Genomic DNA, 72089 nt, shown 5'->3' on the forward strand with positions numbered 1-72089 from the left:
GGCCATCAATCACTACTGTCAAGATGAAACCTGGACTCAAACGTTATGGTCGGATGTGATGCTTTAATCGGATGTAAGCTGGGTATGCTGCTTTTGTCAAAATGACAGTTCGGAGCCGATTTCGCAGTAAACAGTCAAATATTATCATTTTGCCTACACGATCTGACCCGTGGAAGACCAAAAGCCCTGTTTACTCCAACGCGTTGCCAATGAGTTGGTACCGACCCAGTAGACTATATGCTGCTAAGATGAACTCTAAAAAGCTTGTGAAATATTTTCCTAGTTTGCCTGAGGCATTCACATAAATTTCAAATTGAAGCAAGTGTTATATTCTGTTGATGACAACAGATGTAACTTGAAGATGATCAATAAAACACAACAGTACCAGCTGAGCAATAGGACAATGCTATGTCTGATGACCAGGCCACAGTGGAGTGAATGAGTGAGTTGGGTTTAACGCCGCTTTTAACAGTATTCCAGTCATATCACCGCGTGTCAGCTTAATGTGGGAGGAAAGCCCGAAGTGATGTAGGTCTCAGACGTTGACCACTTCGGTGAAACCCACGAGCACGGGTATGGTGCTGACAAACCTAGAAACATCGGGGCGAACAGGGATTCTAACCCACAATCATAGGTTTCTGGCGTGCCCAAGGGACGAGGCCACAGTGGAAGTATGTGATGTAAATAGTAAAAAATAAAAGTAAAATGTTTTCCTCAAGTAAACAATATTACATGCCCTTGGCAAATTGAATGCCATTGTGTTCGTGTTGTCGAAATATAAACGAATGAATGTAACAGAATTAGTCCCTGTCTACAATCTACCGATCAAATGCCTAAATGGACTCAAGAGTGACATTTTTACATGTGTAAATGTCGAAGATATGTGCAGCTTTATATTTCAACCCTGGCGTAATAGTAAAGATTCCCTGATTTACCTTGAGCTGAAGTTCCTGTTATCAATGGTAATATTGCTCCTTTGCAATCCTCCAGACCAGGCAATGTAAGCAAACAACAGACACAGACAAACGGCGTACGTAAATGCTAAAACATGCCAGGACACAGCTCGCATCTTGTTTGCTGATCCACTTATCCACTCAGGATCTTTTCCAAACTAAACAGATCATATGGTTATCACTTACGGTTAAAAGAGTATTTGAGGTAGGAAACGACCGCACTGAGTGGGCGGATCTTGTACGAATGATCTGACACGCGACTCTACAGCCTCAATTGATTTTCTGTTCATAAGTGACTGTTACGGCACAGCTAATCAAAGACCAACGTTGTCCACTGTGACGACATTCAAGCCCAATGTGAAACTTTCCTGGTGATTCGTCACAACAGACAGACAGAAATAGTTTATCAAAGTGTCACAAGTTAAACACATTTTGCTGAAACATTTCACACCACAATGAAATATGTTTAACATGCAGCCATATCTTGGCTTACGAAACACTACTTATTTATAACATTATGTACGATGAAATTATTATACTATTCACAATGATATACTCGTTATAAAATGATGTAAAACAATACACAATGCAAGTATCATATGAATAAGTATCATCTACAAACATGTTTCTTATGGTAGAAGCAATACATTTGATATGCTTAGGATTTTTTTCAGATAACAATTTAATGTAAAATATTTACGTTCTGTAGAATTGTAAGAAGATAAAATAATGGCGTGTCTTAGGTCCTTATAGAAATTACACTCTGAAAAGAAATGAACTTCTGTTTCCACTGTGTTACAAAAATAACAAGTTCTGTGCTCTAAAGGGGTGTCTATTGCGCCAACCAGCCTCTGCATGAAGGGAGATGCTTCCCTAGCGTTGTCTAGAGAGATATTTCCAGGATACAATGCTTTGCAAGAAGATGCCCGGGAGAGGATATTTTTTTTATAAAAGACGGTAGTTACGTAGCTTATTTCTATGCTGAGGACTCGATATCATAAAGGATTTATCTAGCACGAAAACGACAGCCTCGGCCCCTAGGGGTTGGGATATAGTCCTGGGTTTTTTAAAGGAACGGGGCTTAAATAGGGAGATGATAGGTAAAAGGTGACGTTGGCGAGAGTTAGAGAGGCAGTACATGCACGAAGACACTGAACATGTACAAATTTACACCCCAAGTCCCAAGAAGAAAGGACAGAAATATAAGACATCATTACTCTGGGTTTGGGGATGGGGTTTGGGGATGGGGGGGGGGGGGGGGGGGGGGGGCACCCTTGCCCCATAGCAATGAGAAATTGACACACATGGCTATACACTGACAATATCTCTCATGTCAGCAGTCAATAACAGCGACAAATAATATCAGACTTCCATGTGAAAAGCAGTCGACTGCGCAATTCCGACTACTTCATGACCACGTAGCTAGCTAGTAAACTAGCTATATAGTGTTGCTAAATATTTAAACTGTCCAAGTCGGACTAGAAACAATTGCTTGAAAATATACAGTTGGTTTGAATTACATTGCCAATGCTTAACGTGCACAGCTGATCAAGTAATATAAGACTGTCAAATTTGGCGACATGGGTACAATGTGTGAAGCCCATTTCTGGTGTCCCCCGCCGTGATATTGCTGGAATATTGCTAAAAGCGGCGTAAAACCATACTCACTCAAATTTGGAGGTATCCGCCACTTGTCCATCATACAATTGTTTGAACGTTTTACTGTGGTCTTGAATTTAACTTAATTTAATCGATAGAGCGTGATACACTTGTTTTCAGCTCGTCAGGGTTTTGGTGTGTCAATGCATTATATTTACAACTTAGGTAATGGAAACTGTTCCATGGAGGAAGTGAATTTGGTTTCCCTAATTAGTGGTGTCAGTGGAGATATTTCAGTTGGTATTATTGCTAAGAAAAGCTACTGTAGCAGTGAATCGACTGAATGTCACAGCAGTTTTCGAATTCATCTTTGGGAGGCAGATATCGATCCAAGAGGATGAAAATAGAAGGGTATCTCACATTGTTCTTCTTCTTCAAATACATATAATTTGCTTATCAGATGTATGTGATCGCTTTGTACGATTTAGGTTCGACGCCGCTTTTAACAGTTTTCCAGTTATGTCACGGCGTGTCAGCTGAATATGGGAGGAATGCCCGAAGTGATGCAGGTCTCAGACTTTTACCACTTCGTTGAAACCCACGAGAGTCTGTCGTCTATGGCGCCGCGATTCGTTGTGCAGAGTTGCGTCCCAAGTGTGTGATATGTTTCTTAAAGAATCAAAATGATGTTTCAAGATATGTGAGTGAGGCTATGTGAGAGGTAGCTGCATCGTAAAGATTTTGGAACTGGGGTCAATACAGCTCCTTGTGATGAGGTGATGAAAGTGTATCATGCGTCGATGACGGCAGGTCATATTGGAGTGAAGATAAGGTCTTAAGTTTATTGGCCAGGCATACAGGGTAACGTCAGACGGCATTGCATGTCTTGTGGTGTTTGTCAGAAGAATATTCCCAAAGGCAAGATCAGTAGGGTTCTGATAGGACAGATTATTTTAATTTCAACTCTATTTGAGAGGATTACTGTTGATCTTGTTGGTCCATTATTTCCGGTTACTGACATAGGCAATTGGTATGTCCTCAGGGGGTAGATTATCCAGAGGCAATTGTTCTTCCCAGAATTGAGAATATGTAGCTGAGGCATAACTGGAGATTTTTTGTTGAGTGGGCGTTTCTAAAGAGAAGTTATCAGATACAATTCAAAAGGCCAAGCCTAGGGAGAACAATTCAAAAGGCAAAGCCTAGGCAGATGAAAGCAGGAGATCAGATGTTTTACCGCCTACCAGCCACAACATGTTGCTGTTGAAATGGAAAGGACCCTTTGTTGTTGAGAAGTTTGGTGTGGGATATTATCGGGTGATAGTTGGCGATAAACTGAAGAGTTGCCATGCTAATGTATTGAAGGATTACGTGGAAAGAGAGGCGGTTGGAAGTACTGTTGGATTTGATGTAAGTGTCAGTCTTCCAGAGCATGTAGGTACAGGTATGGCTGATGTCCCTGGGGCAACAGCAGAAATTAGTCAGGAAACTGAAATGCCTAAGATAGTTTCTCCCAATTTACAATCAAAAGAAACTTATCTCGATGTTGATATTTCTCCCAATTTGACTTGTGCTCAGTGAGTGAGTTTGGTTTTACGCCGCTTTTAGCAATATTCCAGCCAAGTCACGGCGGGGGACACCAGAAATGGGCTCCACACTTTGTACCCATGTCGGAAATCGAACCTAGGTCTTCGGTGTGATGAGCGAACGCTTTAACCACTAGGCTACCCCACTGCCCCTGACTTGTGCTCGGCAGGCGCAGGTTAAGGAGTTGTAGTTTGCAGATGTAATTTCAGACTTACCAGGACTATACTAAGACTATGGAGTACCAGATTTAGTTTTCTTCTGATCCCGTTAGGTCTAAGCCATATCAATTACCTCATCACATGAAGGAGGTAGTTGCTTTTGAGGCGCAATCTATGATGGATCTAGGAGTGATTGAAGCTACACATTCCCCGTATCGACAGATCATCAACCGTTAGTTTGGATGACAAAGTTGGTATTCTTTGGAAACACAAGGACACTTGCCTACAAATAACCATAATATAGCTTACCGGAGTCCCAGGTCTCTGGCTAAACGTCTGGTCAACGGTGAAGACTTTGTCAACGTCCATAGTGATAACTTAACCTGAAATAATTATATTCCAGGGCCAAACATGCAAACTAACGGAAGAAGAACATATTTCTATCTCAAAACGGGTATAAGCCCAAAGAAGCCTGGGAAAGTGCGTGTTGTATTGATTCCCACTTGCTGAAGAAATGGTTCATGAGGTGAGTGTGCCTGAAATTGACTCGGATTCACGTCGCTTCCTTTGGAACCCGGCTAGGAATGAAGCGGAAGTGTACTCCGGAAGTGGACATAATCACGCCTGGTGCTGCTGACACCCTTTCTTGTGCAAACTATGCGATAACACGAAGAGCTCAGTACAAGGTAGGCAAGTTCAGTTCCATTGCTGTACAGAGTGTCCTGGGCAACTTCGATGTCGATGACCAACTTAATAAATCTGTCGAATCCGTAGATGGAGCTAACGGTCTTTCACAAGAATTTACCAAGCTCTTGCATCTTGGTAAGGTGGGTTGGTTGAATGTGTCCATTTGCATAAATGGATGACAAATTCAGTGAAATAGCTATCAAGGCTGACACTGATTTTGATGAGCTATCGGTGTAGTATACACTTGGTCTGAAGGGGAATTTGCCTGATGACTGTTTTGCTTTCAATCAAAAACTCGAGGCATTCTCACCCACAAAGGGGAGAGTAGTCACCTCACTTAGTTTATGGAGTATATTATTACTTGTAATTGTTTGGGTTTTTTAAATTAGCACGATTTCTTGTTTGCCTGCAGGAAAGGTTAATGTATATGATAGGGCGAATATAGATTTTGCGTTTTAATTGTTTTTGGGAAATTTGTTTAAAACACCGTCAACATGAAATTAAGTATATAAAATATAGGCCCTTTCATGTGGAAAAGTGGATATTTTCAGACTGTCTGCCCAATCAACTGTCGATTTCCTGTATTATTAACTGTATACATCTGTAATATTAACTGTTTCTACCCTGTTTATATTCTGTATCATTGACTGTATATACCCTGTTTATATTCTGTATCATTAACTGTTTATACCCTGTACCGTTAACTGTTTATACGCTGTATCATTGCTTGTGTATAATCTGTATCATGAACTGTTTATACGTTTATAATTACCTGTGTATAATATGTATCATGAACTGTTTATACGTTGTACCATTAACTGTTTATACCTTGTTTCTTTAACTGTTTTAATCCTGCATCATTGCCTGTGTAGAATCAGTATCATGAACTGTTAATACACTGTATCATTGCCTGCGTATAATCTGTATCATGAACTGTTTATACGTTGTATCATTGCCTGTGTATAATATGTATCATGAACTGTTTATATCCTGTATCATTGCCTGTATATAGTCTGTATCATGAACTGTTTATACGTTGTATCATTGTCTGTGTATACCTTGTTTCTTTAACTTTTTTTACCCTGCATCATGCCTGTGTAGAATCTGTATCATGAACTGTTTATACCCTGTATCATTGCCTGCGTATAATCTGTATCATGAACTGTTTATACGCTGTATCATCGTCTGCGTATAATCTGTATCATGAACTGTTTATACCCTATATCATCGTCTGCGTATAACCTGTATCATGTACTGTTTATACGCTGTATCATTGTTTGCGTATAATCTGTATCATGAACTGTTTATACCCTATATCATCATCTGCGTATAATCTGCACCTTTAACTGTTTATACCCTGTATCTTTAACTGTTAATACCCTGTATCATTAACTGTTTATACCTGTATCATTAGCCAATTATACTTTGTACCATTAACTATTTATACTCTGCATCATTAACTGTTTTTACCCTGTGTCATTAACTCTTTGTATTCTGTATCATTAACTGTTTTACCCGGTATCATTTACTGTTTATACCTTGTATCATTAACTGTGTATAATCTCTATCATTGCCTGCGTATAATCTGTCATTAACAGTTATTAATCTGTATCATTAACTGTTTATACCCTATATCGTTAGCTGTTAATACCCTGTATCAAAACCTGTTTATACCCTGCATCTCTAGCTGTAAATACGATATGGCTGAAATATTGCTGATGTGACATAAAATCTTAACTCACTCACTCACTGTAAATACCATGTATCATTAACTGTTTATACCCTATATCGTTAGCTGTTAATACCCTGTATCATTGACTGTTTTTACCCAGCATCCTTTAACTGTTCATACCCTGCATCAATTACTGTTTATTGCCAGCATCATGTACTGTTTTTACAAAGCACCATTTCCTATTTATACCAAGCATCATGTACTGTTTATACCCTGTATCATAAACTGTTTATGACCTGTATCAATTACTGTTTATACCCTATGTAATTAACTGTTTATACCCCGTATGATTAACTGTTTTTACCCCGCATCATTTACTATTTATATATTTATGTATGTTTACTGACAAACCTAGAAACATCATCGGGGCGAACAGGGATTCGAACCCACAATCATAGGTTTCTGGCGTGCCCAAGGGACGAGGCCACAGTGGAAGTATGTGATGTAAATAGTAAAAAATAAAAGTAAAATGTTTTCCTCAAGTAAACAATATTACATGCCCTTGGCAAATTGAATGCCATTGTGTTCGTGTTGTCGAAATATAAACGAATGAATGTAACAGAATTAGTCCCTGTCTACAATCTACCGATCAAATGCCTAAATGGACTCAAGAGTGACATTTTTACATGTGTAAATGTCGAAGATATGTGCAGCTTTATATTTCAACCCTGGCGTAATAGTAAAGATTCCCTGATTTACCTTGAGCTGAAGTTCCTGTTATCAATGGTCATCTTGCTCCTTTGCAATCCTCCAGACCAGGCAATGTAAGCAAACAACAGACACAGACAAACGGCGTACGTAAATGCTAAAACATGCCAGGACACAGCTCGCATCTTGTTTGCTGATCCACTTATCCACTCAGGATCTTTTCCACACTAAACAGATCATATGGTTATCACTTACGGTTAAAAGAGTATTTGAGGTAGGAAACGACCGCACTGAGTGGGCGGATCTTGTACGAATGATCTGACACGCGACTCTACAGCCTCAATTGATTTTCTGTTCATAAGTGACTGTTACGGCACAGCTAATCAAAGACCAACGTTGTCCACTGTGACGACATTCAAGCCCAATGTGAAACTTTCCTGGTGATTCGTCACAACATACAGACAGAAATAGTTTATCAAAGTGTCACAAGTTAAACACACTTTGCTGAAACATTTCACAACACAATGAAATATGTTTAACATCCAGCCATATCTTGGCTTACGAAACACTACTTATTTATAACATTATGTACGATGAAATTATTATACTATTCACAATGATATACTCGTTATAAAATGATGTAAATCAATACACAATGCAAGTATCATATGAATAAGTATTATCTACAAACATGTTTCTTATGGTAGAAGCAATACATTTGATATGCTTAGGATTTTTTTCAGATAACAATTTAATGTAAAATATTTACGTTCTGTAGAATTGTAAGAAGATAAAATAATGGCGTGTCTTAGGTCCTTATAGAAATTACACTCTGAAAGGAAATGAACTTCTGTTTCCACTGTGTTACAAAAATAACAAGTTCTGTGCTCTAAAGGGGTGTCTATTGCGCCAACCAGCCTCTGCATGAAGGGAGATGTTTCCCTAGCGTTGTCTAGAGAGATATTTCAAGGAATACAATGCTTTGCAAGAAAATGCCCGGGACAAGATATTTTTTTTTATAAAAGACGGTAGTTACGTAGCTTATTTCTATGCTGAGGACTCGATGTATCGTTCCTGAAATGTTCAAACCAATCATATTCATCTATTACTTTATTAGATCATAGGGTTGCCGATATCATAAAGGATTTATCTAGCACGAAAACGACAGCCTCGCCCCCTAGGGGTTGGGATATCGTCCTGGGTTTTTTAAAGGAACGGGGCTTAAATAGGGAGATGATAGGTAATAGGTGACGTTGGCGAGAGTTAGAGAGGCAGTACATGCACGAAGACACTGAACATGTACAAATTTACACCCCAAGTCCCTAGAAGAAAGGACAGAAATATAAGACATCATTACTCTGGGTTTGGGGATGGGGGGGTGGGAACCCTTCGGGTAGAAATCAGCCAATGAGAGGACAACAATTAAAAAACGGGCAAAAGTGCTTGTTATACTACTCACTCACTCACTCACTCACTCATGTTGAGAGGATGAGTAGCCTTGTTGTGATTCTAAACATTTTATATCAATTTAGCCAAGTTTGATATATAAACAACAAATAGATTTCAGTTTGATGTCATCTTGATATATTAGTTGAACCGTACTTATTTTCTGGCTGCTATAAAACAATCAAAGATTTATTTAAGCTGGCATGAATATCCTTATATACTTTGCATGTCTGTTCTCAGTATTCCTTCTATTCCACCAAGCGGTTGGTCCTACAAGAAATGTTCCTCAAGAGTAATTGAGTGAGTTTGGTTTAACGCCGCTTTTAACAGTATTCCAGTTATATCGCGGCGTCTCAGCTTAATGTGGGAGGAAAGCCCGACGTGATGCAGGTCCCAGACGTTTACCGCTTCGGTGAAACCCACGAGCACAGTTATGGTGCTGACAAACCTAGAATCATAATCGGGGCGAACCGGGATTCGAACCCACAATAATAGGTTTCTGGCGTGCCCAAGGGACGCAACTCTGCACAGCGAATCGCGGCGCCTTAGACGAGTGGGCCACCCTTGCCCCCTAGCAATGAGAAATTGACACACATGGCTATACACTGACAATATCTCTCATGTCAGCAGTCAATAACAGCGACAAATAATATCAGACATCCATGTGAAAAGCAGAGTCGACTGCGCAATTCCGACTACTTCATGACCACGTAGCTAGCTAGTAAACTAGCTATATAGTGTTGCTAAATATTTAAACTGTCCAAGTCGGACTAGAAACAATTGCTTGAAAATATACAGTTGGTTTGAATTACATTGCCAATGCTTAACGTGCACAACTGATCAAGTAATATAAGACCGTCAAATTTGGCGACATGGGTACAATGTGTGAAGCCCATTTCTGGTGTCCCCCGCCGTGATATTGCTGAAATATTGCTAAAAGCGGCGTAAACCATACTCACTCCAATTTGGAGGTATCCGCCACTTGTCTATCATACAATTGTTTGAACGTTTTACTGTGGCCTTGAATTTAACTTAATTTAATCGATAGAGCGTGATACACTTGTTTTCAGCTCGTCAGGGTTTTGGTGTGTCAATGCATTATATTTACAACTTAGGTAATGGAAACTGTTCCATGGAGGAAGTGATCTTGGTTTCCCTAATTAGTGGTATCAGTGGAGATATTTCAGTTGGTATTATTGCTAAGAAAAGCTACTGTAGCAGTGAATCGACTGAATGTCACAGCAGTTTTCGAATTCATCTTTGGGAGGCAGATGTCGATCAAAGAGGATGAAAATAGAAGGGTATCTCACATTGTTCTTCTTCTTCAAATACATATAATTTGCTTATCAGATGTATGTGATCGTTTTGTACGATTTAGGTTTGACGCCGCTTTTAACAGTTATCCAGTTATGTCACGGCGTGTCAGCTGAATATGGGAGGAATGCCCGAAGTGATGCAGGTCTCAGACTTTTACCACTTCGTTGAAACCCACGAGAGTCTGTCGTCTTAGGCGCCGCGATTCGTTGTGAAGAGTTGCGTCCCAAGTGTGTGATATGTTTCTTAAAGAATCAAAATGATGTTTCAAGATATGTGAGTGAGGCTATGTGAGAGGTATGCTGCATCGTAAAGATTTGGGAACTGGGGTCAATACAGCTCCTTGTGATGAGGTGATGAAAGTGTATCATGCGTCGATGACGGCAGGTCATATGGGAGCCAAGATAAGGTCTTAAGTTTATTGGCCAGGCATACAGGGTAACGTCAGACGGCATTGCATGTCTTGTGGTGTTTGTCAGAAGAATATTCCCAAAGGCAAGATCAGTAGGGTTCTGATAGGACAGATTATTTTAATTTCAACTCCATTTGAGAGGATTACTGTTGATCTTGTTGGTCCATTATTTCCGGTTACTGACATAGGCAATTGGTATGTCCTCAGGGGGTAGATTATCCAGAGGCAATTGTTCTTCCCAGAATTGAGAATATGTAGCTGAGGCATAACTGGAGATTTTTGTTGAGTGGGCGTTTCTAAAGAGAAGTTATCGGATACAATTCAAAAGGCAAAGCCTAGGCAGAACAATTCAAAAGGAAAGCCTAGGCAGATGAAAGCAGGAGATCAGATGTTTTACCGCCTACCAGCCACAACATGTTGCTGTTGAAATGGAAAGGACCCTTTGTTGTTGAGAAGTTTGGTGTGGGATATTATCGGGTGATAGTTGGCGATAAACTGAAGAGTTACCATGCTAATGTATTGAAGGATTACGTGGAAAGAGAGGCGGTTGGAAGTACCGTTGGATTTGATGTAAGTGTCAGTCTTCCAGAGCATGTAGGTACAGGTATGGCTGATGTCCCTGGGGCAACAGCAGAAATTAGTCAGGAAACTGAAATGCCTAAGATAGTTTCTCCCAATTTACAATCAAAAGAAACTTATCTCGATGTTGATATTTCTCCCAATTTGACTTGTGCTCAGTGAGTGAGTTTGGTTTTACGCCGCTTTTAGCAATATTCCAGCAAAATCACGGCGGGGGACACCAGAAATGGGCTCCACACTTTGTACCCATGTCGGAAATCGAACCTAGGTCTTCGGCGTGATGAGCGAACGCTTTAACCACTAGGCTACCCCACTGCCCCTGACTTGTGCTCGGCAGGCGCAGGTTAAGGAGTTGTAGTTTGCAGATGTAATTTCAGACTTACAAGGACTATACTAAGACTATGGAGTACCAGATTTAGTTTACTTCTAATCCCGTTAGGTCTAAGCCATATCAATTACCTCATCACATGAAGGAGGTAGTTGCTTTTGAGGCGCAATCTATGCTGGATCTAGGAGTGATTGAAGCTACACATTCCCCGTATCGACAGATCATCAACCGTTAGTTTGGATGACAAAGTTGGTATTCTTTGGAAACACAAGGACACTTGCCTACAAATAACCATAATATAGCTTACCGGAGTCCCAGGTCTCTGGCTAAACGTCTTGTCAACGGTGAAGACTTTGTCAACGTCCATAGTGATAACTTAACCTGAAATAATTATATTCCAGGGCCAAACATGCAAACTAACGGAAGAAGAACATATTTCTATCTCAAAACGGGTATAAGCCCAAAGAAGCCTGGAAAAGTGCGTGTTGTATTGATTCCCACTTGCTGAAGAAATGGTTCATGAGGTGAGTGTGCCTGAAATTGACTCGGATTCACGTTGCTTCCTTTGGAACCCGGCTAGGAATGAAGCGGAGGTGTACTCCGGAAGTGGACATAATCACGCCTGGTGCTGCTGACACCCTTTCTTGTGCAAACTATGCGATAACACGAAGAGCTCAGTACAAGGTAGGCAAGTTCAGTTCCATTGCTGTACAGAGTGTCCTGGGCAACTTCGATGTCGATGACCAACTTAATAAATCTGTCGAATCCGTAGATGGAGCTAACGGTCTTTCACAAGAATTTACCAAGCTCTTGCATCTTGGTAAGGTGGGTTGGTTGAATGTGTCCATTTGCATAAATGGATGACAAATTCAGTGAAATAGCTATCAAGGCTGACACTGATTTTGATGAGCTATCGGTGTAGTATACACTTGGTCTGAAGGGGAATTTGCCTGATGACTGTTTTGCTTTCAATCAAAAACTCGAGGCATTCTCACCCACAAAGGGGAGAGTAGTCACCTCACTTAGTTTATGGAGTATATTATTACTTGTAATTGTTTGTGTTTTTTTAAATTAGCACGATTTCTTGTTTGCCTGCAGGAAAGGTTAATGTATATGATAGGGCGAATATAGATTTTGCGTTTTAATTGTTTTTGGGAAATTTGTTTAAAACACCGTCAACATGAAATTAAGTGTATAAAATATAGGCCCTTTCATGTGGAAAAGCGGATATTTTCGCGACTGTCTGCCCAATCAACTGTCGATTTCCTGTATTATTAACTGTATACATCTGTAATATTAACTGTTTATTCCCTGTTTATATTCTGTATCATTGACTGTATATACCCTGTTTATATTCTGTATCATTAACTGTTTATACCCTCTACCGTTAACTGTTTATACGCTGTATCATTGCTTGTGTATAATCTGTATCATGAACTGTTTATACGTTTATAATTACCTGTGTATAATCTGTATCATGAACTGTTTATACGTTGTACCATTAACTGTTTATACCTTGTTTCTTTAACTGTTTTTACCCTGCATCATTGCCTGTGTATAATCTGTACCATGAACTGTTTATACGTTGTATCATTGCCTGTGTATAATATGTATCATGAACTGTTTATATCCTGTATCATTGCCTGTATATAGTCTGTACCATGAACTGTTTATACGTTGTATCATTGCCTGTGTATAATATGTATCATGAACTGTTTATATCCTGTATCATTGCCTGTATATAGTCTGTACCATGAACTGTTTATACGTTGTATCATTGCCTGTGTATAATATGTATCATGAACTGTTTATATCCTGTATCATTGCCTGTATATAGTCTGTACCATGAACTGGTTATACGTTGTATCATTGCCTGTGTATAATATGTATCATGAAATGTTTATATCCTGTATCATTGCCTGTATATAGTCTGTACCATGAACTGTTTATACGTTGTATCATTGCCTGTGTAAAATATGTATCATGAACTGTTTATATCCTGTACCATTGCCTGTATATAGTCTGTACCATGAACTGTTTATACGTTGTATCATTGCCTGTGTATAATATGTATCATAAACTGTTTATATCCTGTATCATTGCCTGTATATAGTCTGTACCATGAAATGTTTATACGTTGTATCATTGCCTGTGTATAATATGTATCATGAACTGTTTATATCCTGTATCATTGCCTGTATATAGTCTGTACCATGAAATGTTTATACGTTGTATCATTGTCTGTGTATAATATGTATCATGAACGGTTTATACACTGTATCATTGCCTGTGTATAATATGTATAATGAACTGTTTATATCCTGTATCATTGCCTGTATATAGTCTGTACCATGAAATGTTTATACGTTGTATCATTGCCTGTGTATAATATGTATCATGAACTGTTTATATCCTGTACCATTGCCTGTATATAGTCTGTACCATGAACTGTTAATACCCTGTACCATTGCCTGTGTATAATATGTACCATGAACTGTTTATACGTTGTATCATTGCCTGTGTATAATATGTATCATGAAGTGTTTATATCCTGTATCATTGCCTGTATATAGTCTGTACCATGAACTGTTTATACGTTGTATCATTGCCTGTGTATAATATGTATCATGAACTGTTTATATCCTGTATCATTGCCTGTATATAGTCTGTACCATGAACTGTTTATACGTTGTATCATTGCCTGTGTATAATATGTATCATGAACTGTTTATATCCTGTATCATTGCCTGTATATAGTCTGTACCATGAACTGTTTATACGTTGTATCATTGCCTGTGTATAATATGTATCATGAACTGTTTATATCCTGTATCATTGCCTGTATATAGTCTGTACCATGAACTGTTTATACGTTGTATCATTGCCTGTGTATAATATGTATCATGAACTGTTTATATCCTGTATCATTGCCTGTATATAGTCTGTACCTTGAACTGTTTATACGTTGTATCATTGCGTGTGTATAATATGTATCATGAACTGTTTATATCCTGTATCATTGCCTGTATATAGTCTGTACCATGAACTGTTTATACATTGTATCATTGCCTGTGTATAATATGTACCATGAACTGTTAATACCCTGTACCATTGCCTTTGTATAATCTGTACCATGAACTGTTTATACGTTGTATCATTGCCTGTGTATAATATGTATCATGAACTGTTTATATCCTGTATCATTGCCTGTATATAGTCTGTACCATGAACTGTTTATACGTTGTATCATTGCCTGTGTATAATATGTATCATGAACTGTTTATATCCTGTATCATTGCCTGTATATAGTCTGTACCATGAACTGTTTATACGTTGTATCATTGCCTGTGTATAATATGTATCATGAACTGTTTATATCATGTATCATTGCCTGTATATAGTCTGTACCATGAACTGTTTATACGTTGTATCATTGCCTGTGTATAATATGTATCATGAACTGTTTATATCCTGTATCATTGCCTGTATATAGTCTGTACCATGAACTGTTTATATCCTGTACCATTGCCTGCGTATAACCTGTACCATGAACTGTTTATACGTTGTATCATTGCCTGTGTATAATATGTATCATGAACTGTTTATATCCTGTATCATTGCCTGTATATAGTCTGTACCATGAACTGTTTATACGTTGTATCATTGCCTGTGTATAATATGTATCATGAACTGTTTATATCCTGTATCATTGCCTGTATATAGTCTCTACCATGAACTGTTTATACGTTGTATCATTGCCTGTGTATAATATGTATCATGAACTGTTTATACACTGTATCATTGCCTTTGTATAATCTGTATCATGAACTGTTTATACCCTGTATCATTGTCTGTGTATACTTTGTTTCTTTAACTGTTTTACCCTGTATCATTGCCTGTGTAGAATCTGTATCATGAACTGTTTATACCCTGTATCATTGCCTGCGTATAATCTGTATCATGAACTGTTTATACGCTGTATCATCGTCTGCGTATAATCTGTATCATGAACTGTTTATACGTTGTATCATTGCCTGTATATAGTCTGTACCATGAACTGTTTATACGTTGTATCATTGCCTGTGTATAATATGTATCATGAACTGTTTATACACTGTATCATTGCCTTTGTATAATCTGTATCATGAACTGTTTATACCCTGTATCATTGTCTGTGTATACTTTGTTTCTTTAACTGTTTTACCCTGTATCATTGCCTGTGTAGAATCTGTATCATGAACTGTTTATACACTATATCATTGCCTGCGTATAATCTGTATCATGAACTGTTTATACGCTGTATCATCGTCTGCGTATAATCTGTATCATGAACTGTTTTTACGCTGTATCATCGTCTGCGTATTATCTGTATCATGAACTGTTTATACGCTGTATCATTGCCTGTGTAGAATCTGTATCATGAACTGTTTATACCCTATATCATCGTCTGCGTATAATCTGTATCATGAACTGGTTATACCCTATATCATCGTCTGCGTATAATCTGTATCATGAACTGTTTATACCCTGTATCATTGTCTGCGTATAATCTGTATCATGAACTGTTTTTACCCTATATCATCGTCTGCGTATAATCTGTTTCATGAACTGTTTATACCCTATATCATTGTCTGCGTATAATCTGTATCATGAACTGTTTTTACCCTGTATCATTGTCTTCGTATAATCTGTATCATGAACTTTTTATACCCTATATCAACGTCTGCGTATAATCTGCACCTTTATCTGTTTATACCCTGTATCTTTAACTGTTAATACCCTGTATCATTAACTGTTTATACCTGTATCATTAGCCAATTATACTTTGTACCATTAACTGTTTATACTCTGCATCATGAGTACTCTGTTTATCATCGTCTGCGTATAATCTGTTTCATGAACTTTTTATACCCTATATCATTGTCTGCGTATAATCTGTATCATGAACTGTTTTTACCCTGTGCCATTAACTCTTTGTATTCTGTATCATTAACTGTTTATACCTTGTATCATTAACTGTGTATAATCTCTATCATTGCCTGCGTATAATCTGTCATTAACAGTTAATAATCTGTATCATTAACTGTTTATACCCTATTTCGTTAGCTGTTAATACCCTGTATCATTACCTGTTTATACCCTGCATCTCTAGCTGTAAATACGATATGGCTGAAATATTGCCGATGTGACTTAAAATCTTAACTCACTCACTCACTGTAAATACCATGTATCATTAACTGTTTATACCCTATATCGTTAGCTGTTAATACCCTGTATCATTAACTGTCGATGACCTGTATCATTAACTGTTTATACCTTGTCTTATTAACTGTTTATTACCTGTATCATTAACTGTTTATACCCTATATCATTAACTGTTTATACCCTGTATTATTAATTGTTTATATCCTGTCTTATTAACTGTTTATGACCTGTAGCATTAACTATTGATACCCTGTATCATTAACTGTTGATGACCTGTATCATGAACTGTTTATACCTTGTTTCTTTAACTGTTTATACCCTGTATCATTAACTATTTATACCCTGCTTCATAAACTGTTTATGGCCTGTATCATTAACTGTTTATATCCTGTAACGTTAACTGTTTTTACCCAGCATCCTTTAACTGTTCATACCCTGCATCATTTACTGTTTATTGCCAGCATCATGTACTGTTTATACCAAGCACCATTTCCTATTTATACCATGCTCAATGTACTGTTTATACCTTGTATCATAAACTGTTTATGACCTGTATCAATTACTGTTTATACCCTATGTAATTAACTGTTTATACCCAGCATCATTTACTGTTTATACCCTGTATCATTAACTGTTTATGACCTGTATCATTAACTGTTTATACCCTGTATCATTAACTGTTTATACCCTGTTTCATTAACTGTTTATACCCTGTTTCATTAACTGTTTATACCCTGTATCATAAACTGTTTATGACCCGCATCATTTACTATTAATACCCCGCATCATTAACTGTATATACCCTGTATCATTAACTGTTTATACCCCGCATCATTTACTGTTGATATCCTGTATCATTAACTCTTTATACCCTGTATCATAAACTGTTTATACCCCGCATCATTAACTGTTTTTACCCCGCATCATTAACTGTTTATACCCTGTATCATTAACTGATTTTACCCCGCACCATTAACTGTTTATACCCTGTATCATTAACTGTTTGTACCCTGTATCATTAACTGTTTATACCCCGCATCATTAACTGTTTGTACCCTGTATCATTAACTGTTTATACCCCGTATCATTTTTTGTTTATACCCTGCATCATTTACTGTTTATATCCTGCATCATTTACTGTTGATACCCCGCATCATTTACTGTTTATACTTTGTATGATAGACAACTGATTATCATTTCGTGCTCAGTTCATTTTAGCTACCGTCAAACATGGATGAATACTTTCTTTTGCCCGGCAGTGTACCTTGCTGATCATCCGACCACAGATTATCCAGACCGCCTCCGTGGTCTAGTGGTAGAGCGTCCGCCCGGAGAGCGTAAGGTCCGGGGTTCGATCCAAAAGACGTTAAAAGATGGTACTTGTTGTTACCCTGTCTGGCGCTCGGCATTGAGGGGCTTAAACAAGGACTGGTCGGCTCGGAGTCAGTATACTGTGTCTGAGTGGGGTATTCATGTTAAACTGCGGCATGGTATCTCAGTGAGCTAGCACTATAAATCGGCATCAGTCCGGACTAGTACAAGCAGCCACACAAACGCATACACATACACATACACGTACACGTACATGCACGTCGCTATATAAGTGCAAAAATCTTGGACGCGACGTTAAACCCAATTTCACCTCACCTCACCTCACAGATTATCCAGAAATAAGACTCCAATATGATGTCGATGAATGCTTTATTCAAGTAGAGGGGCACATGTTGGCCAGAACCACTCACTTACTCGAGCCATGCAGCCACGGTCGGCCTCGAGGTAGGTGCGTTCGGGAGGTTCCGAACAGTAGATCGGGACACTAGTGACCATTCTTCAATGACACTGCAAAGATCATGATTTGAATGGTGAACAGAGTTTCATAACTATCACAATTTTATCTGTCCTGACTGTTAGATGATAGAAGCAGCGGAGTCAACTCATAGTCATGTCTTAATGAATGAAACAAACATGGAATTGAACGTTGTATTATGTCAGTAACTTGGGGTGTTAAATTGAATTAAAACAAATTAATCTTTTCATTTCAAGTTAGAAATGCTGAGCCACATATACAGTCGCACCCTCTACAAAAACAGCTATACATCTAGATCCAGAAGAAACCCCCTGCCTCTAATTCTGCCTCTACATCTACAGCTATCCCGTCTACATCTACAGCGAACTCCGTCAGCATCTCTCTAACTACTCTAAAAGCTCTACATTTACAAATAGTACCTCTACATCGACAACTACTCCATCTACAAAAACTCCATATATATCTACAAATACTTCTACAACATCTACCACTACTCCCTCTACATCTACAAGTCCTCCCACTACATCTACAACGACTCCATCTACAACTTCTCCCTCTTCATCAACAACTACTACATCTACAACTAATCACTCTCCATCGACCTCTACAACGACACCGCCTACATCTACATCTACTCAATCTACGTCTACAACTACTCCCTCTATATCTACAACTACTTCCTCTACATCAACAACTTCTCACCGCTTCATCCACAACTCCACAACATCCACAACTTCTACATCTGAAACAAACCCCTCTACAACTTCACCTCTTCATCTGCATGTACTCCTACTAAATATACCTCCTCTACACCTACAAACTACTTCCACTACATCTACAACTACTCCCTCTACACTCACAAGTACTCCCTCTACAACTGCATCTACTCCCTCTACATCTACAACTACTCCCTCTACGTCTACAACTACTACCACTACATCTACAACTACTCCCTCTACATCTACAACTACTCCCTCTACATCTACAACTACTCCCTCTACGTCTACAACTACTACCACTACATCTACAACTACTCCCTCTACATCTATAACTACTACCACTACATCTACAACTACTCCCTCTACATCTACAACTACTCCCTCTACATCTACAACTACTCCCTCTACGTCTACAACTACTACCACTACATCTACAACTACTCCCTCTACATCTACAACTACTACCACTACATCTACAACAACTCCTTCTACATCTACAACTACTCCCTCTACGTCTACAACTACTACCACTACATCTACAACTACTCCCTCTACATCTACAACTACTCCCTCTACATCTACAACTACTACCACTACATCTACAACTACTCCCTCTACGTCTACAACTACTACCACTACATCTACAACAACTCCTTCTACATATACATCTACTCCATCTACATCTACAACTACTCCATCTATATCGACAACTACTACCACTACATCTACAACAACTCCTTCTACATATACATCTACTCCATCTACATCTACAACTACTCCCTCTACATCTACAACTACTACCACTACATCTACAACAACTCCCTCTACGTCTACAACTACTACCACTACATCTACAACAACTCCTTCTACATATACATCTACTCCATCTACATCTACAACTACTCCCTCTACATCTACAACTACTACCACTACATCTACAACAACTCCTTCTACATATACATCTACTCCATCTACATCTACAACTACTCCCTCTACATCTACAACTACTCCCTCTACGTCTACAACTACTACCACTACATCTACAACAACTCCTTCTACATATACATCTACTCCATCTACATCTACAACTACTCCCTCTACATCTACAACTACTCCCTCTACATCTACAACTACTCCCTCTTCAATTACTCCCTCTACGTCTACAACTACTTCCTCTACATCTACAACTACCACTACACCTACTCCCTCTACATCTACATCTAAACCCTCTACATCTACAATTACTCCCTCTACATTTACATCTACTACCTCTACATCTACATGTACATCTATTCCCTCTACATCTACTCCCTCTACACCTACAACTTTTCCCTCTACATCTACAACTACTCCCTCTACATCTACAACTACTCCCTCTACGTCTACAACTACTACCACTACATCTACAACTACTCCCTCTACATCTACAACTACTACCACTACATCTACAACAACTCCTTCTACATCTACAACTACTCCCTCTACGTCTACAACTACTACCACTACATCTACAACTACTCCCTCTACATCTACAACTACTCCCTCTACATCTACAACTACTACCACTACATCTACAACTACTCCCTCTACGTCTACAACTACTACCACTACATCTACAACAACTCCTTCTACATATACATCTACTCCATCTACATCTACAACTACTCCATCTATATCGACAACTACTACCACTACATCTACAACAACTCCTTCTACATATACATCTACTCCATCTACATCTACAACTACTCCCTCTACATCTACAACTACTACCACTACATCTACAACAACTCCCTCTACGTCTACAACTACTACCACTACATCTACAACAACTCCTTCTACATATACATCTACTCCATCTACATCTACAACTACTCCCTCTACATCTACAACTACTACCACTACATCTACAACAACTCCTTCTACATATACATCTACTCCATCTACATCTACAACTACTCCCTCTACATCTACAACTACTCCCTCTACGTCTACAACTACTACCACTACATCTACAACAACTCCTTCTACATATACATCTACTCCATCTACATCTACAACTACTCCCTCTACATCTACAACTACTCCCTCTACATCTACAACTACTCCCTCTTCAATTACTCCCTCTACGTCTACAACTACTTCCTCTACATCTACAACTACCACTACACCTACTCCCTCTACATCTACATCTAAACCCTCTACATCTACAATTACTCCCTCTACATTTACATCTACTACCTCTACATCTACATGTACATCTATTCCCTCTACATCTACTCCCTCTACACCTACAACTTTTCCCTCTACATCTACAACTACTCCCTCTACATCTACGCCTATGCGACCACCTACTGACAACTATTTATGTTTTTATGTTTGTTTGTTGTTTACCACTTGCACTTAGCAATATTCCAGCTCTGGGACGGTGGCCTATAGAAAAGACATCAATGCAGTGATGGATTCCACAAGCAAAGATCCGGGCCTTCAGATTATGCTTACACGTCATCAACCTGACCATGGCCACCCGATCCATTTGGTCGCCACGACCAGCACAAATTGCTGGGGACCAATTCTAACCCGGATTCTGAAGCAGGGTTATAAAGTATACCTTAGAATGCTTACCCAATGACATTGTAAGCAATGAATAAGCTGTCTCCTTCAATATAAATGTCTTGGACAGTCGCACGTAAGTCCATGACAAAGGTTTCCACCATTGTCTCCAGGTTATATTTGGAGAGTGTTGGAGGTTGATACTCCGTGTAGTATACTTCCTGAGCTGAAAGCAGTTGTGTCATTAGTGATGGTTAAACGAATTGGAATTATTTTACTGTTTTTGGTGAACAGAATGTCAAACAAATTCACCTGCCTTAGAGGAACAACATATGCCACTAAGGCAGGACCGAAGCATTAGAAATCTAAAATTATTTAACGCTGTTAGAAAGAATTTATAATTAAAAAATCATGTGGACTCACAAAGGTTGAATATTGCTCTCAATTCCTTTCGCAGCTATTGATTATGACAACGAGAAATCAAGATTCACGTACTGGAATTTTAGTTTTACAGATCATTTTGATATATATATATTGCATTGATGCTCTGTCGGACCGCCTCCGTGGTCTAGTAGTAGAGCGTCCGCCCGGAGAGCGGAAGGTCCGGGGTTCGATCCCCGACCGAGTCATACCAAAAAGACGTTAAAAGATGGTACTTGTTGTTACCCTGTCTGGCGCTCGGCATTAAGGGGCTATAACAAGGACTGGTCGGCTAGGAGTCAGCATACTGTGTCTGAGTGGGGTATTCATGTTAAACTGCGGCATGGTATCTCAGTGAACTTGCACTTAAACTCGGCATCAGTCCGGACTAGTACAAGCAGCGACACCAACACCCACACGTATATGTACGTCGCTTGTCGTTTGAGGTTCAAGTTATTGTAGTGACATATATCATACTGTTGTATCACGTTATTGTAGATGTATATATCATACAGTTGTTTGAGGTTTTAGTTATTGTAGAGGCATATATCATATTGTTGTTAGAGGTTTCAGTTCTTGAAGAGACATATATCATATTGTTGTTAGAGGTTTAAGTTATTGTAGAGACTTATATCATACTGCTGTTAGAGGTTTTAGTTATTGTAGAGACATATATTATATTGTTGTTAGAGGTTTAAGTCCTTGTGGAGACATATATCATATTGTTGTTAGAGGTTTAAGTTATTGTAGAGACTTATATCGTACTGTTGTTAGAGGTTTAAGTTATTGTAGAGACTTATATCGTACTGTTGTTAGAGGTTTAAGTTATTGCAGTGACATATATCATATTGTTGTTAGAGGTTTAAGTGATTGCAGCGACATATATCATATTGTTGTTAGAGGTTTAAGTTATTGCAGTGACATATATCATATTGTTGTTTGAGGTTTAAGTTCTTGTAGAGACTTATATCATATTGTTGTTAGAGGTTTAAGTTCTTGTGGAGACATATATCATATTGTGGTTAGATGTTTAAGTTATTGTAGAGACTTATATCATACTGTTGTTTGGGGTTTAAGTTATTGTAGAGAAATATATCATCTTGTTGTTAGAGGTTTAAGTTATTGTAGAGACAGATATCATATTGTTGTTTGAGGTTTTAGTTCTTGTAGAGACATATATCATACTGTTGTTAGAGGTTTAAGTTATTGTAGAGACACATATCATATTGTTGTTAGAGGTTTAAGTTATTGTAGATACTTGCATCATACTGTTGTTAGAGGTTTAAGTGATTGTAGATACTTATATCATATTGTTGATAGAGGTTTAAGTTATTGTAGAGACATATATCATATTGTTGTTTAAGGTTTAAGTTATTGTAGATACTTATATCATATTGTTGTTAGAGGTTTAAGTTATTGAAGAGACTTATATCATTCTGTTGTTTAAGGTTTAAGTTATTGTAGAGACATATATCATATTGTTGTTAGAGGTTTAAGTTATTGTAGAGGCTTATATCATATTGTTGTTAGAGGTTTAAGTTATTGTAGAGACATATATCATATTGTTGTTTGAGGTTTAAGTTATTGTAGAGACGTCGACATATATCATATTGTTGTTTAAGGTTTAAGTTATTGTAGAGACATATATGATATTGTTGTTAGATGTTTAAGTTATTGTAGAGACTTATATCATACTGTTGTTAGAGGTTTAATTTCTTGTAGAGACATATATCATATTGTTGGTAGGGATTTAAGTTATTGTAGAGATATATATCATATCGTTGTTTGAGGTTTTTAGTTATTGTAGAGACATATATCATATTGTTGTTAGAGGTTTAAGTTATTGTAGAGACATATATCATATTGTTGTTAGAGGTTTGAGTTATTGTAGAGACATATATTATATTGTTGTTTGAGGTTTAAGTTATTGTGGAGACATATATTGTTACGGCCAAAATGATAAAATTATTATTTGGTATTTATGTGTTCCAGATAGATTGTCGGAGAATTGCTATGATTAACCCTAGTTCAAATAGCAGTGATTTATTGTCAAGTTTGTTTTTTAGCGGGCTACAATTTTCGTGGTTACAAAGGGGGATAACTGCTGTGGGTTTTATTTTGGAATTGCAATGTGGGTTATTCTTTTGGAAGAATAGATGGTCTACAAACGGTATGAATTACTTTATTAGCAGTCTTTGCTTAGAAGCATTTTGTGTTGGTATTATTAACTTATAAGCAGCACTTTCTATAGTATTCAGTCACGTTATTTAGTCTGTATTTTCACAAGGCTTTCGAAGCTGTTTGCTGCATTCAAAACTCGCTCGCTTTGCACGAGGTGTTAAAAATAGATTTTGCAACAGGTTGTTTTGCGAGGGCTTTTCAACTTATTATTTAACAGTAAATGCTTATTTATAGAAATATTGGCTATATGACTTGACTGACATGTTTCGGTTCTCCAGAATTTCAAAGTTGTAGACTTTGTAAAAATATATCTTTATTGGTGAAGTTTGTTACATAAAGTTGTAATAGTACCACAATGTAAAATAGCATTATGTCATGCTATATTTTCTTATTTATTGCAGTCAATCTGTCACAAGTGAGACTTCAACACGCTATGAAATATATGAACTGAACCGTGTTTATAAACTTTCACTACAGTCTTCAGTCTTGCTTGTTTTCTGAATTGGCGATAGGGCCTATAGATCTATCTACCATAGAGAAAAACAAATATTGACGTTTTACCCAAACATGAGTAACGACGAAAAGAAATCTCAGACCAATGATGATAATCTCACAAGTACTGATGGTAGAGCAGGGGCTAGGATTAGAAAAGAGACAGAGAAAGGTCTTCAATACCGCATGGAAACAAAAGAAAAGAAAATACGTGGTATTTGTAAGAACTTCAAACAAGTAGAAGAACATATTGATTCTTTGATGCTAAATGAAGATGATTATTGTTATGTACAAGGTGCTTATAGAGACTGGCTATTCACATATGAAGAGTTTATGCAATCCAAGTGTGACTATGAAGAATTATGTTTGCAGTGTGACATAGTGCCAGACTTCAAAATGGTTTTAAGAACAAAGAGTGAGCATCTTTACAGCTTCAAAGATAGTTACTACATGGCTACAAATTAAGGACAAAGAACGCATTGAATCTGTTAATTTGGCGAGGTATGAAGTAAGGTCCAGGACAAGTAGAAGTAACAGATCACTTGTTTCAAGGGTGAGTTCAGTAGCCTCAGCACTGCTCAGGGAGGAACAGAAGAGTGCCGAACTGTCGGCAAGGGCAGTTGCATTAGAGAGAAAACAGGATCTAGAACTTAGGAAATTGAAACTTAAGATTGAAGAAGAAAAACTTGAGTTGAACACGGAACTAGCTATCACAGAGGCGAAGAATTCTGTTCTTGATCGTCGTGATGATAGAAACGACATAGAAGAGCATGAGCTAGGTCATAGGGAGAGGAGATATACAGGTCAGAACACATCCAGACGTCGTGATGATAGAAACGACATAGAAGAGCATGAGCTAGGTCATAGGGAGAGGAGATATACAGGTCAGAACACATCCAGACGTAGTGATAGTCGTATCTTTGTTCAGTCGCCTGATGAACAAGAAAGTGTATCTTCCTCACGACCTGTTCATACTGACGAGGTTATATTGTCAGTGGTTCGACAATTGCGGAAACCAGTTCCTGACATCAAAAAGTTTAGCGGGAATCCACTCGAGTACCGCAAATTCATGAGACAGTTCAGAACTAAAATTGTGATGAATTCAGAATGTGAGGATGAGAAGATGAACTATTTAGAGCAGTTCACTTCTGGGGAAGCGAACAAGATTGTCAGCGGCTATGGCTATTTAGATTCGGAGCAGGGATATCCAGCTGCATTAAAAGAACTTGAAGAACGCTATGGAAATGAAGAGACCATAGTGAATGCCTTTGTGAAAAAAGTGTTAGATTGGCCACTTATTAAAGCTGATAATGCCAAAGCTCTTGATGATTTCTCAATTTTCCTGTGTGAATGTCAAAATGCAGTGCAAAGTATGCCTTATGTCAGAGTACTTGACTTTTCTGAGAACATTAAGAGAATAGTTGGAAAACTACCCTATCAGTATCAGGAGAAGTTCAGGGGTGTAGTACAGAACTTGAGAGAGCGGAAGAGAACTGTAAGTTTTGACAATCTAGTGGACTTTGTGAAGAATGAGGCCAGAAAGGCGAATGATCCCATGTTTGGAAAAGATGCGCTAAGAAAGGATGAGATAGTGCACAAGAAAAACAGTATCTGCAAACAAGACTAAGTATACCTTTGCTGCTAGTCAGGTTAATACACTTGAGACAGAGGAACAGACACAAGATGATAACACAACTGGTAATCAGAGTGGCAGGAATGGTAGCTTATATCCCTTTGAAACCAGATCATTGCGAAAACCCTGTTTGTATTGTTATTCCCAACAGCACAGTCTTGTGAGGTGTGAGAAGTTAACAGGAAAACCTTATGCAGAAAGAATTTCTTTCCTGAAAACAAAAGGTCTTTGTTTCAGATGCCTTAAGAGAGGTCATCTTAGTAGGACTTGCTATTTCAAGGCCAGGTGTAATCAGTGTCAAGGTCGGCACCAAACTTTACTGCATATGGAGAACCAAGACTTTCGAAACTCTGAACAGAACTCTAAGACAGACCATTCCGTGACAAGTGAAAAGACCATTGCAAGTGCCTGTGCAGAGCATCCCAGCCTATGTGATTCTGATAAGGGGATCAGTGACATTGATTGTGCTATGGCTATCATTCCCGTGGTTGTCAAGATGAAGGATGGTTTGAAGACAGTGAAAACCTATGCATTTCTGGACCCAGGGAGCAGCGTCTCCTTCTGTACAGGGAAGTTAAGAAAGGAACTTGGTGTTCATGGGAAAAGAATGAAAATCACCATAGAAACTATGGGAACTCCGCATACAATGCAGACCTATGCTATTAATGGACTGGAAGTTTGTGATTTACAAATGGAGAACTCGATCAGACTGCCAAAGGTCTACACTAAAGCTATGATGCCTGTGTCAAATAGTCACATACCTACAGAGAATGATATTTCTCACTGGTCTCACTTAAGTGACCTAGAGCTTCCAGAGTTGGATGCAGAAATTGGACTATTAATTGGAAACAATGTCCCCGATGCTTACACACCATTTGAATTAAAAACAGGTCCTCGTGGCACCCCGCATGCAGCAAAGACTATGCTAGGTTGGATTGTGTGGAATGTTGTTAGATTTTCAGACGACATGGAGTCCACAGAGGAAGAGCACACAATTTGTTTTGTCAACAGAACAGAAGTACTTGCCATTCAAGAAGTTGAACAACTTGAACACCTGGTTAGGCAATCAATGACCTTTCACTTCTCTGAACGTATAGCAGATGATAAGAAAGAATACTCCAAGGAAGATAGGAGATTTATGAAGAAAATGCATGATACTATTGAACAAAAAGATTATTACCTGAATCTTCCATTCAGGAAAGATGATGTTAAACTGCCACAACCACAATCAAGCTCAGCAGCGACTTGGTGCCTTGAAGAGGAAACTAACAAAGAACATTGAATTCTACACAGATTCCATGGCAAACATTCTTGACAAGGGTTATGCAGAGAGAGTTCCTGACGAGGAGTTGGACAGGGAGGACGGTAGAGTCTGGTATATACCACACCACGGGGTATACCACCCTCGCAAGCCTGACAAGATACGTGTCGTCTTTGACTGCACCGCTACATATGAAGGAGTGTCTTTGAATAATCAGCTCCTAAGTGGTCCAGACTTGATGAATAGTTTGACTGGCATTCTTCTACGTTTTCGACAGGAACCAATAGCTATAATGGCCGACATAGAATCAATGTTTTATCAAGTTAGGGTACCTAAGGAAGACTGTGATTGTCTACGTTTTTACTAGGGGCCTAATGGAGACATTTCTAGAGAACCAGTTGTCTACAGAATGTTAGTACATTTATTTGGAGCTATCTCTTCACCCAGTTGCTCAAATGCAGCACTTAGACAAACAGCTATCGATCAAACACTGTTTGACGCAGATATTGCAGACAGAATTATGAAGAGTTTTTATGTGGATGACTACCTATCATCAGTTGCTAATGAAGCTAAGGCCATTTCACTTATCCATAATGCACACACTTTGTGTCTTCTCGGAGGATTCAGACTGACAAAATGGATTAGTAACAATCATGCGGTGTTAGAATCTGTACCTGTTGATGAACGAGCCAAGGATGTCAAAAACCTGAATTTGTCTTGTGAAGATATCCCTTCTGAACGTGCATTGGGTGTGTATTGGACAGTTGAGTCAGATACTTTTGGATTTAAAATGCAGATCAAGGACAAGCCACATACAAGAAGAGGTCTGCTATCTGTCATCAGCTCTGTATATGATCCACTGGGATTCGCTGCTCCATTTATTTTGAAAGCCAAACCTCTGCAACAGAATCTCTGTCGTCAAGGAAACAGCTGGGATGAACTAATACCCGAAGATTGTCAACTTAGTTGGATACAGTGGCTGGATTGCCTTCCACAACTAGAAACTATGTCTATACCAAGATGTTACAAACCATCAGAATTCAGAGATGTAACATGGTGTGAGTTACATATGTTTTCAGATGCCTGTGAATATGGATATGGGGTAGTAGCGTACATTCGGCTCTGTAATGGGAAGAATGAATCACATTGTACACTTATCACTCCAAAATCACGTGTCGCTCCTTTGAAGAAGATGACTATACCAAGACTGGAACTTACTGCAGCAACTGTGGCAGTCCGTCTAAGCACACAGATACTTGCCGACATAGATTACTCGTTTGACAGAGTATGGTTTTGGACAGACAGTATGGCTGTTTTACGCTACGTAACCAACGAAACAGCACGATTCCACACTTTTGTCGCCAATCGAATTACAGTGATCAGAGAAGGTTCCAAGAAAGAACAGTGGAGGTACATTGATTCACAACGAAATCCAGCAGATGCAGCATCAAGAGGTTTGAATATGAAACAATTCCTTAAAGCAGACTACTGGATTCATGGTCCACAGTTTCTGTGGAATTTAGAGGCTCAATTTCATTAAGTGCGGATGATGCTGAAGTGAAGAAAAAGAAGCCTGTACATGCTACTATTGTCAAAAAGTCACAAGATGCCATGACAAAGCTTTTGAACTACTATTCAAGTTGGGCCAAACTGAAAAGGGCTACAGCTTGCCTTCTACTTGTAAGAAGTTATCTCCATCACTGTGTGAGAAAGAAAAAGTTGAAAAGTTCAAACACAGTTGGAAACAAAATGGGTTGGAATGGGATGCAGTCCTTGCCTTTGACACCAGAATTGATTAATGAAGCAGAAAAATCATTGATCAGCTACATACAGCATCAGCATTTCTCAAGCGAGATAGAAGCACTAAGGTCATCACAACATGGGCGGTGTAAATCTGTCAAAAGATCAAGTGCTATATACAAGTTAGACCCTATCATCATTGATGGTATTCTTAGAGTTGGAGGTCGTCTTGATCATGCAGATATTTCCTATGATGCAAAGCACCCTATTTTGTTGCCCAGAGAGGATACCGTTGTGCTGGATCCATCATTAAGAGACTGTTATCCAAATGTGTGATTTGTAGAAGGTATAGAGCACAAGAAGGAAACCAAAAGATGGCAAATCTACCCGACGACCGACTGACTCCTGAAGAGCCACCCTTTACTCGGGTTGGCATGGACTTCTTTGGACCATTCTATGTCAAGCGAGGTCGATCACTTGTCAAACGATATGGAGTACTCTTTACTTGCTTATCGATATGGGCAATTCACCTCGAGGTAGCGTGTACCCTCGACACAAGTTCTTGTATTAATGCCATCAGGAGATTTGTTGCCAGAAGAGGTATGCCGAAAGTTATTCGATCAGATAATGGCACAAATTTAGTAGGGTGTGAAAAAGAGCTTCGAGAATCAATTAATTCATGGAATCATGAACAGATCTGCAAAGAGCTCTTGCAGAAACACATTAGCTGGAAGTTCAATCCTCCCCTGGGATCTCACCATGGAGGTGTGTGGGAACGTTTGATACGCTCAGTGAGAAAGGTACTCTGTTCCTTACTACATACTCAAGTAGTCCATTTGGATGATGAAGCATTGCAAACTTTATTTTGTGAAGTTGAGGCTATATTGAATGGCAGACCGATTACAGAGTTATCGTCTGATCCAAATGACCTGACACTTCTTACACCAAGCCATCTATTACTACATACAGCTGGAGAAGTCTTACCCCCGGGCATGTTTCACAAGGATGACAATATTGCGAGACGAAAGTGGCGTCAAGTACAGTATATGCCGATATCTTTTGGGGAAGATGGGTCAAGGAGTACTTGCCATTGCTTCAAGAAAGGCGAAAGTGGTTAGTACCAAAGAAAAATGTATGTGTTGGGGATATTGTCCTTCTTATGGATTCCTCACCAAGAAATATGTGGGCTATGGGCAAAGTAGTGGATAACAAAGGCTTTGTTCGCAGTGTTAAAGTGAGAACCAAGTCGTCAGAACTGGTTCGTCCCATTGATAAGCTGTGCTTACTGTTGGAAGCAGACTGTGAATTGAAGGCATAGGTCATTGTGACATTGTGGTGACCTTTTCAACTTATCTCAAAGTGGACATTTGCTTAGAATCGACTTCCCTAGTGCAATTGCTGTCTGTTGTTGCAATCCTGTGATTGTCGGTAAACATTTGGTTACCAAGGTAACAAAGTGTCTTCGAATGAGACACAATATTGACTGAGTGAACATTTCATATGGAAATATTTCTCCAAGATTCATTGTGTTCATATTTGTAATTGGTATGATTTAATCATCCCAATTAGGGGGCCAGTGTGTTACGGCCAAAATGATAAAATTATTATTTGGTATTTATGTGTTCCAGATAGATTGTCGGAGAATTGCTATGATTAACCCTAGTTCAAATAGCAGTGATTTATTGTCAAGTTTGTTGTTTAGTGGGTTGCAATTTTCGTGGTTACAAAGGGGGATAACTGCTGGTAGGTTTTATTTTGGAAGTATGTCGCTGGCCTGCCTGCCATCATTGCCATGTGGGTTATTCTTTTGGAAGAATAGATGGTCTACAAACGGTATGAATTACTTTATTAGCAGTCTTTGCTTAGAAGCATTTTGTGTAAGTATTATTAACTTATAAGCAGCACTTTCTATAGTATTCAGTCACGTTATTTAGATTTTGCAACAGGTTGTTTTGCGAGAGCTTTTCAAACTTATTATTTAACAGTAAATGCTTATTTGTAGAAATATTGGTTATATGACTTGACTGACATGTTTCGGTTCTCCAGAATTTCAAAGTTGTAGACTTTGTAAAAATATATCTTTATTGGTGAAGTTTGTTACATAAAGTTGTAATAGTACCACAATGTAAAATAACATTATGTCATGCTATATTTTCTTATTTATTGCAGTCAATCTGTCACAAGTGAGACTTCAACACGCTATGAAATATATGAACTGAACCGTGTTTATAAACTTTCACTACAGTCTTCAGTCTTGCTTGTTTTCTGAATTGGCGATAGGGCCTATAGATCTATCTACTATAGAGAAGAACATATATCATATTGTTGTTTGAGGTTAAAGTTATTGTCGAGACAGATATCAGACTGTTGTTTGAGGTTCAAGTTCTTAGAGAGACATATATCATACTGTTGTTTGAGGTTCTGGTTATCAGAACGGCATATATCATACTGTTATTTGAGGTTCAAGTTCTTAGAGATGCATATATCATACTGTCGTTTGAGGTTCAAGTTATTAAAGAGTCGTGCTTCATACTGTTGTTTGAGGTTCTGGTTATTAGAAAGGCATATATCATACTGTTGTTTGAGGTTCAAGTTATTAGAGATGCATATATCATACTGTTGTTTGAGGTTCAAGTTATTAAAAAGCCGTGCTTCATACTGTTGTTTGAGGTTCGATTATTTGAGAATCGTGCTTCATTCTGTTGTTTGAGGTTCAAGTTATATATTGCAAGAAGTAATATCACATCCATCTTGATTTTAAGGGAATGGTTTCGTTTTTATGTGCAACTCGTCAGGATGGTGATGTTTCTGTTATTATGGTTGTGTTTGTGTTTGTTATTTCACACGAGTCATTCAAGCTTAGTTTTGTCTGTCTGCCTGTCTGCATATTATTGGCATAATAAAACACATCTTTGTTTATCAAGACTCTGGAGTGTGAGTTTATCGCCGCTTAAAACAGTATTCCAGTTACATCACAGTGTGTTAGCTTAAAGTGGGAGGAAAGTCCGAAGTGATTCAGGTCTTGGATGTTAAACACCCCCTCTCCCTTCGTCGACAACCCCCATATCCCCAAACAGACATCCGACCCCGGAAATGAAGAAGATGACTCCTTAAACGGGGTTCGCAAATATGCCAAAATTCATTATGAACGCACATGTGTCTTGGAGAGTTTCATTGTATCTGAATCGCCGCGCAACTTGCATAAACCGTAGCGTATTGATAGATACCTACCTGAAACATCGACTGCAATACCAGACAGCCCTATGCGATCAGGGTTAGTTTGATGGACCCTATCGATATTCCCATCACAATCCACTCTGAAGATGGCGGTAACGAAATATGCCGTTGTGAAATACACATACCTACAAATGAAAATCATCAACTACTGACATGCATCGTCAAAGCTTTATGCCAACAATAAAGGCTTAACCCCCCCCCCCCCCCCCCCCCCACACACACACACACATATATATATATATATATATATATATATATATATATATATATATATATATATATATATATATATGATGACAAATGGTGAAATGTTGAGGAGTGTCATTCATCCGTCAGCATGTAGCTACGTCCGAAGAATGCATCCATCCGCTAGCTTATAACTCAGGCTGAAGAACTCATTCATTCGTAAGCTTATGCTTAAGTCTGAAGAACTCATCCATCCGTTAGCTTATACCTCAGGCTGAAGAATTCATTCATCCGTAAGCTTATACTTAAGTCTGAAGACCTCATCCATCCGTTAGCTTTTACCTCAGGCTGAAGAACTCATTCATCTGTAAGCCTTTACTTAAGACTGAAGAATGCATCCATCCGCAAGCTTATACCTAAATCTGAAGAACTCATCCATCCGTTAGCTTATACTTAGTCTGAAGAACTCATCCATCAATTAGCTTATACTTAAGTCTAAAGAACTCATCCATCCGTTAGCTTATAGCTAAGTCTGAAGAGCTCATTGATCCATTAGCTTATAGCTAAGTCTAAAGAACTCATCCATCAATTAGCTTATACTTAAGTCTGACGAACTCATCCATCAGTTAGCTTGTAGCTAGGTCTGAAGAATGCATCCATCAGTGAGCCTTTACCCCAGGCTGAAGAACTCATTCATCCGTAAGCTTATACTTAGTCTGAAGAACTCATCCATCAATTAGCTTATACTTAAGTCTAAAGAACTCATCCATACGTTAGCTTATAGTTAAGTCTGAAGAGCTCATTGATACATTAGCTTATAGCTAAGTCTGAAGAACTCATCCATCAATTAGCTTATACTTAAGTCTGACGAACTCATCCATCAGTTTGCTTGTAGCTAGGTCTGAAGAATGCATCCATCAGTGAGCTTATACCTTAATCTGAAGAACTCAACCATCCGTTAGCTTGTAGCTAGGTCTGAAGAATGCATCCATCAGTGAGCTTATACCTTAATCTGAAGAACTCAACCATCCGTTAGCTTGTAGCTAGGTCTGAAGAACTCATTGATCCATAAGCTTATATTTCAGTCTGACGAACTCATTCATCCGTAAGCTTATACTTAAGTCTGAAGAACTCATCCATCCGTGAGCTTATACTTAAGTCTGAAGAATGCATCCATCCGCAAGCTTATATTTCAGTCTAAAGAAATCATCCACCCGTAAGCTTATACTTAAGTCTGAAGAGCTCATTCATCCGCATGCTTATACTTAAGTCTGAAGAACTCATCCACCTTTGAGCTTTTAGCTGGGTCTGAAGAACTCACCCGTCTGTTGGGTTAAAGCTAAGTCTGAAGAACTCACCCGTCTGTTGGGTTAAAGCTAAGTCTGAAGAACTCACCCATCTGTTGGGTTAAAGCTAAATCTGAAGAACTCACCCATCTGTTGGGTTAAAGCTAAATCTGAAGAACTCACCCATCTGTTGGGTTAAAGCTAAGTCTGAAGAACTCACCCGTCTGTTGGGTTAAAGCTAAGTCTGAAGAACTCACCCGTCTGTTGGGTTAAACTAAGTCTGAAGAACTCACCCATCTGTTGGGTTAAAGCTAAGTCTGAAGAACTCATCTGAGAAGACCGAGTTGATCACCGTGGTCACCCCGTTGTCGTACTTGTATAAATTTCCAGATGCAAACATATACTTGTTGGCCGAAATGACAGCTAGTCCGAAAACGGAGACTCCCCCTGCAATCAACCACGGATAAATACATTAAGTCTGGGCATAGGTCATGAGAAGTGATATGGTTGACAGTGATGAGTGAATACGACTTACGCCGCCTTTATGGGCCATCTACGTGACGAACGAACGCTACCACACGCCCTCACAGGGGGCTGACTTTGTCGATGCATGCCATCATATCCAAATTACGTATACTCCATATAAAAGATCGTTATATGGTCAAAGAGCAGCCTTGGATGAGGACTCCTTCCGAGTATGATAACTTGTAAAAGAATAATTTTATAACTCAAACCCTTTCGCATTCTATAAACCATACCAACAACGATTCTTTTCTGTTCATTATGGTGGCTTTGTCTATAAGGTCACGTCTAACTTAAGCTAGTTGCTGCTATATTTTCGAAACATGTCTTGAGTTCCCTTTGTTTCCCCCTTACTCTAGCAATAACCAATTCGTATATATATTTCCCAGGCTGTAATGAGCATTGGCATGAAATATGAAAATGAATTATTTACGACATGTCTCCATAAATACCTTTTAATGAGTTTTAGTCTGAAAAAAACATCTCTAAAACAATTGACAAACTTTGACAAACCTTTTGCACTCGCTTAAAAAGTTTGTTTTCCTTGTAAATCTAGTCCTTATCATCGATACTTACAAGGTTCTTGTTTTACGAACTACAACTTACTGTCGTCCAGAACCATCGGGTCAGAACCATCAGGAAGATTGGAATAGACACTCCCTGAGGTCACGGAGTAGATGATACGACCGATAGCATCGTCATAGTCCACTTTTAACACGGCAGCCTGGTTTATACTTGTCACTGTACCAGTCGAGTCCTCCACTGAGATATCCTGTCTGTTATTACTATTCCAGATCACCGACTTAGGTCCATCTGAATTATGGATTGAAAATTTAAATTGTTTGGTTGGTTGGTTGGTTGTTTAACGCCGCACTCAGCAATATTCCAGCTATATGACGGGGGTCTGTAAATAATCGAGTCTGGACCAGACAATCCAGTGATTAATATCATGAGCATCGATCCATGCATCAGCCAAGTCAGCGAGCCTGACCACCCGATCCCGTTAGTCGCCTTTTACGACAAGCATAGTCACCTTTTACGGCAAGTAGGGGTTGCTGAAGACCTATTCTACGGGTCTTAAATTGTTTGGTAGGATGGGGGTGGAGGTAAGGGTGAGCGGTGTGTGTGTGTGTGTGTGTGTGTGTGTGTGTGTGTGTGTGTGTGTGTGTGTGTGTGTGTCTGTGTGTCTGTGTGTGTGTGTCTGTGTGTGTGTCTGTGTCTGTGTGTGTGTCTGTGTGTGTGTGTGTCTGTGTGCATGGTCAGAAATGGTACACGCCAATTTCGTAGAAGTACTTTACTTTTGACGGCGTTGGTACAAGTAAACCATTTGAGGATTCGAATATGGACGATGTAGGGAATTGGTTTGAAACACATTGGGACACTTCAGCATACGCCGAACTCAAGCCGAGACGGCGCGCCAGTCCTTAGAGGAGCTGGGGTAACCATTTCCGGTGGACCCACCTGCGCCGTGTGCTTGCCAAGTCTCACGGGGAGATGGTGCTCCTGACTCAACCCAAGCAGAAAAGTTGCAGGGCTGGGATTCCTGGCGTTTGAGTTTTAAGAAGGCTCGGCAGAATATTCCATACATTCTTTCTAGTCACTGAAGCTCATTCGCTTGGAGCTCTTCCTACCAGTGACACATAGATATATTAATCAAAGTATGTAATATTAACTAGTGTTTTAGAAATTACGTTGTGTCTGTTTTAATATTGGCTAGCATATGGTACAGCCACTGGTGTCCAAAGTGATCACATAAATCCTGCTGAAGCAAAAGTAATGTTAGTCCCCATGATCTCCAGTGATGTGGTCTAACTTTGGTTGCTGGTGGTTTATATCCTATTTCTAATTGATATCATTATTCTATGAACTTAATGGTGTTTTAACTTTAATCTGGTTTGTTTTATTGTTTAATTGTGATATTTACCCTTCCATTTTACTGTCCTTTCTTGACAGGAATTTAGAAATTATTATCTTGTTCTCATCGCGAAATGGCTGCAATATTGCCGATGAGATGTAAAATTTAAACTCACTCACTCACGCTTGGAGCTAGTGGTATTGAAATTGTCGATTATTGTGTGAAAGGACCGCTTCTCGTCAGCTCAGTTGCCCGATTCTGCTGTATTTTGTATTATGTTGTATAAAATTCCAAAGACGTGCGTGAGTGTTTTCGTCGTACGTTTATGCGTGCGTGTTCTTTGGAACCTGTCGTTGTTGTTTGCATCTATATTTTAAGCATGTTATTTGTCACTGTCCAACGGTTTGGGAGGTGAAAATGGATTGAGGATTGAGTTTGATCAGGTATCAATATGTTGAGGTACATCACCAGTTTCAGCTTCAACTTCTAAATGTCTTCTTTTTGGACGATTCGAAGCAGACAATTGTAGGGATTAAAGGAAAACATTTCAGCACCCATGCTCCCCACCAACGATGTCAACAAGGACAGTGTATAATTGCATCAGATCTCCAGCATGCAAACACCAGGGATACAGGACTGTTATACCCCAGCAAATATGTAGAACAGATACATTTGCTGGCTCTGTTCATAACAATAAAAAGGCGACTATTCTTGTCGTAAAAGGCGACTATGCTTGTCGTAAAAGGCGACTATGCTTGTCGTAAAAGGCGACTATTCTTGTCGTAAAAGGCGACTATGCTTGTCGTTAAAGGCGACTAACGGGATCGGGTGGTCAGGCTCTCTGGCTTGGTTGATGCATGTCATCGATCCCAATTGCGTGGATCGATGCTCATGATACACACAACAAATAAAGAGGTCTTGACTGAGAATGTTAGCCCAGGACAGGGGGACATTCGTAGGATTGACTGAGAATGAGGAGGAGGTTCCTATCCTACTTTAAAACCGTCTAATTACAAGAAATACCAGAAATAATAAGAGGACATCGGACTACCTTATGGTTATATACAATACAGTGCGTTGCTGTATACAAGACATACTACCCCTGAAGATTCCGGGGTAGAAAAGGTCTTCAGCAACCAATGCTTTCCATAAAAGGTGACTATGCTTGTCGTAAAAGGCGACTAACAGGATCGTCTGTCAGGCTCGCTGACTTGGTTGATGCATGTCATCGATCCCAAATGCGTTGTTTGATGGTCATGATGTCAATCACTGGATTGTCTGGTCCAGACTCGATTATTTACAGACCGCCGTCATATAGCTGGAATATTGCTGAGTGCGGCGTTAAACAACAAACCAACCAACCAACCAATCATAACAATAAAGTAGAGACATATAGAATACAGCATGCATGTTACAGATGTTTTCTGTAATCATTTTAATTCAAAACAAGGGGAATCATTTAGGCCCAGTAGGGGAGTTAGCTGAGTCCAGAGGGATTGTTTTGAGCCTGGCTAGGGGAGCCATGTGAGCCTTGGCCTATACGACTTTAGCGTCAAATTTAGAGGGAGTCGTTTGAGCCTACTACACCGGCTCGGTGCCCTCGACCACCGGACTACCTTCCTCAGCCAACACAGGGATGCGACCCACGGCAAACGGGTCGCCTCTTACGACCAGCAATGGGGTGCTGGGGACACATTCTATTCTACCCTGAGTCCCCATGGTGTATTTTAAAGTAAAGTAAGTAAGTATGTCCAGCAATATCATGGCGGGGTTCACGTGATATCAAAGGTCAACTTACCACGACATGAGTCAATGTTGTCCCGGATGGTCTTAAAGCTGCCCATAAGCTCATCAAGGTCCTTAGAGAACTCCCTCATCACAATACGTCGAATACAATGTGGACAGCTGTCATCTGCAAAATAGAAACATTAACATTCAACATAATTGCTTTTTGTTTGTTTGTTTGTTTGCTTATTTGAGCAATAATTATGACTTATCACAGATATGTATTTAAAATTAGTACGTTACGATGTGCTACCTTTGAGCGATCAAAAATGGGCAGGACGCTCAATGGTCGCCTAAACCCAGAAAATCATGTTTCTATGTAACTGCTCCAGCAGTTGTTCAGCAGTAACTGCTCGAGTTGTTCAACGTCTGCAACCACACTGAAACACTGCAGGTACAAGCCCTCTATTTATAGGCAGGCTGAGGGGGCACTACAGGTAGATCAGAGGAGGCAGAAAAGAGGCAGAAGCATTGTCATGGTGTCTCAAGGGTTGCCGTGGTCGCCGAATGGAGGCATGATGGTCGCCAAAGTCATGGTTCAATGCACGCTGTTGATCGCCCAAAAGAGGCAGAAGCGTCGCCCATGATTGGCAGGAAAATATTTCGGCAGAACGCATCTGTTACCTGGCGACCATTTAGCGGCCACTGTGCCTTCATTCTGCAACAGCGGCAATGCTTGTGCCTCCCTTCTGCCGCCTTTGACCTACCTTTGTGCAACCAACCTCCTCGGCAACCTTTGTGCGACTGTTTTGAACATGTTCAAAAATCGACGGCGACCATGGCGATGCCTGAACCTCCTGTGTACTACATTTGAACGACCTAGGCAACCATTCTGCCTCCTTTGAGCCTCCAACGACGAACTGGCAAATTTTATGGTCGCACACGAGAGGCACAAAGGTCGCCATCCTGTGTAAAGGACCCATTAGCCGAAAAAGTTTGGTCCTAACCGACCCAACATCTACAAGTTCGGAAGCTTGTAGAAATCATTCAGAAGAAATTAACAGTCCTTTCTCTGAATTCAGGCTGCCAACAAAGAGAAGGAAATATCGCAACCCCGACACAAGTGTGCTCAGTCAAACAATGAACTTACGACCGGCAGAAAACAACTCCAGTTGAGTATGCCGATGCTGTATCTCAACAGTGTTGGCCTGTAAAACTTGTTTGAAGATGTATGTAGACCGTAATCATTAAATATGCTAATTAAATCCAGAATCATATAATTATTTTTAATAGAAGCCGTATCCTAATTTGTTCTTGCACTGTATCATATAGTGTATTTCATCTGTATATGTGTAATGTGTATATGTATAAATGACTACACTTATACCGCATATTCTGCAACAGACTATAATTAATCACCTTATTATTGTCTCTCCATTTACCATGGCTGACTGCACTAATACCGTTTTAACAGTGGACACCGGTTACAGTATACATAGAGGTTTTTTGTTCAAAAAGTAATATGCAGGAAATTATATATAACAATTCACCGTGTAGTGAATATAAATATAGTGATGTAAATATCTTCTACAATTAACAATACATGTATGTAATAAAATACAAAACTCTCTGCCGGAATGTTTCGTGGAAATCATTCCATCAAGTGAAAATGACTGCGTGACTAGACGAATCAACTATTTATACCCGATAAAAGAAACTGCCTTATTTTAGAAACAGTGCTATAATATGACATTTGAAATTTCTAACTCGCAGATACATTAGAGACAGTGACTACATGTACGTAATCCGTATCAATCAAAGGTGTAAAAACTGAAAATCATATCTGTCGGAGACCAATCAAGTTGCCAAGTTTTATTAATTACTTTATTTATTACAATGCAAATACTTTAGTGATACATTTTTCAGAGGAGAGGGCATACACACAAGTATATTGCTTCCGTGTGTGAATGCAGGTTATACTTGGCATCTCAGTTCTCAGCTTCATACCGGTTGTATAACTGAATTTGTATATGGAACCATGCGTACAGCATGACAATTACTTGCTAGTCGTCAGTCTACAACACACATAACACGGTCCAACGCTTTTGGGCACCGCTTTTGCAAGTTTTGCAAATTCAATAATGTTTTATTAAAATCTATTTCAATTTGTTTTCGGCGCACGGGTGGCCCAGTCATCTAAGGCGCCGCGATTCGCTGTGCAGAGTTGCGTCCCTTGGCCACGCCAGAAACCTATGATTGTGGGTTCGAATCCCGGTTCGCCCCAATTCTGTTTCTAGGTTTGTCAGCGCCATACCCGTGCTCGTGGGTTTCACCGAAGTGGTAAACGTCTGATACCTGCATCACTTCGGGCTTTCCTCCCACATTAAGCTGACACGCCGCGATATAACTGGAATACTGTTAAAAGCGGCGTTAAACCCAACTCACTCAATTTGTTTGCACCATTTTCCCTATTCCATGCATGTTTATGCTGCTACATCTTATTGCTCATGTTCCTAAGTATTATAAAACACTTTAATGTTTCTCCTAATCTAACGTTATAACATTTCAGGTCATCACCATCATCTAATACACAAGAGATGATACCAAGACATATTTTATTCGGTTTTATGGTCTATGCGGTCTTACAATTGATTTTATTAGTCTTTAAATCTTATGTCTAGAGCATATTTTCACAAACAGGGCCGTAAGCTGATATAAGGAATGTAACATCCAGTTGATTATCCAGTTGACGTACTGTTACTGTGTTGTTGTTTTTATCAAATAAGAGGACTGTATACTTTTATACTGTATACGTTAGTCTGTTAACGAACTTTTTAAATTAATATTTTGAATAAGCCGTTAATACGCCAGTTGTGACAGGGATGATGGTATGGTAGCTGTAGCAGACAGATTGACAGCCGTTGTTACTTGTGTCACTAGGTTTTTAGTACGGCATTGGCCTTCTTGATTGAATCTAAACTTTGAGGATTCTTGTGGCCAGTGGCGGACGTTATTCAAACTCCTTCCACACTGGCATCGCATCAAATATATTTGTGTACCGATTACATTAGTCTTACTGACAGTGCGGGATGGTAGTTCACCGGACGACACTGTGTATATTGGGCGGCGTCTTTGATCTCGTCTCCAAACATATAGTCTGGAAGTTAATTTAATGTACCGACGTTTACTACAATATCTGAAAAAGCTATTGGACCCAGTCAAAGTTGCTATTAGATTATTAAACAGTCATACATAACTGGATATTACCTTTAAAAACAATCGATGCATGAACAAAAAATCTGTCTATTTAGCTATCGCTATATTTCATCAACAACCAGACCTGTTCGTCACGGGTGGAACGAGCATTCATTGTAACAACCATCTGCATAATGCTACCCCTGCGTCACAGGGCCATATGACACAGTTGAACCAATCAACTCAACTCGAAAGGTTGCACGGGAATCACGCACGCACAAATATGGTGTTAGCATTAGATTTCATGATGTCTCAGCGCAAGCATCTTTCCGCTGATGCGAAAGGTTTCGTTGTCAAAATATTTGAATACTTTAAGGCTGAAAGTGAAAGACGTTCGCCCTTCTTTGACATTTCAAAGTACACGAAAAGAACAATTCATGCGTTACAGCTTCCCGAACAAACCGTAGCTAAGATTTTGAACTCTCATAAAAACACATGCTCCCCTGCACATCCCTTAGGGGGCATCTCAAAACAGGAATGGAAATTAAAGTTAGATTCCTTTGATAAGAAAGTTGTCGGGGACGTGATTCGGCAGTTAACACGAGAAAATGAATTTATTTCAACACGAAAACTAAAATAAATTCTCCTTACAGAGCATGACTTAGATATTTCCAAATGGACCATTTGTAAACTCCTTTCCAAATTTGGATATCAGTACAAAAAGACGAAAGGGTCGAAACAAGCAATGTGTGAACGACCAGATATCATTCGTTTGCATACCAGTGGTCTCACCAGTGGTCTCACCCAGATACCAGAGCGCCACAGCGCAAGATCTCCCCTGGTAAAGGGGAGCGCCTGATTGTCCTCCATGCAGGCTCCCATAGAGGTTTCCTCCCTGGGTGTGATCTAGTGTTCAGATCCAGATCTACAGATGGCAGAGACTACCATACCGAGATGAATAGTCAGGTTTTCACTGGGTATGTTGAGGAGCAGCTCCTCTTAGCACTGCCTGATAAATCCTTGTTGGTTATGGACAATGCTCCCTATCACAATTGTCGAGATCCTATTAACCGTTGTCCAACCTCAAATTCCACCAAAGGTGAGATCTGTCAGTGGTTGGACAACAACCGCATTGCTCGGCCCACGAAAGCCAAAAAAACTGACTACTACCAACTGGATCTTCAGAAAAAAAAACACCGCCCTCTTATTTGATCGACAACATTTTGAGAGAACACGGTCACGAAGTGCTTAGACTTCCTACTTACCATTGTGACTTGAATCCCATCGAACTAATCTGGGGTGATTTGAAAAATATGGTCGCACGGCAAAATAAGACCTTCAAGCTTGCCGACGTCAAGCAGATTGTCGTGAAAGGGGTGGGAGAAATTACAGATGTACGTTGGGCAAACTGTGTTCAGCATGTTATCAAAGTTGAGGAAGAGTATTGGAAACAAGACTGTATCCGACCAGATACTGTTCACTAAGGTGACAACACAGACTCCGAATCTGACGACGAGGGCATTTCGTGGGACCAAGAATAGTGCAATACATATACCCCTGTTTCACTACGACATGTAATAGCCCGAATTACCACGGATATGAATTCTTACATATTCGTACATATTCTTAATCATTTCTTAAGAATCTTAAATATATTTTATTTGATTCCCAATCATTCTTGTAGTTCGTGGGATTCGTGAGAAAAAAATTGTTTATCAAAGTGTTTCTAGGAATCGTCTATGAATTTCAGGTTCGTGCTTTGTACTACATGTCGTAATCGGATCTTGTCCATATTGTGCAATTCTTGGCTCAGAATTTGATTCTCTTTCACCCGAAACAGCCCCGAAAGTCTCGAATCATCTACGAAAATATTAAAATATTTTCTTCGAAATAATTAAGCAATGACTTGTCTAAATTCGAAAAAGAATGCAAAAATAATTGGATAGATATTATTGAATAACTGCTTGAGACGCCCAACGCTAACACCGTATTCATGCGTGCGTGATTCCCGTGCAACCTTTCGAGTTGAGTTGATTGGTTCAACTGTATCATATGGCCCTGTGACGCAGGGGTAGCATTATGTCTCAAGCAGGTACAATGAATGCTCGTTCCACCCGTGACAAACAGGTCTGGTTGTTGATGAAATATAGTGATAGCTAAATAGACAGATTTTTTTATTCATGCACCGATTGTCTTGAAAGGTAATATCCAGTTATGTATGACTGTTTAATAATCTCATACCAACTTTGACTGGAGTAGGTCCAATAGTTTTTCAGATATTGTAGTAAACGTCGGTACCTTAAATTAACTTCCAGACTATATTTTTATTGAATGACTCATTAAACGATGATACACATCTCGTTGACTATACAGGCTGGGTTTTTGCCAACAGCAACGCCTGTATAACTGTTCATTCACGCGTGGTGTGGTAGATTGTAATTGAACGAGAGCAGGTATTGTAGAATCACCGGTAAATAAGGCCCACACTGTTATTAGATACAACGTACTAATGAGAATATGAAAATTATCATAAGAAGGGTGCTGTTTTTTCTGAACTGTTCCCATTTTCATACCCAAAGTGGCAATGCATCTAAAAGTTGCTTTCGTGTCATAATATCCACTAATGTTTTCCCCAGTCGCCTTTAAACATAATTCCCATTGGTCAGTTCGACACCGCTTATAATTAAATGATTTTTTAGAAATTTCGTTAGAATGTGAGATATTCAGCCAGACGTTATGCAATGAAAGACGAATCGGTTTTTTCATTAAAATACGCGCACGTGTACCTGTATATTGCATACCTAGTGTCACTGAATTGCCCAGTGTGATGTATCAACGAGACATAAAATGGGAAATGAAAAAGAAACTAACTAAACTTTAATGTTGTGGAAAATGACGCCAATGAATTTGGAGTACACGTGAATGAATTCGTATGATAAACTATCAAAACGTTTTGAGAGGTAAGGCCGGGTTCACTAAAGATCGCTACAATATGTAAAAAAGGTGAAATTTGTGAAACTTCTATAAAGGAAACATCCAACCAAAGGCCCTTTTTAAAAAGTAATGTAATGATATAAAATAAAGTATATTTCACATGATACAATATACTTTGCACACAACTAGTTAATGCTTTAAAGGGACTGACGAAAACATGCGAAATATTTTAATAACGCCACAAATTAGTTGAATTAAGTTAAAATGAGTTGAATCATGTGTCATGCTTGTAGACACACCTTTATGCATTTGCGAAACTAAAACTATTGAGCAGAGGAAAATATTCTCGCCCGTAGGCCAAACTTTCTCGTCCAGGGCGAAATATTTCAATAACGCCATAAAATAGTTGAATTAAGTTAAAATGAGTTACATTTTGTGTCATGATACTAGAAGGAATGTATGTATGTATGTATGTATGTATGTATGTATGTATGTATGTATGTATGTGCGAAACAAAAACATGAGTTTTGAGTAAAGAAAAATATTCTCGCCCTGGGCGAAATATTTCAATATCATTATCAAATCTTTGAATTAGGTTAATATGAGTTAAATTTTGTGTCATGGCCTGAGGGTCTCCAATAGGCAACGCTAAAGATACCAAGCAGATATACTCACGCAGAATCATTATGATAAGGTTCACCAAAGTGCCCAATGAGTTACCGCCATTTGGATATATTTGACTCCAGGCAAAAATAATTTTTCATCACACATGTGACGTCAATCTATATTTTGAACGCTCCATTATTTTTCAGGAATGGAGAGTTGTTTGTCAACTATACATTATCTTGAACCAATAGACGGTAAAATAAAGTAAATAATTCTTCCCGATAACAAATGTCGCCAGCGGGATTCGAGCCCGCAACGTTTGATTTGAGAACGTGTAATTGTCAACCTCAGCTAGGGCGGGACATGAAGGAATCGTGAGGAATTAACTATTAAATATTTTCATAATTTTACATAATGCTCAAATTCTCAACATGATATGTATATATTTTGTGTCAGAGCAGGTTACCTACAACATTGTTCATATTTATAGCAATTAGAGAAACCTTTGACGAGAAAAAAAGAAATCAGGTCAGCATGTAGGACCCAACGTAATTATGAAGAGTCGCGAACCATGCATTGTTAATTAATGTCAGCTCGCGACGGAGCTTGGCGCACGTGCAACAGCGGCAGAGAACGCATTCCTCCTGCATCGCGCAAGGTCGACTCACGCAATATAAATACAGACAACAAAGAGTTCTGGTTTATTTTTCAAATATTTTCCACAACAGAATAATTTGTCAAAGTGTAAAAGTAGGGATGAGTTTAGAGTAGGGGAATATCCTCGTAACTCTCCATTCCTTGAAAATAATGGGCCTCCGCTCCATTGTTACTAAGAAATGGAGAGTTACTCGGAAATTCCCCTCCGCATAACAAATAAGGAGGTCTTGACAGAGAATGTTAGCCCAGGACAGGGGGACATTGGGAGGATTGACTGAAAATGCGGAGGAGGTTCCTATCATACTTTAAAACCGTCTAATTACAAGAAATACCAGAAATAATAAGAGGACATCGGACTACCTTATGGTTAAACACGATACAGTGCGTTGCTGTATACAAGACATACGACCCGTGAAGATTCCGGGGATTCAGCAACCCATGCTTTCCGTAAAAGGCGACTAACGGGATCGGGTGGTCAGACTCGCTGACTTGGTTGATGCATGTCATCGATCCCAAATGCGTGGATTGATGCTCATGATGTCAATCACTGGATTTTTATTTACAGACCGCCGTCATATAGCTGGAATATTGCTGAGTGCGGCGTGAAACAACAAACCAACCAACCAACCAACAAGTGAGTGAGTTAATGCTTTACGTCACATCGGCAATATTTCAGCCATATCGTGACGATCCCAACCAACAAGACTTACAAGTCTTGATATGTAAAATTGAAAACCATTTCATCATCTGTTCCGATGGGAAAACAGTGGGTTACAAATATAAAGAAAAAGTTAAAATAGGTTGCAAGTTCGATTTCCTTTGAGGAATTTTCACGTGAAAACAATTGTGACATTTAACCAATCAAACAGCAATACTACATTCATATCAAACGGCCAGTTTATAAAATTCAAATGTGAAACCTTGATCTTGGCCATGGAATTCAATGAAACCTGGGGCATTTTCTGCTGCATGCCCGGGGTTGCCTGGTCAATTCGAATGTTACCCACATGTTAAAGAACCCCCTCACACATTAGTGTGATGTCACAAAACGTTTATAATTCGCTTTAAAATATTGTTCTATCATGCCCTCATTAATGGGGATTCGAACATATCCTCGCACATCTTCCCGAGGCAAGTGAGTTAACTGACCCTTGCCGAACTAGGCTGGTATTATGGAGTTATATTTTGGCTGGACTAACGAGTCTATGCATAGTCCAATCAAAATCGTGCACTGAAATTGAAATCCGGTTCGTAAAGTGTGATGCAGGTTTCGGTCGACTGCAGGATTTGCAAAGCATGTGCACCGCTAACTCGTTGTCAACAGATATTTTCTAAATCTTTTCATGTTTTTAATCAAGGTGCTCACGTGATTTAATGCACTTTGCGATGTGAGACTCGTTTTATCACAATATAGATCTTGATTATCAATCAGATCATCTTGACTAGGCGCCACCGTTTTGTTTGAAGCAAATGCAAGTGATACGAGAGGTGAAATCTGATTGGTCAATAGGAGAGGCATAGAAAGGACATAACTCGTAATAGCCACTGGTGGCGCTACGATCGAGCCCAGGAACTCCAGCCTAGTTCGGCAAGGGTGGAAACTGGACTTTTAAAGTCAGTTAACTCTCTTGCCTCGGGAAGATGGTCCTCGCAACGTGATGACGTCGACATTGGATGACGTCATTTATGATTGGGAAGTGTCTAGTGTGTTGTTCCCCATGAATGTAGCTGAACATAGCTGAGCAAAGTAGATATACCGAATGGTCGAACGATCGCATTAAGGCCAAAAGGAACAGCTTCAGGAAGAGGATCTATGCTTTCAAAAAAATATATTGTGGACATGTGGTGGACGTTTCCAAATTTGAAGCAGCAGTGGCAAGAATATATCCAATGCGATAACCTATTTTGACTTGTACCGCATGTTTCCGTGTTTTTGTACAGGTGAACAACTCAGTTGCCTTTGCATGTGTTTGTGACGGGCGCTAACAGCGGTGCAAGATACGCTCACCTTTTCGCGAACACCTAATATAGTGATAGTGATTCATAAACACATGCTCAGTCAAAATCGGACTGCCTCCGTGGTAGAGCGTCCGCCCGGAGAGCGGAAGGTCCGGGGTTCGATCCGGTCGCGTCATACCAAAAGACGTTTAAACATGGTACTTTTTGTTACCCTGTCTGGCGCTCGGCATTAAGGGGCTAAAACAAGGACTGGTCGGCTCGGAGTCAGTATACTGTGTCTGAGTGGGGTATTCATGTTAAACTGCGGCATGGTATCTCAGTGAGCTAGCACTATAAATCGGCATCAGTCCGGACTAGTACAAGCAGCCACACAAACACACACACGTACATGCACGTCGCTATATAAGTGCAATAATCTTGGACGCGACGTTAAACCCCATTTCACCTTGCCTCAGTCGGAATCGCACAATCGACTCTGCTTTTGGCAGAGATTTCTTATGAATATTGAAAGGGTTTCGTCCCTTTAAATAAAGAGGATGTACATAATGTTTAAATCTCAAAATACACAACCCATGGTCGTTGTTTTTTTTTTCTCTTAAGTATATGTATCGAATCACGTTCGAAACCTCTAAATTTAAAGGACATAGTGTTCATCTCATTCTACCCTGACACAACCACAAAACAAACACGAAATGATTAGTGATGTTGCATGGTAGTGACTGGCTGTACCAGAAACACACTTATGTGCCCTTGATTTGGATTTCGATAATATAACCACCTGGGGGGCACGGGTGGCCCAGTCGTCTAAGGCGGCGCGATTCGCTGTGCAGAGTTGCGTCCCTTGGGCACACCAGAAACCTATGATTGTGGGTTCGAATCCCGGTTCGCCCCGATTATGTTTCTAGGTTTATCAGCACCATACCTGTGCTCGTGGGTTTCACCGAAGTGGTAAACATCTGAGGCCTGCATCACTTCGGGCTTTCCTCCCACATTAAGCTGACACGCCGCGATATAACTGGAATACTGTTAAAAGCGGCGTTAAACCCAACTCACTCACTCACTCACTCTTTCTCAGGACAGTGAGTGAACGTATGCAACCCATATCATCCTCAACCCATAACACTGCAAACACGAAAACGTCGGGTTTTTTCCGTATATGGTGATTGGGCGGAAAAACGACAAAAAATTCATTAAAATTTATTAATTGGTTAGCGTCTAGAAAGTGTCCGGAAAAGCGTCGAGTTTTTCAAGCGTAGAATGGACGGGAAAACGATGCTTTTTGCTCCGCCTTGTACAACTGTTTACGGCCAATCAGATGGCGCTGGTCCCCCGACGCATGTGATGCCCAAGGCTTTCTTTCGGAAGCATTAGGTTTCGTATTTCTGGCATGCCTTGTTCTAGTATCTGTGATTGGTCAGTTTTAGGATATGTAACATGTTAATGGAATTCAGACACGCGCCAAGAAGTCAAACCAAACCATGTACCAAGTTTATTGAGATAATATATCCCTCCGCTATGCACAGTTACCTCTATCGGATAAAGGGTTGTGTTTCATCTGGTTATAACAGTAACTTATTTTGTAATGTGAAGTTTACACGATATACGGCTTTTCTATAGGACTAGAGGTGGGTCACATGATGTTTATCACGTGACTGTATTCTTGAAATTGCGTAAACACTGACTACTTCCACATTCCTGGGGAAAACCCTGGGAATTTCAAAGTACGAATTCATACAGAAGCGTTGTTTCTCATCATTTAATCCCTTTAATTTTGAACGCAGCATCTTAGCATACTCTGGGATAAGTCATAGAGTTTGGTTGCATGCCCGTTCAAGGATACCCATCCTAGAGAAAAAAACAACAAACAATATTAAATCCAAACTATCGTAGTGACAATCTACAGCAATGTATGATTTTACTTTAGTATCTATTTAACACATTTTTACAATCACCTTTCAATGATCGGCCAATTGATCAGTGATGACAAAGGCTTGAAATCGCCACAGGTTAATTAACAACTTCGGAAATATCTCCCGTCACGTTTATCGTGTCGGCTATTTTGACGTCTTGTACTTGATGTAAATGTATTACGACGCTCTGTCATTGTGATTGACTTACTGAGGTAGTTCTTAACAGACCTTCTCATCTAATAAGGATATTTTTGGAATACATTTCTTGTAAACAAACTAAAACAGATGTTCCTCGCTTTTGGGAGAACTATTTTATTCCGGAATGGCCTATTAAAGCTAATAGTAAGTCAAGGCAACATGCGTGTATATGATCTGTTATTATTTTCGGATTGACGCCCTTACAAATACATGCAAAACGTGTCAAAATTAACCAAAGCGCGACACTTCGACAACGCGATATTTTGGCCATTTGTCGCATTGTCGCGTTGTCGCTCTTTGAAAAATCTTTTTCTATATTTTGAAAAAGGGCGACAATGCATATGTCTCGTTGTCGCATTGTAGCCCCATCACAAATATGTAAAAAAGGCGTAAAGTTCAGTTAATGTTACTGTTAGGAAGCAGTAACCAAGTTATATCTGTCGTAGATATTCAACCTGATACATGTACGTCTTGAATTGAAAACACAAGTCCGTCCGCGAGTCCATAACGTTTTATGGTGAGCTCTTCTCTATAAGTGCTTAGTGTTCAACTTCCAGTTCCAAACACGTTGTACCTCATCATTTCTCTAGTGCAGTGATCGTCCGGAAGATCTTACTCTTGACCGTATTAGACAACTGATGAGTGCCCGCCTAACCTGTGACCTCGTTATGCCTTGTGCTTTAAAGGTTTTTAAGTCATTTAGGGGGTTCAGTACAGTTGCCAGTGTCATCTGATTGTTGCAATTTAGTGAGCTAGAACTGGGAGTCTGGGGCTTTTGTTACTTTCAAGGATCTGTTGGATTTGTTGGTTTTGTTGGGTTGAGGCCCAGTAATTTATTGTTAGATGTTCTCGGCGTAGATCCAGGGGTATTTCGTCTGTTAGTGCCTGTAGCGATATGCGCGGCGTGCCATGCTGAGAACTTGCACTTTATGTAACGACCAAATAGGAGATGAATTTCACTTTCTATTAGTATGTCCAAGACTAAATGACCTTCGAGCTATGGCTGGAAAATTGTCCTTGCGACGTTAAAATTTGTGAATTTCAGTCAACAATATAATATATATGTATATTTTGTGTGTTCATGTAATTACGTGTAATTGTCTTGAGTGCTTGATAATGAATTGAGTTTAACTCAATATTGTATTAAAACCTAATCAGAACAGAACAAGATACCTTTATAAATGTTATAGTTATCCGACTTTTTATCAGGTCACAAGCGGTGTCGGGTGCAATACAGTACAATTTCAATTAACTGTATAGTGCAGAGAGCGAGAGAGAGAGAGACTGAGAGAGAGAGAGAGAGAGAGAGAGAGAGAGAGAGAGAGAGAGAGAGAGAGAGAGAGAGAGAGAGAGAGAGAGAGAGAATAATATTGATATTACTATAGAAATAAAAATATATAAATAATGATAAATAAAAAAAATAAATAAAGTAGATACAACGCGGGCGGATTGATGCATTCGTACTTGGTATAAATAAATGAGTCCATTTCACAAGAGAGAACAGAATATTCCACTGCTAAGTATATGATAAATTGCTGAATTAGAAGTACATAAGGTTTAGAATTATATGTGTTTTTTAACCCTGTTCCACATTGTTGGAAAGTGTGTCGCCTGCTGCCCCAGCTGGAGACATCTGGCGTAGCAGATTATTAAAATCACAAGCTATCGTGTAGCCCCGACAGCTGAATGCCTTGCTTTTTTAGTTCAAGGAAATCTAGTGTCTTCCTTTCACTTTGCAATATAATATATAGAGGCTACTTCATGCCTTTTGTCGAATACGATTTATATTTCGTCGAGTGAAGCCTCAAACCCCATATTGTTTCGAGATCGAAGATCGAGATGATCGATGATATTTCTCGCGTCGTGACCTGCTCACATACGACCTGTCACTTTTACTACGATGAAGTAAATAGTTCAATCAATATATACTCATTTCAAATTGTCAAAGAAAACAAAATACAAATGTGAATCAAAAACATTCATTCAAATTGGCATTTTATCAATTTCTTAATTTATTATTGTATACAACTCATTGTCCAAACAATGTTTCGCACTAACGTCGATGCGTAGGAATACATAATAATCCATAGTCAGCTGATAATGCTCAGAGAAAAACAACGTCGCACACTCGCTTCGCTTCGAAAGTGTGAACTTTTGTCAACAAAGCCAAGAACGTAAAAGGATGTAACAAACACTGAATATGAACGTGAAAAGGTAAGTCCAAACATATTTTATTGTCAATATTTCATGACGAACATTAATTATGCCATATTTTCAAGATGATCTTGTCATTCTATTGCAAGCATGGTCTTTTCGGTGGTAACTCGTCTTCACATGTGTTTGATGTTGTCGCATTTGCAGTGTGTTTTTCGGAGGACATTGATACATTGAACATGTCAGGTGATAGACATATGTTAACATTTCCGTTGATTGTATTTCCAGACAACAAGCTTGTCAGAAAATGTTGATTCTGAAGGCGGTTGGACACAGATTGCATGCAAATCCACCCTGCATTGGTGCCGAGAGTCCGGATGTCGATCAGCTGTTGTGACTGTGCTGCTGGCGGTGTTACTGTTTGACAGAATGCGAGATATTCCCTTCTGCTTTTCAGTATTCATACTTGAGTACTAGTAATTATTTATCGAATTCACGTTTTTGTGGCCTGAAATTTGGAAAACGAAATAATTCAAAATAACGTTTTATCCATATTTTGAAAGATGAATGAATGATATTTGTATTTCTCTTCAGAGTATTTTATTATTTATTTGGTATTTCATTACTTTAATGTCTTAAAACAACCAGTTTATAGGATGAGGCCAATAGAATTTTCAAATGTTTATTTTTTTTACCGATATATGTTCTCATAATATTCAAAATACCAACAAAATGAATTTAACTAACTTATACAAACACATTTTAACCATTGATATTAAAAAAGGAAACTAAATTTGTTATTGTCCCCAGACTTATAAAAATAAATGTAAAATTAATGTATATTTTCACTTCAGTGGAATACCAACCTTCAAAATTTATTTCTAAATATGTTTTTTCCATATAATTTTATTGTTTTAATATATGTATTATAAATATTTCATAAATTCATTTTTTTGTTTACAGCTCTCATTTCACCAGATATCTGAATGATGTCATTGGGAGAAACGCCCTGTCTGTTCACTTCTGGACCAGGTGTTTCCTCATACTGAAAAAAAACCCAAATGATCCAGGTATATTCAATATCATGCCATTTATTTGATATTTATTACCTAATTTATTTTGACTTACTTTATGGCTGATTGGCATTGTATTTCCCAATATTATACTTAAGTGTTTATCCAAAACTAATATAGATATTGAATATTTACCTGTATGGTGTCAATCTTTTGTCATCAGCTATGTCAGCACCTTCTGTCATAGCCTTCATAATTCCATATAGCTTGTTGACACCCGGTGGGGCATTTTTGTACCAGTACGACTGTTCCTTCCTGTTGTTATTGACTGCTAGAAAAAATGGACTGTCTGGTGTACAAGAGGCTGGTGGTCGTCTTTGTCTGTACAATGCATTGACAGGGCATCTTTCCAGGTCTTCTGGTGTTGCATAGGCTCTTGGTTTTATTTGCCGTATATTTTTAGGATTATCCCCAGGTCTTGTTTTTGTTTGTCGCTCACTTACGAAGATAAGATACTCGGATCCATCATCATCATTTCTAATGTCAATGTCTCCCCATTGTAAATTTCTGGTTTCCTTTCCGGTTCTCATGCCGAAGTTCAGACAACAAATCATCCACATGGTGTGAAGGAGGCTGTGTGGGTTATCACTTCCGAGGGTCTTGGCATCGTACATGGCATCAATATCCATATCTGACAGCTCTTCAGCAGCCTTGGGTTTGTTGCCTTTACCCACTGATTTAAGTTCTTTTTGTTTGCATTTGAGTGTTTCTCTAGATCTTGCAAATGTGATATCGGAAATGATGTTAAATGTAGAACCCATTTGTTTCAAGTATCTTTGTAGGGAAGATTGGTAGCTTTTTAGACTGACTGGTTCATATCCTGATCCATCATTCTTTTTTACTGACAGAAAAAATCTTGACAAATAGGAATCTAAAGATACTGCATCGATTTTCTTCAATTTTTCTAGTTTCCCCCTCAACCATCACTAGGTACTCACTGATTATTCTAATGTCTCTATCTGTCTTCTTTCTTGTGTTTTGATTTTCCAGATCTCGAAGAAACCTTGAAACATCATCATCACTGATAGATTGATAATTTTTATCACCAAGTATGCTGTAATTTATTGCAGATAATAAATTATCCACATCATCTCTCTCTATGTTGTCGCTCATTTTGGCTAGCAGACGATCCAAGGGAGGTAATCATGAAATTATGTCCCTTTGTATCAAGGGGAAGTAACTCGAGATGAAAGTAGTTTCGGTTCAAACCTTATATTTTCACCGGTGAAAATATAAGCTTATATTTTCACTGAAGTGAAATATCATTTTTCAAATTTATTTCACAATACCATTTATATTTTCACTATATATCTATATATTTCATACTTATGTATATAATAAATGTGTATATTTTATGTGTTCATGTGTAGTTATGCTTATCATACATGTATTATAGAAATGCATTACGCGTGATTGGGTGCGTGTATGTATTCATGTATGTATATATTATTAGATATTATTGTTGGTGTGTTTGTGTATACATTTAACCTCAAGTATGCTCTGTAATCACTCTGTGAGATTTTCTGCAATTTCTTTTGAGCAATAAACTTCTGTTCTGTTCTGTTCTGTCGAAGTATTTAACAAGCTTTATAAAGCTCTCGTAGAACCTGTTCTATTTTATGGTGCTGGCATTTGGGGTTTGAATAAGTATAAGGAAGTAGAAATAATTCAAAATAAGGCTTGTCCTTTGTTTCTAGGCGTATGAAAAAATGCCCCAGTTACTGCTATTAGGGGGGACATGGGCTGGTGTTCTGTTAAAGTGTCACAGCATGTTGAAAGCTTTACATTATATTTCTGAAATACGCCAAGCCACCTACCCCACTGTTAGATAGGACATGTAAATATTGTCACGCCAATCCTATAAATGATCATGTAAATTATGTTGAAGATGAATGTCACTTTTTAATAGAATGTCGATTCTATGATGATTTAAGATACAACTTAGCTTAAGAAGCAATTTCAGTAGATAATGCATTTCATTATATGAGTAGTTTAGAAAAGTTTAATTTTATTATGAACGAAGAATCGCTTCAATGTATTTTAGCCAAATCAATTTACAACATGGTTAAACGAAGGCAATTTCATTTTTAAGCCAAGTATGTATGTATGACTTGTATGACTTGTATGACTGTTATGTTATGTTTGTATGCATGTGTGTGTGTGCGTGCGTGTGTGCGTGCGTGCAGGGTGAGTAATTGTACACTCGGGGAGCGGGGCCGGCGCAACGCGGTGGGGGGAGTCAAGGGGGAGCGCACTTTTTAACTTGCCCTGTAATCTGGCATACTGGTGCGCTCCTCATTGAAGCCGCCCACGGCCGTGTTCCGCGCCTGCATCACGAGGTATGTATTTATGTATATGTGTCTATGGATGTATGTATATGTGCGGTGTATGTTAAGTATGAGTACGCGCCTCCGTGTGGCTGAAAAGTAGCTTCACGTAGGTATGTGTCCGTGTGCTAAATGTTTTTTTCTGCTTCAACTGAATAGTTTATGATTGATATGTTTTATAGTGTCTCGTAGGCCATATTTGGCCGGATGTTATATTTTACTGTTTTGCATATATCCTATCACGAAGTGTATATAACATGTGACACTTTAATAAACAATATTCTCTCTAAACATATTCTCACTGTGTTGGTTTGTGATTACGGTTTGTGATTACATTGGAATTCCTGATGATGTTTTTGATGAAACTGATGTACTATCTTTGTTTTCTTCACTTGGAATAGACATCAATAGACACTCATCAGATGTGGGTAGAGCAAACGACCATGGCTACAGATTGATCGATATTTGTAGAAATAATAATCTGTTTATCATAAATGGTCGTTTTGGTGATGACAAACACACTGGTAAAGCAACTTGTAAAGGTTGTAGCTTGGTTGATTATAATATTTTTTCATTGAATTTACTGAAAAGAATATGTGATTTTAGTGTCATAGATTTTGACCCTATTCTATCTGATGCTCATTGTGCTTTGACATTGAGTATCAACATGTGTGACGTCAACATGAACTGTCAATCAAGGACAGAAGCTGACAGCAGCAAGGACTCCACGGGCACCTACCGACGCTGGGACAAACGACATGCTTCTCAATTTCATGATGTAATTGATTCTCGCCAGGGTGAAATCGATAATATTGATTTTGACATTGATAACTGTGCAACCGGGGATCAAGAAGCTCTTAACAATCTAGTAAACAATATTGACAATGTATTTATTGAAAGTGCCAAATCTGTGTTTGGTTTTAGACAACCTACCAGTGATATGTTTGATCATAAAAGGCGACAGAAAAAGCATTGGTTTAGTCGTGATTGCAAGATCAGTAGAGGTAAATATCATCAGGCTAAATCAATATTTCAAAAACATAATAGTGTCCAAAACAAAAGAAGGCTTACAAACACACTTTGTCAAAATATCATAACCTTCACAGATCTGACATACAGGACAAATTATTTAAATTACGTAAAGAGGACTCTAAATCATTCTGGAAAGTGTTGCGAAATGATAATAAAGATAATTTAAAAGATTTACCACCACTCGAGGAATTTTTAACATATTTTCAGAAATTAAATGATGCACCTGATGAAGAGTCTGATGATCTCACTGATCAATTTGATATAAACATTGAAGATTGTAACTCTGTTCTGAATGGTGCCATTTCACGTGATGAAATTTTGATTGCCATAGCAAATTTGAAAAATAATAAAGCATGTGGCCCTGATAAAATTATTAATGAATATATTAAAACCACTCAAGTCATTATGCTACCTGTTTATGTAAGGTTATTTAACAATACTTAGATGATGGTGTTTATCCAGAGCAGTGGCTCAGTGGTATAATTCGTCCTATTTATAAAGGTAAAGGTGACAAATATGATCCAGAAAATTATAGACCAATCAGTCTTTTAAGTTGTTTTGGTAAACTCTTTACAAGCATTATTAGTAATAGAATCCAAAATTTTATAGAAGATCAAAATAATTTTGTTGAAGCACATACTGGTTACCTTTAAAAATATTCTACAACTGATCACATATTCACCCTTAAATGCCTTGTAGATTTATTTGTCAATTATTTTGTTGTTTTATTGATTTTAAAAAGGCTTTCGATAATGTAAGAAGGACTGCCTTGTGGAGTAAACTGTTCAGCCAAGGTATAGATAGCAAATGTTTCAGAATTTTGAAATCCATGTATAGTGGTATAAAATCGTGTGTAAAGGTACATAGCATTGAATCAGATTCCCTTGCCTTGTAGGAGTTAGACAAGGAGAAAACTTATCACCTGTTCTATTTTCTTTGTTTCTAAATGACTTAGAAACATTCTTAATGTCCAAAGACTGTCCAGGTCTATTAATTAACTCAGAAATAACACATTCCATGCTAGATTTATCTATTTAATTGTTTGCTCTTTTATATGCCGATGACACTGTCCTTCTCGCTTTCTCAAAAACGAATCTCCAAAAAGCTATCAAACATTTTGAATCATATTGCAAAATTTGGAAATTAACTATCAATATTGATAAAACTAAAGTTCTAATATTTGGTGGTAATAAAAATGATATGAGTAAAGATACTATCTCCATGGTGTTCCTTTAGAATATGTCACTGAATACAAATATCTTGGTGTTATATTTGATAAAAAGTGTTCTTTTAAAACATCCATTGCTAATCTATGCCAACAGGCTACAAAATCCATGTATTTCGTACTACGTAAAAGCCGAAACCTTAATTTATCAATTCAATGCCAATTATATCTTTCTGGCACAATGGTAAAACCAATCATAGTATATGGTTGCGAATTATGGGGTTTTGTTAATCTAAAACAAATTGAAAATGTACATATTTGTTTCATGAGAAAATTATTACCTGTTAAAAAGAGTACCCCTTTATGCATGCTTTACGGTGAACTAGGTAGAGTTCCGTTATCTGTTGATGTTAAAACCCGTGTATTAACCTTTGGGTCGAAATTACTTACAGATAAATCCAGCAAAATATCTTCAATCATTTACTCCATTGTATATAACATCCATAATACAGGTGTTTACAACTATGACTGGATTTCATGTATTCAAAATGTTCCAAACAATATTGGTTTAAGTTATGTATGGTTGTCACAGTCCCCTGTTTCATCTTCCTGGCTCAAAGCAACAGCTCACTCTATTTTAACTGAAAATTTAAAAAAAAGTGTAGTCTATTCTCTCTTGAAACCACAATTTGAATTAGAAAATTAACTGACGTCCCTACCCCTAAATAAAGCTATCCCTTTACTTTTATTTCGTACTTCATGCCACCACCTACCAATTGAAAAAGGAAGATGGAATGGGATACCTATTTGTGAAAGAAAATGTAAACTGTGTTTTATTGATGATATTGGAGATGAATTTCACTATATTTTTAAATGTCAATATTTTACTAAAGAAAGAATTTTGTATATCCCACCTACATATTCTAAAAGACCTAATATGATTAAATTTCAAAGATTTTTCACTTGTAAAGAGATATCTGTATTAAAAAACCCTAGTAAATTCTGTAAATATGTAATGCAAATTGTAAAATCTTCCGGCTAACCACATATCCGCTATTATAATGTGTATTTTGCTGTCATTTTGTACCTCCTATGCCGAGGATCTCGGCCTGAGCGTAATAAAGTTCTAGATCTGTTCTACGTGTTCAGGAGTTACTTTTAAGTTGCAGTGGGGACATTTACCGGTTTGGTGTTTTTTTTAACTTGGTGCAGGTGGGAGTTTAACCTAGTGTGCCCTGTTTGAAGTTTTGTAATTCATTTATTTATACCTTTTATTTATACCAAGTACGATTGCATCAATCCGCCCGCGTTGTATCTACTTTATTTATTTTTTTTAATTATCATTTTTTTTTAAAATTATTTTTATAGTAATATTAATATTATTATTTCACAATGGATACACTTATATTTTAATCTGTCTCATAAGCCCTGGATGTACAAGCTTTTGTTTTGACACATATTATGTCAAATGTTTTTACTATGACTGCTTGTCTCTCTCTCTCTCTCTCTCTCTCTCTCTCTCTCTCTCTCTCTCTCTCTCTCTCTCTCTCTCTCTCACCAACATCACAGGACTAAGTTCATATGTTTGTTGAATGTTGTTTCGTGAACGCACCAATTGTGTAACACATTCCCTGAGCACAAACCCAAATTGCCCGTCCCTTTGAGACAGGTGTTAATTAGAGAATGTACTGCCACCATATTATTATGTCCCGGCAATATATAAGCTCCTCAATCATATCCAATGGTCTTACAATTTAAACATAGGAGCACATGAATACACATCATCTTAAATTGATTAAACGTAGGACTCTCACCGCAACTGACGCATGATGTCACGACTGTCTTTCCAACAGCTAGAAATTGGGTGTCCACACGTCGCAAAATACGTTCAAGGTCATTAAGGTCCGTGCGAACGCTCCCTTCACTGACCGGAGCCAGAACAGTTAGGACATACAGAACCAGGGCAATCATGGCTGTCCTGAGTGCTGACGTCTCGCCGCACCAAGGCGTATATATTGTCTTCCATAAAACCATAAACTGATTTTGTCGGTGATATCGAGTCAAAAATACCTGCTAATGACATAGTCGTTATCGTCCAATCGTCATTTGGTACGTCTCGCCGCACCAAGGCGTATATATTGTCTTCCATAAACCGCCTGTGGCTCATAAACTGATTTTGTCGGTGATATCGAGTCAAAAATACCTGCTAATGACATAGTCGTAATCACCCAATCGTCATTTGGTAGATCTGCATATGGAATGAGTTTTGTCGTTTATTTGTGTTGCTACGAAAGCCCATTAGGATCATATTGGTTTGGGGTTTTTCTCTTTTAAAAGTCGTAATTACGAGAAAAAAGTCGTAATTACGACTTTTCAAAACTCGTAACTACGACTTTTCAAAACTGGTAATAACCCGAATAAAGTCGTAACTACGAGTTTTTTCTCGTAATTACAACTTTATTCAGGTTATTACGACAATCTCATTAAAACCAGATCTTAGTTCTCGCTACCGCTAAACAAAGATCTGAGGACATCCCATTACGGGTCACGTCAGACCGACCTTGCGCGAACTTTGACCGACCAATGGAATGACCAATCAGAAGGCAGCTTTCTCGTGCTTTACGGCACAAATTTCAAAATGGCGACTACGCTTCGAAACATATTTTGACAAATTCTCGATTACAAGTTTGAAAACTGATCAAAAGAACAATCTGGCATGGCTAATGGATGGTCTCGATTGTATGGATTCAGTCGTTAAACCCGTAACTATCGTTCGGAGTACCCCGTGTTAAAGATTTCGAGGTTGCATGATTAGAAATCACATCCCGAGTGTCACTTTAATAATCTGGTAAGCGACGCTCTGATAGGTCGGATGAAAGGTCGTTCTGACGTTACCCCTAATGGGATGTCTTCAGATCTTTGTTTAGCGGTAGCGAGTACTAAGGTCTGATTTTTAATGAGATTGGTTATTACGACTTATCTAATTTCGTCATTACGAGAAGATATTCGTTATTACGACTTTTCAAAACTCGTTATAACCAGAATAAAGTCGTAATTACCACAAACTCGTAATTGCGAGAAAAAATAGTTTGTAATAAGATTCTATTCATTGCTTTGTCATCATTGTAAAAGTCGTAATAACGACTTTTTTTATCGTAATAACGACTTTATTCTCGTAATTACGAGTTTTGGAAAGTCATAATTACGACTTTATGCTCGTAGTTACGAGTTTTGAAAAGTCGTAATTACGACTGTTTTCTCGTAAGTGCGACTTTTGAAAGAGAAAAAACAAAATACCAATATGGGCTTTCGCTAATACTTGCCTCGATCTATATGAAACAGTTACTTTACATCCATTTCTTCCTCCTTCAGTCTCAGACACAAGAACACGTTACATTAGGTGTTTATGTTATCATATGGCCACGGTTATATTGAATCTGTAAATGAAGTACAGCTGGCGTTTACATGTCATTTGTTCTTATCAATGTTTTTGAACCAGCATTTGTTAAAAATGAAATAGGTTCAAATGAAGATTTGGAAACACCATCGTATGCTTGGCGAGACCGAGGCTATTGGTAAAGCTTCCAGTTTCAAATCCCTTAACAGAAGAGGTTCCAGGTCCCAGCGATAATGTATTGTGTATGACTTTCTACGTTTTATTTAAAGCCTTAAAGGGGGGGGGGGGGGTGCTATTTTCGGAATCTGACTTTAACTTTTCAACACATGACGTGCCTTCCTATCCTGTGGCTTGAAAATATCAGATGATAGATACAGAACTGTAACCTCACCAGTATAACATATAAAGTTATTCTCTGTCATCCATACGTTCCACCAGTGCATGTTATCCACATATCAAGGACACCAGACACACCACGCTGCAAGTGCGAGACATGTTTGTGAAAGTGTAAGTGAGAATGTCATATGTACATATGATCTCAGTCTTGTAGCGCACGTTACAATTTGATTGCCGTTACTTAATCTTGACAATCGTTGTTAATATCAGTCACTGCACTGACTGGTGCAGACTCGATTATTTATACGCCACCGTCACAGAGCTGGAATATAGCTGAGTGCGGCGTTGCACAACAACCAAACAAAACAAATAATATTGACACTTTGCAGCAAACTTTTAATCTGGTTTACGAGTTACTGCACATGTCAACTTGTGAGCAAAGAGTGAACGAGTATAGTTTTACGCCGCTTAGTACTTGCAATATATTTCAGAAATATCGCGACAGAGGACACATGAAATGCGTTTTACTTTGAAAACTCACTAGAATCTATGTTTATTTTTTACTTACGTTTAGCTTGACGTTTACCTTTGTATCGTTCAAGTAAAGAATACACAATGCCATTTTGTAAGTGGTCAAATGTTAAAACTACCAGGGTGACGCACCTAATCGCCAGCACACAAAGTTAGCGATCTAACCCACTCAGCCACCGAAGCTTCAACAAAAATGAAACTACCAGTTGTCGGACTTTCAATTTTTGTGCCGATTAGGTGCCTCACTCTAGCAGTGTGGGTTCGAATCCCGGATGGGACTCAACCCAAAAAAGTACCAGAGTCTGTATTTTGCTAAGAAAGTGTTATCCCAAATATAACATTTTTTAACGTTTAAGTATTGCTGTTGTGTTTTGATTTGAAACATTGCTGTTCGGCAGAATTGTAACCATATTTTTATTGAAATGATGAAAATTGGGAGAACAAAGGTACCTCCCTCATGGTGCCTAGAGGTCTGCTGACTTTATATACCGCTCAGTGCTACACTGAGATGACTCCGTGGTTTCAACCAAGTCAGCGAGCCTGACCACCCGATCCCGTTAGTCGCCTTTTACAAGCATAGTCACCTTTTACGGCAAGCAGGGTTTGCTGAAGACCTATTCTACCTCGGAATCTTCACGGGTCGCAGCGATGTGTAAACAAGCAGTTTGTTGTCTGTTTTACGACTAATTATAACTTCTGACGTAAAATTAACACAGGCATATATAACGACGTGCAGAAATATATCACAAGGTGCGATGTCTACATACCAATTACACATCATCTAAAGTTACTCTCAGTTAATAACATTTTTAACTGATCATGGCGTCGATGTCCACCACGTTCAGACACAGTATAAGCTGCACTGTCTCCACATCTCCTCCATCGCTGGCGTAGTGAAGGATGTTGTTACGGACATTGTCTACTAGTGACACATCAGCTCCTTCATTCACAAGGATCCCCACCACTTCTCTGTGTCCCTTCCATGCTGCCGCCATTACCGGTGTCTGTCTGTACTCGCCCCATCTACAGTTGACGTTGACGTCGCCGGTAGACAGGATCCACCTCACTTCCTCCGGGGGGCACGGGTGGCCCAGTGGTCTAAGGCGGCGCGATTCGCTGTGCAGAGTTGCGTCCATTGGGCACGCCAGAAACCTATGATTGTGGGTTCGAATCCCGGTTCGCCCAGATTATGTTTCTAGGTTTGTCAGCACCATACCCGTGCTCGAGGGTTTCACCGAAGTGGTAAACGTCTGAGACCTGCATCACTTGGGGCTTTCCTCCCACATTAAGCCGACACGCTAAAATACTGTTAAAAGCCGCGTTAAACCCAACTCACTCACTCACTCACTCATTACGGTCAAAGAATCTACATCGAAACGTCGCTTTTTGCAATAAACCAGAAGTTGTTATCCATAAAGTTGTACGTTTTCTTACTCACTCACCAACTTCTAGAATGCCTATCAAATCGTTGTTCTACCTTCGTTCACGGTCGAATGACTAACTGTTTCTTTGCATAAAAACAAAGGTCGCATACTTCACATTCTTGGCATTCACACATAATTGATCTCTTCAGTGGTTCTGTCATGTTTGTGACGTCATGAATGTCTATTCGCATGACACTAGGCTCATGAGTGAGTGAATGAGTGAGTATGGTTTTACGCCGCTTTTAGCAATATTCCAGCAATATCACGGCGGGGGACACCGGAAATGGGCTTCACACATTGTACCCATGTCGGGAATCGAACCCGGGTCTTCAGCGTGACAAGCCAAGGCTTAAACCACTAGGCTACCCGACCGCCCCACTAGGCTCATGAATATTCATAGGCCACCTTATGGTAGGTGTCTTGCATATTAACTAGATTAGCTGTCATCAAAAATACTATGCTCAATGGTCTGATAAAGTAGAATATTTAAACTCTCTGAGAGTCCGCACTGACCCTTTGCTGTATTCCCTGCAAGCCCCCCCCCCCCCCCCCCGCATGGTGTTTCATCATAGTTGCGCAAGAATATTTTATATAATGATTTACCTTCGTGATATATTTTACCACTTATAAATTCTACCTTGTATTTATTTTTATGTGACCTCGTCTCTCATAACTCATACTGAGTGGTTCTGTACTTTTATCTATGTTCTATGTATATATGTATGTAGTATGTTGTACAGAAGTGAGACGTAAATAAAGAATTGTCTGTCTGTCTGTCTGTCTGTCTGCGTTGTTCAATCTCTTGCCGCATCTTAACAGAACTTTTATTCAGTGTCGCCAAATCCCCCCTTTCACCACGCCGGTCATTCAGCTGCAGCTGTAAACTATTGATATCTGAGTTCAGCCTGCCACGTAACTTTCTAAGACTCTTCTTGTAAGTGTCTCTTTCCCGTTTGACATGTCTGAACTGACGTGTTACTGAGCGAAGTTTTGTCTTTGTGTTGTGTATACTGGCTTTCAGGCTGTTAAGAATAAAGTAGATCCCTCCAAGCAGGAATCCAAGAAACATGAAATACATCAGGCATGTTTCTTTTTTTTGACATTAATTAATCTACCATGTACGTCAGTTTCTTCTATTTCTTCTCCTTACTCATCTCCGACACCCCGGTCTGTATGTCCCAAGTAGGTCCACATATACCCTTTCATCCCTTCATCCGCGACACCCCGGTCTGTATGTCTCAAGTAGGTTCACATATACCCTTTCATCCCTTCATCCGCGACACCCCGGTCTGTATGTCCCAAGTAGGTTCACATATACCCTTTCATCCCTTCATCTCCGACACCCCGGTCTATATGTCCCAAGTAGGTTCACATATACCCTTTCATCCCTTGATCCGCGACACCCCGGTCTGTATGTCCCAAGTAGGTTCACATATACCCTTTCATCCCTTCATCCGCGACACCCCGGTCTGTATGTCCCAAGTAGGTTCACATATACCCTTTCATCCCTTCATCCGCGACACCCCGGTCTATATGTCCCAAGTAGGTTCACATATACCCTTTCATCCCTTCATCTCCGACACCCCGGTCTGTATGTCCCAAGTAGGTTCACATATACCCTTTCATCCCTTCATCTCCGACACCCCGGTCTATATGTCCCAAGTAGGTTCACATATACCCTTTCATCCCTTCATCTCCGACACCCCGGTCTATATGTCCCAAGTAGGTTCACATATACCCTTTCATCCCTTCATCTCCGACACCCCGGTCTATATGTCCCAAGTAGGTTCACATATACCCTTTCATCCCTTCATCCGCGACACCCAGGTCTGTATGTCCCAAGTAGGTTCACATATACCCTTTCATCCCTTCATCCGCGACACCCCGGTCTATATGTCCCAAGTAGGTTCACATATACCCTTTCATCCCTTCATCCGCGACACCCAGGTCTGTATGTCCCAAGTAGGTTCACATATACCCTTTCATCCCTTCATCCGCGACACCCCGGTCTATATGTCCCAAGTAGGTTCACATATACCCTTTCATCCCTTCATCCGCGACACCCCGGTCTATATGTCCCAAGTAGGTTCACATATACCCTTTCATCCCTTCATCCGCGACACCCCGGTCTATATGTCCCAAGTAGGTTCACATATACCCTTTCATCCCTTCATCCGCGACACCCAGGTCTGTATGTCCCAAGTAGGTTCACATATACCCTTTCATCCCTTCATCCGCGACACCCCGGTCTGTATGTCCCAAGTAGGTTCACATATACCCTTTCATCCCTTCATCCGCGACACCCAGGTCTGTATGTCCCAAGTAGGTTCACATATACCGTTTCATCAACCTATCCCTGACGCCCCGGCCTATATGTCCGTAGTAGGCCCACATATACCCTTTCATCCATCCATCCCTAACGCCCAGGTCTATTTGTCCGTAGTAGGCCCACATATACCCTTTCATCCCCTTATCCCTGACGCCCCGGTCTGTATGTCCCAAGTAGGCCCACATATACCCTTGATCCACAGATAACCGACACCCAGGTCTATATGTTCCATGTAGTCCCACATATACCCTTGATCCACACATCCCCGTCACACAGGTCTCTATGTTCCATGTAGTCCCACATATACCCTTGATCCACACATCCCCGTCACACAGGTCTATATGTCCCATGTAGTCCCACATACACCCTTGATCCACAAATCGCTGACGCCCAGGTTTATATATCACATGAGATCCCACATATACTCCTTGATCCCGTATCCAGGTCTCTATGGCCGATGTTGTCCCACATGTACGTCATGATCAACCCATCCCCGTCACCCAGGTCTATATGTTCCATGTAGGTCAACATGTACCCTTGATCCACCGATCCCCGTCACCCAGGTATTCATGTCACCGGTAGTCCCACATGTACCCTTGATCCACCCATCCCCTTCACCCAGGTATTCATGTCACCGGTAGTACCACATGTACCCTTGATCCACCCATCCCCGACACCCAGGTATTCATGTCACCGGTAGTCCCACATGTCCCCTTGATCCACCCATCCCCGACACCCAGGTATTCATGTCACCGGTAGTCCCACATGTACCCTTGATCCACCCATCCCCAACACCCAGGTATTCATGTCACCGGTAGTCCCACATGTACCCTTGATCCACACATCCCCGACACCCAGGTATTCATGTCACCGGTAGTCCCACATGTACCCTTGATCCACCCATCCCCGACACCAAAGGTATTCATGTCACCGGTAGTCCCACATATACCCTTGATCCACCCATCCCTGACACCCAGGTATTCATGTCACCGGTAGTCCCACATATACCCTTGATCCACCACAATCCCCGTCACCCAGGTATTCATGTCACCGGTAGTCCCACATGTACCCTTGATCCACACATCCTCGACACCCAGGTATTCATGTCACCGGTAGTACCACATGTACCCTTGATCCACCCATCCCCAACACCCAGGTATTCATGTCACCGGTAGTCCCACATGTACCCATGATCCACCCATCCCCAACACCCAGGTATTCATGTCACCGGTAGTCCCACATGTCCCCTTGATCCACACATCCCCGACACCCAGGTATTCATGTCACCGGTAGTCCCACATGTACCCTTGATCCACCCATCCCCGACACCCAGGTATTCATGTCACCGGTAGTCCCACATGTATCCTTGATCCACCCATCCCCGACACCCAGGTATTCATGTCACCGGTAGTCCCACATATACCCTTGATCCACCCATCCCCGACACCCAGGTATTCATGTCACCGGTAGTCCCACATGTATCCTTGATCCACCCATCCCCGACACCCAGGTATTCATGTCACCGGTAGTCCCACATGTACCCTTGATCCACCCATCCCCAACACCCAGGTATTCATGTCACCGGTAGTCCCACATGTACCCTTGATCCACCGATCCCCAACACCCAGGTATTCATGTCACCGGTAGTACCACATGTCCCCTTGATCCACCCATCACCGTCACCCAGGTATTCATGTCACCGGTAGTCCCACATGTACCCTTGATCCACCCATCCCCGACACCCAGGTATTCATGTCACCGGTAGTCCCACATGTACCCTTGATCCACCGATCCCCAACACCCAGGTATTCATGTCACCGGTAGTACCACATGTACCCTTGATCCACCCATCACCGTCACCCAGGTATTCATGTCACCGGTAGTACCACATGTACCCTTGATCCACCCATCACCGTCACCCAGGTATTCATGTCACCGGTAGTCCCACATGTACCCTTGATCCACCCATCCCCAACACCCAGGTATTCATGTCACCGGTAGTCCCACATGTAACCTTGATCCACCCATCCCCAACATCCAGGTATTCATGTCACCGGTAGTCCCACATGTACCCTTGATCCACCCATCCCCAACACCCAGGTATTCATGTCACCGGTAGTCCCACATGTACCCTTGATCCACCGATCCCCGACACCCAGGTATTCATGTCACCGGTAGTCCCACATGTACCCTTGATCCACACATCCCCGACACTCAGGTCTATATGTCAATGTAGTCCCACATGTACCCTTGATCCACCCATCCCCGACACCCAGGTATTCATGTCACCGGTAGTCCCACATGTACCCTTGATCCACACATCCCGGACACCCATGTATTCATGTCACCGGTAGTCCCACATGTCCCCTTGATCCACACATCCCCGACACCCAGGTATTCATGTCACCGGTAGTCCCACATGTCCCTTTGATCCACCCATCCCCAACACCCAGGTATTCATGTCACCGGTAGTCCCACATGTCCCCTTGATCCACACATCCCCGACACCCAGGTATTCATGTCACCGGTAGTCCCACATGTACCCTTGATCCACCACAATCCCCGACACCCAGGTATACATGTCACCGGTAGTCCCACATGTCCCCTTGATCCACCACAATCCCCGACACCCAGGTATTCATGTCACCGGTAGTCCCACATGTCCCCTTGATCCACACATCCCCGACACCCAGGTATTCATGTCACCGGTAGTCCCACATGTACCCTTGATCCACCCATCCCCGACACCCAGGTATTCATGTCACCGGTAGTCCCACATGTCCCCTTGATCCACCGATCCCCGACACCCAGGTATTCATGTCACCGGTAGTCCCACATGTACCCTTGATCCACCACAATCCCCAATTGTCCTTGTAACTGGTTTGTAGTTTTCTGTTAACTTAGTGTACAATTGTCCATGTAACTGGTTTGTAGTTTTCTGCTAACTTAGTGTACAATTGTCCTTGTAACTGGTTTGTAGTTTTCTGCTAACTTAGTGTACAATTGTCCATGTAACTGGTTTGTAGTTTTCTGCTAACTTAGTGTACAATTGTCCATGTAACTGGTTTGTAGTTTTCTGTTAACCTAGTGTACAATTGTCCATGTAACTGGTTTGTAGTTTCGTAGTGTACAATTGTCCTTGTAACTGGTTTGTAGTTTTCTGCTAACTTAGTGTACAATTGTCCATGTAACTGGTTTGTAGTTTTCTGTTAACTTAGTGTACAATTGTCCTTGTAACTGGTTTGTAGTTTTCTGTTAACCTAGTGTACAATTGTCCTTGTAACTGGTTTGTAGTTTTCTGTTAACCTAGTGTACAATTGTCCATGTAACTGGTTTGTAGTTTTCTGTTAACCTAGTGTACAATTGTCCATGTAACTGGTTTGTAGTTTTCTGCTAACTTAGTGTACAATTGTCCATGTAACTGGTTTGTAGTTTTCTGCTAACTTAGTGTACAATTGTCCATGTAACTGGTTTGTAGTTTTCTGTTAACCTAGTGTACAATTGTCCATGTAACTGGTTTGTAGTTTCGTAGTGTATAATTGTCCATGTAACTGGTTTGTAGTTTTCTGCTAACTTAGTGTACAATTGTCCATGTAACTGGTTTGTAGTTTTCTGCTAACTTAGTGTACAATTGTCCATGTAACTGGTTTGTAGTTTTCTGCTAACTTAGTGTACAATTGTCCATGTAACTGGTTTGTAGTTTTCTGTTAACCTAGTGTACAATTGTCCTTGTAATTGGTTTGTAGTTTTCTAGTAACTTAGATTTGCCCTTCTTGTAAATTGACTAAATAACTCTCCATTTACCCATGCTTCTGGTACGTTTCCAGTATCCAATATTATTTTGAACAATTTAACATAAACCTTTTGCCTACTCAGTAACCCTCCATATGACTTTTTCAGTATCAAATATTATATTGAAAAATTTAACATAAACATCATCTTTTTGCCAAGCCCCGAGCGAGCCGAGGAAACCCGTCGTGGTCCGACCGGCGCTATACATCTGGTGTGGGAAGTACTCTTATTGATCATAACATGTCTTGCCTTTGACAGATGTTACCTTTACACGACACACATACAACGAACCGTATCAATGACTGTGTGAAAGTATTGTCACCTGTATTCGTGATACGTAGACTCCGAAAATATGATATACTATAATATAAATGTGCAAGCCTTCAGAAAGATGTCATAAATATGGCTAATATGTAACGTGCATGGGTTTTATAGTGGATGCTACTTTCTTCATGGATCAAAGTCAAGTAAGCGCCCTTGTTTGATACCTGACCCGTGAGGATTCCGGGGTAGAATAGGTATTCAGCAACCCATGCTTGCTGTAAAAGGTGACTATGCTTGTCGTAAAAGGCGACTAACGGGATCGGGTGGTCAGGTTCGCTGACTTGGTTGATGCATGTCATTGATCCAAATTGCGTGGATCGATGCTCATGATATTAATCACTGGATTGTCTGGTCCAGACTCGATTATTTACAGACCGCCGTCATATAGCTGCAATATTGCTGAGTGCGGCGTTAAACAACAAACTACTACTACTACTGTTTGAAACCTAGATGTTCAATAATTCATTGTGAAGTACATACACTAACCATCATGTAGATGTGTCATTAATGTCCGATGTCAACTTCTGGGTAATTGAAATAGGACATTTTCAAAGGACAAAATGTAAAAGACGGCTTAATATTCAAAAACAATCCTTAAACTGACATCGCTCATCATCGGACGCCATTATTATTTCTTAATTATAAACAAGTTTAAACTATCAACCAAAGGTAGTACACGTAGATTCAATCCAAACCGCTGAAACGTTTTCATCGGCAGCAAATCTGTTCAACAAACATTTTCGATCACTCGCAACTCAGATGCCAGGTCATAAAAGAATCGCTTCTCTGTGCAATTACAAAGATCGCTTATTTATACGTTTGGTGTTAAAATGTGCTGTTTATGGTTTAAATCTAATTCATAAAAAAAAAATTGAAACACGAAATTATGAACAATTTTTTATACTTGAATTTGAAAGAACAAGAAGTGTGGAGTAGACTTCGTTTGTAATAAGGAAAATGATACATTGATCAATTATGCAGATGTAAGAAGAAAATATTGTTATTTTACAGTACAATTAAAATTGATGTGTAGATTAAGAGGAAGATAAAATTACGTAATTAAGAACTACTTCGACTAATGCGGTCGTCAATGTATGTTCATGCGCTCAAGGGGCGGTCGGGTAGTCTAGTGGTTAAAGCGTTAGCACGTCACGCCGAAGACATTCCCGACATGGGTACAATGTGTGAAGCCCATTTCTGGTGTCCCCCGCCGTCATATTGCTGGAATATTGCTAAATTACGTAATTAAGAACTACTTTCGACTAATGCAGTCGTCAGTGTATGTTCATGCGCTTAAGTGGCGGTCGGGTAGCCTAGTGGTTAAAGCGTTCGCTCGTCACGCCGAAGACATTCCCGACATTCCCGACAGGGGTACAATGTGTGAAGCCCATTTCTGGTGTCCCCCGTCGTCATATTGCTGGAATATTGCTAAAAGCGGCGTAAAACCATACTCACTCACTATTACATTTACCTATTCTACTGAATAGCCTACCATACAGAAAGCAGATAGACATGGGTACGTACATACCGGTAACAAAATATGAATGGCACCAATATGAATTGATGAGTCGAAGGAGAAAGAAGGTCTTCCCTCGGCTGTGGCGGGACAAAAAGTGGCATTTGAAAGTGTCCACGTCACAACCCACGAGATACTGCTGGTAATACAACAAGGAGTAAGAGAGGGAGATGAAGCGTACGTAAAATGAAATAGAGACAACTCTTGGCAACTAACCCTAAATATATCCGGCGATATATGAATCAAATGTTGAGGTGAAACTTTAATCAAATATTTTTCCTGGTCTGTCTGTCTGTCTGTCTGCAGAACACGTCTCTGTTTCACAAGCTTTAGATAAGCATAAAATAAATCTAAATCAAGTTAAGTCAATTTATTCATGTTCATTAAAATGAAAGTGGATCATATTCATTGCATACATTGCCAAATGAGAACCCAGCCGTTTATATCCTAGCGATAGCCAATGGTTATCGTACTTCTGTTGTTGATGTAATTATTATCATGTATATGAACAGCGTGTCGACCCGAGTTGCTGGTCACACTCTTGGTCAACGCCTACCAGTGTCCGTGTAATAAAGGCTGTCCATTCAATAAGACTTATGTCTTATGTTCGATCCCATATGGTCAGTCTGTGTTCGGGGGCACGGGTGACCCAGTCGTCTAAGGCGCCGCGATTCGCTGTGCAGAGTTGCGTCCCTTGGTCGTGTCAGAAACCTATGATTGTGGGTTCGAATACCGGTTCGTCCCAATTATGTTTCCAGGTTTGTCAGCACCATACCCGTGCTCGTGGGTTTCACGAAAGTGGTAAACGTCTGAGACCTGCATCACTTCGGGCTTTCCTCCCACATTAAGCTGACACGCCGCGATGTAACTGGAATACTGTTAAAAGCGGCGTTAAACCCAACTCACTCACTCACTCAGTCTGTGTTCTTGTTACGCCATAACTTCCTAAACTATACTCAGGATAAGTA

General features: G+C 39.6%; 1 protein-coding gene and 2 pseudogenes across 1 annotated transcript; all 3 read right to left on the bottom strand.

Moving 5' to 3' along the window:
- The window catches only part of LOC139460312 (uncharacterized), a 10853-nt pseudogene extending 9841 nt beyond the window's left edge, over positions 1-1012 (bottom strand).
- Positions 1013-18387: 17375 nt separating this feature from the next.
- LOC139460866 (uncharacterized) lies at positions 18388-59443 on the bottom strand. The gene is made up of 7 exons (XM_071242344.1): positions 59287-59443; positions 38336-38449; positions 35289-35495; positions 34454-34601; positions 32683-32813; positions 21797-21950; positions 18388-18484 (listed from the first exon to the last, which is right to left on the bottom strand). The coding sequence occupies exons 1-7, from the start codon at positions 59441-59443 to the stop codon at positions 18388-18390; spliced, it is 1008 nt and encodes a 335-aa protein (XP_071098445.1).
- LOC139460644 (uncharacterized protein KIAA1958-like) lies at positions 52015-53709 on the bottom strand (annotated as a pseudogene).
- Positions 59444-72089: the final 12646 nt, after the last annotated feature.

Source organism: Haliotis cracherodii, unplaced genomic scaffold, assembly GCF_022045235.1.
Source record: "Haliotis cracherodii isolate W230 unplaced genomic scaffold, xgHalCrac1.p SCAF_14, whole genome shotgun sequence".
NCBI lineage: Eukaryota > Metazoa > Mollusca > Gastropoda > Lepetellida > Haliotidae > Haliotis > Haliotis cracherodii.

Bases quoted from the DNA above. Each gene is read 5' to 3' on its own strand.
- LOC139460866 (XM_071242344.1), bottom strand. From the start codon at position 59,443: ATGATTGCCCTGGTTCTGTATGTCCTAACTGTTCTGGCTCCGGTCAGT. The intron at 34,602-35,288 runs GTAAGTTGTAGT...TTGCAGGGGGAG, and splicing joins CCCGATGGTTCTGGACGACA to TCTCCGTTTTCGGACTAGCT. The intron at 21,951-32,682 runs GTAGGTATCTAT...AACTGCTTTCAG, and splicing joins TATTGCAGTCGATGTTTCAG to CTCAGGAAGTATACTACACG.